The sequence below is a fragment of the Chrysoperla carnea genome, chromosome 2 (genome assembly GCF_905475395.1).
Source record: "Chrysoperla carnea chromosome 2, inChrCarn1.1, whole genome shotgun sequence".
Taxonomy (NCBI): domain Eukaryota; kingdom Metazoa; phylum Arthropoda; class Insecta; order Neuroptera; family Chrysopidae; genus Chrysoperla; species Chrysoperla carnea.
The window spans coordinates 21,191,386-21,263,474 of NC_058338.1; the positions used below are offsets into that span (position 1 = coordinate 21,191,386).

Below are 72,089 nucleotides of genomic sequence, written 5' to 3' on the forward strand. Positions count from 1 at the left end.
CCCAAAAAATACAAAAATTGGGTTTATATATCGATTGGATGCATAGTGTCTGAGAAAATCGCTCTTCGTGTCCAATTTTGGATCATATCTCAAAAGCCACGCATCCAATCATTAAATAAACCCGGTTTTTGAATTTTTTGGGTCAAAATTAGCTTATATAATAAATTTGATCGATATCGAAAGCAAAAAAAAATTTTTCGATTTTTTGAAATTTTCTTAAGGGTACCCCTTAGAAAAAATCGAAAAAAACGGGAAAAAGTTTTAGTTTCCGATTTCGATAAAACTCTGTATATAGGGTAATTTTTACCCAAAAAATACAAAAATTGGGTTTATATATCGATTGGATGCATAGTGTCTGAGAAAATCGCTCTTCGTGTCCAATTTTGGATTATATCTTAAAAACGACGTCATCTAGAAGAGTAATAACGAATTTTTGATTCAAAGCTTCAAGTTTCAATTGTTAAAAATTGCTGATCATCTGTTAAAATTTTCATTTGATGTCTTTAATTACTAAAACTCTTATGGAGTAGGTACCATCTTCGTAATTTAATATTTAACACTTCGGGGCAAACAAACTTTATCATCATGGTAATAAAAACAGACCTTAAAATAAATGATTATATTTTAAAATTGAATAACTACTTCATAGAAATATTCATTCTAGTAATTCCATATTAGCTAACACAATCAATCATACAGACATTCATATATTTAAAATACGCATTTATACAAATTGAAAGCATTAAGGCAAAGACATTATAATTTATAAGACGTTCATTAATCTAGTGAACAGATTTGTAGTGTGCGCAGTGTTTTTTTTTTTTGGATACACAAAAAAATATTCAAACGGTAAGAAATTTTTTTTACATTACTTACTTTTAAGGTAGTACTATCGGTAATAGACTTTGCATTCAGAATTTAACGAAACTTGGCATAGTTAAATATTTAGGGGCCTTCAGAGAACTATATATTTTTATATTTCTTATACTTTGAATATTTTTTTTGTTTAACATTTGTTTCCAAAATTTGTTAGATCATAGAAGAATTTCATGCCTTGACCGTCTGAGTTATTATGAAAAGTTCTTTTAATTATCTAATTATCGATAATTAAATCTTTATTTGCAGAATAAGACGTGGAGTTATACTCTGCAGCCACCTTGTTTAGAACTTTCTTTGAGAAAAAGAACTTAATAATTATTTTATTTTATTTTCCAGAACTATCAGAAAAATGATATCACGTTTAAAATTGCCAACAATAATTTTATTTACAATTATCAACACATCCGTAATAATTTTAGCAAACAATAGTACTGAAAGTTGTAAATTTGATCCATTTCGATATCACTGTCATAATATCAGCGAGACAGAATGGGTTGAATCAATCGAAAAAGCTGATACACGTTTTATAAAATGTACAAATTGTACATTAGAAACATTACCATTACAAAAATTACAATTAATTACACGACAAAAATTAAAAACATTAATGGTTGCAAATGTTACAAATGTATTAAAAATTGATGAAAACACATTCAAAGATTGTATGAATTTAGAAGATATCGCATTACATAATTTATCAATTGAAGAAATTAAACCCGAATATTTAGCACCATTAGAAGAGTTAGAAGATTTAGTATTTGTAAATGTGAATATTACAATACAAAATAATGATACATTTAAATTCTTAAAGGGTTTAGAAAAGCTACGAATTAGTGGTGCAAAATTGCAATCAATCGATTCAGAACCAATACAATATTTAACTAATTTAGAAATTTTCGATGTAAGTGATAATGATATTCAAACAATTGCACCAGATACATTTAAAAATAATTTAAAATTAAAACATATTAATTTTTATAAAAATTATTTATCAACTTTACCGTTAAATTTATTTGATAATTTAAAAAAATTAAAAATTATTAATTTATCCGATAATCCAATAATGAATTTTAATTTTGAACATATTTTAACAACAAATCGAAAATTAAAATATTTATTTGTTTACGATATACCATGTTCAACATTTGAACGATTGAAATTCGATGGACCTAAATGTAAAAGTACAATTAATAAAAACATTACAACAACCATAGCGGAATTAAATAAGCAAGATGAATACACATATGATACAGTATGGGGTCAAGAAATTAAATGCGACATTAATTGCGTAAGTTTAACGCAAATTGAAAATTGCGCTGAAGATGATTTATATAAAACTTTGTATTATAAAGAACTTGGTATTACAAATTAAAAGTATAAAATAAATTGTACTCCTATTATCTGCACCGAAATTTATTGCAAATAAATTGGATAATTATTTTAATATCATTACGTTCCAATTCTTTGTATTCTAGTCGTAGAACATGTGATTTTTATTTCTTGTTATGAAAATAATGAAATAGTGCTGCAATATTAAATTTGGTGATTGCTATTCTAAAAATTAAGACACGGGGTTAACTTTCTATTTTGAAAATCAATCGTCCTACAAAAAAAAAAAAATACCTGCATAAAACATTGTTTAAATACTTCAAGTGGCTATGCTATTCTATTTTTTGGCATGGTATTATGGTTTCGGTGCTGCGATCGAGAAGTTCAGTTTTCTGAAGGGTTCCATCCCAAATGAAGAAGATATATTTTTTATGGACTTGTAGTATTATTACTAGAAAAAGTGACTAATTTACTTGCATAAATTAAAATAAAGATCAATCAATAAAATACCCAATATTTTTGACGTATAAAAATTTTTTTATCAAGTAGTAGTGGGTGTTCGCTCATACCTTTAGTCCGTTCTTTCAATACCCTTAATTTATCCTTGAATCTCCTATACTAACTGCATCCCTCTTTCCTCTCTAAACTACAATGGATGCCTTTGAGATTTTTAGCTCCGAGTCCATAGTCTACATTATAGTAAGTATTATAATATATTAAAGTATAAATATAAATATATATTTGTTTCTTTATATTATTTTGTGTATCTTGCACTTTATAGCCCATGTTACTTCTTACACTAAGACGAATCCAATGACTTCTCATTTATCAAAATTTGTCCAGTTATTCCAGAGTTTACTTCTTATACATATGTAGAACAATTAAATTTTATCAAATTCTAACATATTGTAAAGAGTCTGCTATTGTGGGAAGTTTTAAAGGTCGTTTGTAGAAGAATACTTGCAAGTTTAACATCGAAGCCCCGACAAAAAAAAAGAAAAATACGTGATTTCCACGGAAAGGGCCTACATTTAAATGTAGGAATTGATGTAAATACAGTTTAATGCTGAAAGTTTCTATCAAATTTTAAATTTTTTGACAATATTGTAGATTGAGGCACGATTACGATATCCGTGGCGCCACGATTTCAAGGTGAAATTTGCCTATTTATAGCCTAATAAAGCGAAAATGAAGAGTAACAATTTGCGCTTGCTTTTCAAGCGATAGAAGACAATAGTACAACTTGAAATCTCATATGACGACCATTTTTGTAAATTTCTTTATCTCGAAAACCAAACCAAAACTCGAAAATTGATATTCTTCATTTTCCCTTTATTTGAGCATGTTTTACTCTATTATGTTGTCAAATCGTGGCCCCACTGATATCGTAATCGCCCCAAAAATCGATCCCAATGTATTTTATATCAGTTGACCCACCCCCCCGCCCATTCATAATACTTGAAATATGTGACTTTTTATTAAGAAAACAAATTTTTTTTTTAAATCGAAATCGTCCAGTGATGCAGTTGGGTAACTGCTAAGGACTATCAAACACTAAAATAATTTTTTAATTCAAACCAGTACTTCCTAAACTCTTTAGTTTTATAATATAAGTTAAGATTATTATGGTATTTTAATATAACATTATCAGAAAAATGTCTTACTAAGTAAAACTAATAACTATTAAAAGAAGGATCAATCATGTTATCGTAATTTGACATTTAAGACTTCCAGGCAAAAACATTTAGGCATTCACCATGGTAATAAAAATACAATTTGACCTTAAGATAAAAAGATGTTCATATAAAAAAAAATTGTTATTGTAAAATTGGAGAACTACTTTGTTGAATTTTTTTCCGTGACGTTTAGGAATAACAAAAAAAAAAACACTCAATTATAGAATTTAAGACAGGATATATTTAAAAAGTGACGCATTTATACAAATTAAATTCATTGAGTAAAATATTTTACAATTTGTAAGACGTTGTTTAATAATCGAGTAAAAAAATTGTGTTCTGTGTTGTGTTTTTCTCGTTAATTAATTTTTTGTAGAATATTCAAGATATTAGTTTAAAGGTAAGCATATATTTGTGCTTTTTGTCAAAAACCTTTTGTCAAAAACCTGCATATAGCTAAATTCAATTTTCAAATTTGTAATGGTGGCAAAAAAGTTCACTGGGAAAACCACCCTAAGAAAATAAACAAACAAATTTCAGAGTGGCTAAAATTAAAAAACTAAAAAAAAACAACATAAAATTGGCTTTAGGTCGATCTAAATAATAAATTTACCTAGACAACTTTCTTCTATATTTTGAAAAACACTTTATATACCATGTATATATGAAATATACATAGTATATTAAGTTTAGTCCCAAGTTTGTAACGCTTAAATATATTGATGCTACGAAAAAAAATTTGGTGTAGGTGTTCATAGAATCTTCTAATTATACCATTTCCGGTTGTCCGTCTTTCCGTTCGTCCAATTGTCAACTCGATAACTCAAAAACGAAAAATAATATCAAATTAAAAATTGAGGTCGATTTCGTAAATGGGCAACATAGGTCAAATGGGTTTTGGGTCCGTAGGACCCATTTTGTAAACCGTTAGAGATAGAACAAAAGCTTAAATGTAAGAAATGTCCCTTATAAAAAAATAAACAACTTTTGTTTGGAACATTTTTTCGTAAACATCACTGTTTACCGATGAGAGCGCAAATTAGGAATATCAGTTATGTATGTGTGACATGTATGTATGTGTAGTGTGACAGTGTAATCAACACAGTCTATACATGGTATTTTAACAATCAACTCAGTCAATTGTTTGTTTTCATTTATTAATTATTACTTTATTTTGTTTTCCAGGGCTACTAGAAAAATGATTTCCCGTTTAAAACTATCAAAAATAATTCTATTTACGATTATCAATACATCAATAATAATTTTAGCTAATGAGAGTAATGAAAATTGTAGCTTTGATTTGATTCCTCATCGTTATCACTGCCATAATATCAATGAAACAGAATGGATTGAAGCGATCGAAAATGCTGATGAACGTTTCATAAAATGTACAGATTGTACATTAGAAACATTACCACTACAAAAATTACAATTAAAAACACGACAAAAATTAAAAACATTAACGGTTAAAAATGTTACAAATGTATTAAAACTTGACGAAAACACATTTAAGGATTGTACGCAGTTAGAAGACATCGAATTACAAAATTTGTCAATTGAAGAAATTAAACCAGAATATTTAGCACCATTAGAAGATTTAGAAGATTTAATATTTATTAACGTAAACATTAAAATAAAAAATAATGATACATTTAAATTTTTAAAAAGTTTAGAAAAATTACAGATTAGTGGTGCAAAATTGCAATCAATCGATTCAGAACCAATACAATATTTAACTGATTTAGAAATTTTCGATGTAAGCGATAATGATATTGAAACAATTGCACCAGATACATTTAAAAATAATTTAAAATTAAAAGAGATTAACTTTTATAAAAATTATTTAACAATTTTACCTTTGAATTTGTTTGATAATTTAAAAAAATTAAAATTCATTAATTTATCTGATAATCCAATAATTAATTTTAATTTTGAACATATTTTAACAACAAATCGTAAACTAAAATATTTATTTGTTTACGACATCCCATGTCCGACATTTAAAGAATATGAGGGACCTAAATGTAAAAGTACAATTAATAAAAATATCACAACTACCATAGCGGAATTAAATAAACAAGATGAATTTATATATGATAGGGGGACGGCAAAAGGGGGTAGTGAAATTAAATGTGAAATTAATTGTGTACCTTTGAAAGATATCGAAGGTTGGTCTGATGATGATTTGTATAAAGTTTTGTATTTTAAAGAACTTGGTGTAACAAATAAAAGTCAAAAATAAATTTTGTTGCAATTTCTTACATGTAAATTGACAATCACTTTTGGAGAATGTTTTACAGGTCGAATTGGGCTTAACATATAAGAACTAATTAGATAATATATGTAATTTTTTCCATTTTCCTCTTTCAGAGAAAGAGAAACATCCAGTCGATAATCCCGTACGTTGGGTACCATAAGGATTGAATAAAATGAGTGGGATGTTTTTCTGTCTCGTTATGTTATCCAACAAGTTCAAAATAACAGATTTTATTAGCTACCTAAAAAATTTTAATCTAAATAGAAAATTGTAATGAAATATTATATTACGCTTTATACGCTCTTATAACACGTGAAAATAAAATATATTTGGCCATATTTATGAATTTTTCTAGCCTGATTTTTTCCTGTCCACGATGTCTTCCTTATTTCTTTCTCAAATTCCCTTCCCTTGGTCCCTTCTTCAATCAGATTGTCCCCTAAAGTGAGCTGTTAAAGTGACATGGTTAGCTGACTGCTTTCAAGTACAATGGGAGAGGGGGGGAGAAGGTAAGGTAGGTCCCATGTGGATTAGACTGGCGAACATTATACGATGGTACATTATGATCTTCAAGCACGTATCACATAGATATTAATAAAATATTAATGCAATTTTTATCGAGTATTTATTAATTAAATTCTCCAAAAAATACATAATGTGTTGGAATAATGGTGCATAGAGTAGAAACTTAAATAGATTAACATCGATTTATATAGATTAAAATTTCAATCAAAGGCACTAAACTCTCAAAATTAAATTATTCAGTTAATTTTAAGATTTTTTTAAATCAAATCCGTAAATAGCTGCTTTTACTAGAAATTTCCTTTAAATAACAAATTATTAATTAAAAATAATAAATAAATAAATAAATACACTTATCAACAATTATAATGTAATAGGTGATGGAAAGGCTATCAAGCAAGCATAAATCGTCTGTTAGTTTTTCAGTCATGTATCCCCCGAAAATATAGACGAATGCAATGTATAGAGGGTCAACGAAGAGGGGTTAGGTATTATGTATTTGTTTCCTTGACATATTTTATTCAAGTGAGGCTTACTAAGCAAATGAGATGAAATCGTATACAACTTAAAGCGAATTACTAGGAGAAAGACTGATTTTTCGACATCTTACGGCTTTTCACATCTGTACAATAACTTCTAATTGAGCAAGTTATAACAGCTACGTTAGTTGGGTTAATGTGAAGAATGTGTTTTGGGGGTGCTTCCTTTCCAGCATCTACTGAGATAGTGGGTTTCAAATTGATACCCTTTAAAATCATGTTTTTAAGAAGCAGTTTCGCCTGAAGACATTCAAAAGACAAAAATTTCGTTCCAATAAAAATATACCAGTAAGTAAAATAGAGGGAAAAATTTGACTTAAGTGATAGAGCTCTGCTGCTTAGGAGTTGTTTTTTTTTTATATAATATGACTATTGAACTATACAAAAATAATCTAAACTTTTAAAAAGATAATTAATTAAAAATTTTGTTTATGTATTTTTCTTTCTTCACCTGATATTTCATAACTAAAAAGTTCAAATTCAATTAATGTGAATATACAGTGTGTCACATTTAAGATGAAGACACCCTCGTATTTTTGTTTAGTTTAAGTTCATAAAATTGCAAAGAGATTCGATTGCTTTATGTTCCTGTAAAAACAATAATTTTCGATCTTTAACAATTTGTCTCAAAGAAAGCCAATATACACTTTTATTTTTGTCATAGCTTCGTGAATTGTTAGACTAGTGACGTCTACTCTATAGGTCATTCTGAAGATCTTTTAACCAACTATAAGACAGTGGCAGAATTTGACCAAATAGTATTTCACTTTTCTATCATTAAACGTTGAATGATAACCCGGCGCGGCGTTAAATAACCATATCTCGCACACCATTAATTTTACAGGAAAAAAATAACTTCAATTTCGTTATTTTATGTGGAGTGTAAAGTGATATACGCCTTTTTTATTATATATACGGTTTTTAAATTATTCGCGAAAAATAAACATTTAGAGCTTCGCTCAATTTCAACTTACCAATCAAGGAAAAGTATTTTCCGTAAAAAGTATCGTATCTTAAGAAATTATGATCCCAGGAAGTCCTATACAAATGAGTTTTAAGAGAATTTCTAAAAACTCGACATATTAATTCACAACCTTTCAAATACCTATACTCTAGGATAACACACGTAAAAAATCATGAACTCTAACTTACTGCCATGTGATAAAAGGGCTCCTAAAAGTCCGCACAAATTTTACATAATGCTAGCAGGCATATCCCTTCTTCCCTTCCCGATTAATATCAGTCAAACTATGTTACCCTTTTTCGGGCGTTTGGGAGGAGGAAGATGGAGAGAAATGTCTGCCACCAGTATGTAAATGGCAGAAATATTTCTCAATTTTTTCTAATTTTATTTCTCCCTTCATTTCTTTCTCGAAAATGGCCGCTCAACCATATATATGTCGTATGAAAAAAATGCTCCACATCGACTCAAGAGCTTAAAAGCTTGATGTGCTCTTGTTAATTTTAGACCTCATAATATTTAACTATTACAATTTTGTCAATAATTCATCTTGTTTAAAATCTCATTCTCGGTGTTACCAAAATTTAAATGGATTATCAATAATGTCATTGGTGATATCATACTTCACCCGTTTATTGAACTTTTGAAAATAATTTTGATAAATATTTCCTCACACAAAAGAATAAAAATTTTTTTTTTTTGTGTAATCGAGTCTGAAATATTTGTTTACATGATGATGTAATAAATATGTGAGATAGAAACAAGAATATATATAAATATGAACTTGAGTCATTTCAATTTATCATTTATATTTGTGATATTGTGCCATAAAAATCAATACCTTAACTTTGAGTGAATTTGATTTCTAATTGAAATTATTTGAAGGTAAGATTCGTTCTTTGTTTTATTTATTTTTTATTATTAAATATTTAGTAATGTACTAATTACATAAAAAATCTAACAATACTCCTAATATGAAAATCTTTCGCCCTATTAGCTCATTTGGTTAAGGCGTAACCAATTCCGTCCGCAGTATGCTTTGGTTGGCGGGTTCGATTCCCGCCGTCGCAACAAAATTAATTTAATTAATAGATGTGATGGGTTGGTGTAGTGCATGGTATATGCATGAAGGAGGTGCATTCAGCCTCTGAAATTGAGGAGCTGATAAATGAAATTATCAGCGGAAAGGTGGTAAAACTCATATGTGGTATCTCAATGGGCTCTATAGCCTATGTGTGTCTTTCGTGTGTTGATACGCAGAATTCGCGTCCCAGAAAGTCTTAAGTATTCTAATCATGCATATTACACGATTTCTGAATTCCAGAAAGTATAACTTTACCACCTATTCTATAACCATAAACAAAATATTGCCTGCTCATATTATACAATGATCGATATACCTTTAAAATTAAATTCGAACTGGCCCCCCTACCAAAATAATAACAATTTACACGATCAGGAAAGGCCATCTTAACTATATACTGAACGCCGGAGTGTGAAAATGGGCTTGCAAAATCAAAATTAAATATTACATTCCTTTTTTTTTGTTTAATACTTCCTCGAAAATAAATTTCGGTATATTTTCAAAAACATCAGATGTAGCAGGATATAGCGTAAAAGGCGTTTTGAGACGAGTAAAATGGCCCAACCCATGCCTAATCAAAAGCTTTAATTTATTAATATTTTTTTATTCTACAGATTGATCCTTACAATGATCAAACTACAGAAAACGTATCTCTACATAGCCGTTTTCACTGTAATCTTACAAATTGCTCAATCTGCAGAAGCAAAATGTAATTTAAGTGGCACAAAACTTTTATGCACCGACGTCAATAATGATGAATTAATTGAAAATATAAAGAAATATCAACCAACATACTTAGTATGCGACGAATGTACAATTTCCAAGCTGAATTTACAAAAATTGGATGTTGGAATCAGAAAGAAATTAGAAATAATTGAAATAATTGAATTGTTAAACATATTAGATTTCGATTTGGACACCTTTTCAGGCGTTGAAAATTTAAAATCTTTAAGATTTAAGAACGCAACATTACAGGCAATACCACCAGAATTATTTAAGCCTTTATCAAAATTGGATGAAGTTATCTTCTCCAATTGTGATGTACGTACAAGGGTTACACATTGCTTTCAACATACACCACAGTTGCGGAAATTTACATTAAAAAATGCATTAATTTATTCCATACAAGCTCAGTGGTTTGAAGATATTCCAAATCTTGTCGAACTAGATTTTAGTGGAAATCGTTTAAAAAATATTGACAAGGATTCGTTTAAAAAATTACTAAAATTAGAAAAAATTATTTTAAATAAAAATGACTTAAAAGTTTTACCAACTGAATTATTTGATAATCAATCGGAATTAAAATATCTTGATGTATCACATAATCCTATCAATCAAATCGATTTGAAACACATTATTGACACTAATAAGAAGTTGGATGTTTTGTTAATACACGATCTTCCATGTCAAACATTTGAATCAAAAGCGGAAGCATTGCAAAACGATTTACAGTTTGTAACTGAGTGTGCTCAAGAAGGTAAAGATGGCCCATATAAATATAAAACATCATGTGTTGATTTACGTTCATATGATAAACGTACACCTAATGAAAAATTAACCATTTTTCAAACAAGCGAGCATGTTTGTAGTGATGAAAACTTTAATGGATTACCTTGTGTATCGAACGACCGAGCTAAAGACCTTTTTAAACCACGTCCAAAAGAGACATAAGTGATATTTTTTTTTGTATTTTGTATTTGAAATAAAATTTTTTAGATAAATATGTTCAGTGTTTTTCTTTTAATATCCTGTACCAAATTGGGGGGCGGTTACGATATCCGTGGCGCCACGTTTTGACAACAGAATATGGTCAAACACACTTAAATAAAGCGAAAACCACAAATATCACGAATACCAATTTTCAAGTTTTGGCTTGGTTTTCGAGATGAAGAAATCTAAAAAGAGAAATTTTTGTCATTTAATTCGCCTTTTTTGTAATGTGATTCATCATCATTCAAGCTTGTTGTCTTGGAGACAAACAAATTTTACTTTACCAATGTACAAAGAGGCTATTAAATTGGTGGAAATTGGTAACAATTTTAATTTACCCTCTTGTATTAGACACAACGGAAACACTTTATTCCATATGGAAAAATTTCAAATTGATGTTCCAACAAACATCGAAAATATGAAAGTGTCTTTATCTTAGGTGCGGCATAATTAATCAAAAACCTCGGTGGCCCATCCTAAACATTTCAAAATTAATATATATGAGCATTAGAAAAACTTTTAACAAAAACTATCAAACCTTAATCTATTTGAAGAACCATAGTCGGACGACCTTAAGTAAATTGACTTACAGTATCTACATTATGATTTGAAATGCATTCATTCTATTAAAATGGTACCGAGTTTTATTAGCTTGATCATTACAAATTAATCGCCCTCATGACGTAAACATTAGTTTATGAATATGATCTTGAAACGTTTAGTTTATTAGTTTATTTTGATTTTGCAACAACGCTAGTCAATTTTGTGCAAACAGCTGAATTTTAAAGGTAAGAAACAATTTTAATTTTAATTTATCCCTTTTTATTAGACACAACGGAAACTCTACATTCTGTATGGAAAATTTATTTCATTCGATAGTTTCTAATAGATAAATAAGACAAATTTTTTTGATTGATTTTTCTCACAACTTCAAAATATTTTTTACTCAAAAAAATATTTTTTATTAGGATAGGTTAGGTTACATTGGCTGTCCATGAAGGACACACTTAGGCTATAGACATATGCCCGCTGATAATTTTCATTTTCCGCTGATAATTTCATTTATCAGCTCCTCAATTTCAGAGGCTTAATGCACCTCCTTCATACATATACCATACACTATACCAGCCAATCACAACTATTAATTAAATTAATTTTGTTGCGACGGCGGGAATCGAACCCGCTACCCTAAGCATACCGCGGACGGAATTGTTTTTTTTATTATAAAATATACAAAAGTTGAACTAACCTGCTGTTACGTGCATTGAGCCCTGAAAATTATATTCGGGCATATGATTATATACATATAAGTGACTCTATTTTAACTATTTTGTGCGTATTTCAAGGTAGATAGAAAACTCGAACTTAAAATAGTGCTGTGCAATTTTGAAAGATCCTACATAAACAAACATGTTATCTTTTTATAATGTTACTGAGGCTGTAGATTTATACAAAATGAAATAAAGTAATAAAATATTTTAAAGATGTTGACGTAATCAATAAATTTTTATAAATACTTGATTCATCTAAATATGTCAAATTGTAGTGTAATAGCATTCGGGCAATAAACTCGTGAACTCTTTACAGATTTAGTTGCTAACCGAAAATATTTTAAGGTAGAAAACAGTGTTCGTAATGTAAATTCATTTATTAAAAAAATATTAATTTTTGAATTTCATCTTTCCAACTTCTGGTATACTGCGTCCTGATTTGAGATCATCCAAAAATTTTATATTTGTTTTTCGTGATTGAATCGGAAAATTAATAAATTTTGCTGAAAATTAATAAATTCAAAAAATTTGTTGCTTAAGGTGTCCCAATACTAAAACGAAATAGTTGCCAAAAAACTCAAAAAAAATTTCTGATCTGATCTTTCGGTATCGAAATACCTTAAAGAGTTGAAATAAAACAATGATAACAAAAATTTAAAAATTTTTTCAGGTAACCAAATCCCATGAAATGTATTTATTACATTTATTACTAACAATATGTGCAATCATATTACAAGTGGCTCAAAGTGCAAATCCAAAATGTAATTTAGATGGTAAAAAACTTGTCTGCACCGATGTCAATAGTAATGAATTCATTCAAAATATCAAAAAATATCAACCAACAGACATTAAATGCGCCGAATGTACATTTTCCAAATTGAATTTACAACAGCTGGATATTGAAATTCGAAAAAAATTACAAAATATCGAAATAATCGAGTTGTTAGATGAACTTGATTTTGATGTGACTACATTTAAAGGTGTTGAAAATTTACAAACATTAACAATTGTGAACACATCTATAAAAACAATGGAGCAAAAATTGTTCAAACCTCTATCAAAATTGCAAGAAGTTCATTTCATACAATGCAATGCACGTAAAAGGGTTGATTTTGGTTTCAAATATACACCACAATTGCGAAAATTATCCATTACGCAAACATTTATTTATCATGTGCTTGATAAATGGTTTCATTATATTAAAAATTTACAGGAATTAGATTTTTCTGACAGTCGTATACAAACGATTGATAAAAAATCATTTAAAGCATTAACAAAGTTACAGAAAATTGTTTTGAGGAAGAATGATATTAAAGTGTTACCAACTGAATTATTTGATAATAATTTAGAATTAAAATATCTTGATGTATCACATAATCCTATCAATCAGATCAATATTAAACATCTCATTGAAACTAATAAGGAATTGGAAGAATTTTTAATGTATGATCTTCCGTGTCAAACATTTGAATCAAAAGCGGAATCATTACAATTCGTAACTGAATACGACCAAGAAGAAGACAATCCATTAAATCACAAACTATCATGTGTTAATTTACAAGCATACGATAAACGTGTACCTAATAAGAAAATAACAGTTTTTCGACAACACTTAATGGATGTTGTAAGCGATAATAATTTCAATGGTTTACCTTGTGTATCGGGCAGCAAATTTAAAAATATTTTTGAACAAATCCCAATATATTAATATTTTAAGGTCAGAATTTGTATTATTTCAAGTTTAACAGAAAAAGTTGTTTAGGAGTTCTATACATTAAATTATTTTTAATAAAGAATAATTGTTAGTGGTTACTGTTTCATTGTTAACACACCTGTGCTTACAAAAATTCACTTTTTAAAGGTAAGGTAATTGATAAACTAATTACTTAAATCTAGTTCTGGAAGTGCCTGAGTATAGAAAATACGAGGAACGATATCTATTGAAAGATTCGAATATTATTCTATAACAAGAAACTAGAGAAAGGCATTAGGTACAAACTATCGTACATTTTTTAGACTTCTTTGCTTCTAGTCAAAAATTTATATGAATTGTAGTTTTAATTTAGTAAAATAACACTGCGAAAGGTTGCTATTGAGATAGCTACGGTTTTTTCCGTATTCTCATAATAGTCGCATCAATGAATGTTTTTCCTCAGAAGTTCTCAATAGCAGCTTCGATTTTTATGATTTCTTTTTAAATGTTTCTATTTGTATATTTTTTTAAATCAGAAACCTTTCAATGAGGAAAAATAATCTGGAAGGGGAAAAAGCAATATCCCGATTTTTTTTTTTTTTTTTGTGCATTTGCAGTTGGATTTAATCTTGTGTAAAAAGATAAAAACACTCGAATAATATTTGATTATGCTGTGCGTAAACGCTATATTTGCCAAATTTGTCCAGGTAAGTAGATTTTTTAAATATTATGCAATTATTTATAATTTTAATGATATTTAATTTTTTTAAATGCATTCTTACTAAAAAAAAAGTGAAAATAAACAATTGACTGAGTTAAAAAAACACTGTTAGCTTTCGATGGTTTCTGTGTGGCCATAATTTCAGAAGATACAGATATTTATGGTATTTACAGATTAAAATGTCTGTTTTGATTTTGTAAGGAAAAAATCAAAAATCACCTTTTCTACCCTCAGTAAAAAGTGGTAGGGGATTATAATATAATTTTTTATCTAAAATGTGAATGGCTAGGTTTCAAATGAGCTGTGAAAATCTAGGTTTGATTGATCATTCTTCACAGAGGTGTATCCGTTCGATATTTCGGAAAAATTTGCAATATTGATTGTATATACACAATCTTATAAAATTATAAATATACGATTATATAAAAATAAAATGACAGTCTAATTATTTTAAAAGCATCAAATAGAAAAAACAGCAAAATAATTCGAAAAGGAATTTAAAAAATTTAAACCATTTGTTAAAAAATAAATTGAGAATTTATAAAATAATTACAACAATAACCAGAGAGTAACATACAAAAATATAACATTTTTTTTCGCAATGAATCCATCTACCTATCCACAGGAATCCAATGACAACAGCATTCTTGTTTTACTCTTTTTTGTTCACAGAAAATGATGATGATGACAATGACAAAACAGTTCCACATTTTGATTTCTGTTCAAGCATTATTATAAAGTGTTTAGTTTATTAATATGTTGTGTAAAATAAAAATTCGGCTCGTTTTTTATTCATAGACCCTTCTTCTATCGTCTATCAATCGCATAAGTGAGAATGATTGTATTATACTGAAAAAGTGAAAATTAAGAAGACTTTATTGCAATAAAAGAAGCAAAAGATATCCATTACTTTTTAGAGATTGATTCGTATACGTAATAATCTATATTTACTAAAATCGAAGGTTTCTATAAGTATTACACATACAATAAAAGGGAAACAAACTCCAAAGTGTGTAGAAAACTGTGGAATCAGTCTAACATGAATGTTAATGTTGTAATCGATTATAAAGTCCTTTTACTGTACTATATATTCATTTTTGAAACGATCCCACGCCTATTCCAACTTTGAAATTTTTCTCGTGACTGCGTGAACTGTATATAGATGGATTTTTTCTTTCTATTTTTATACCCTGTATATAATATGTTTGTCCGTCTGTTTCGCATCACGATAGGTTAGGTTAGGTTAGGTTAGGTTAGGTTAGGTTATATTGGCTGTCCACGAAGGATACACTTAGGGTATAGAGCCTATTGTGATACCCTACATGTGTTTTACCACCTTTCTGCTGATAATTTCATTTATCAGCTCCTCAATTTCAGAGGCTTCATGCATATTCCATGCACTACACCAGTTCATCACAGCTATTAACTAAATTAATATTGTTGTGAGGGTGGGAATCGAACCCGCTAAGCTTACCGCAGACGGAATTGGTTATGCTTTAACCAACTGAGCTAATAGGGCGACCAACGCTTTAACCAACATAGCATCACGATAACTCAGAAGTGAAAAGAAATATCAATCCGAAATTTTTATAGCGTACTTAGCACAAAAAAGGAGAGGTTAAGCTTGAGCTTTACCTCTAGCGACCTATGTCGCTAAATGAGAGACATAGTATCAAGAAATGTTTGAAATTGAAACTCACCTATTAAAAACTTACATGACTTAATAGCAAAGGATACTTGAGGTGATGCTAGAAGCTTAATACAGATGTCAATTGATTTATGACGCCCTCTACTATAATATAAAGTCCCTTAACCACATTGTGAGCGTAGTATGAGTTGAGTTTGAAGAAATAACGAGCAAAAAAAAGAATATTGTGTGATGGTATTTGTTTCAACGGTTATACTTTTGTCCAGTAAAACGTTCGGATAACTGCTAGGAATATTATATAACTCCACTTTATTTGGTTCCATTTGTAACCTATAAAATAATTGTTTCAAGCTAACCGACCACTGTAACAAACAACACAATAATGGTAGAATAATTCAGTAATAATAATAATAACAACAAAAGAAAATAACAAAGGAATGTTATATTGTTCGTGACATTATGTATATTGTTTTTTAACATTTCAAAGTCTCGTGAATAAGACCATTAAACATAACCAACCTATTTTACTGGCAACATTTAGCGGTTTTTTTTAAACAAAATTAAACTATTCTTCTACTTTATTTTTGTATCAATGGATACGATGAGATTTCGCTAAAAAATTTTCAAATACTTATCTATCATATTTATATACAGTGTGTCGCATTTAAGATGAAGACACCCCCATATTTTCGTTATTTATAGGAATAACAATTTGAAATTTTACGTAGTTATTTACTGTGATGGATCACATTTTTTAAGATACTTAACCGAAATTTAAACTTCAAACTCAACCTACAACAAATTGACAAATACGACTGATTCTTAATACTTTGCCTACCATCAGAAATGGTTAGAAATATCGAAGAAAACTATAAGAAGAATATTTTTTCATAACTATATACTGATTTTCAAGACAAATTTAGTATTTTTAATTTGTTCATTATTTTGGTCTTTACTTAAAATTATAAGTTTATTAAGCAAGTACAAGTTTTCAAATGAGTTTTTGAGGTTCCAAATTCGATGATTTCTCGCAGAGATACAGCTGTTTGAAATTTCGGTCAAACTTTGAGTAAAAATTTGGTTCCTTTATTTATTCATACACTGCGCCAAATTAATAGTTTTTTTTTTATATTTTTGTAACTTTTCCGGCTCAAAAGGTTGCCGACCTCTAGTCTACACGAATTTTTGATATTTTCCCTATAATTAAAAAACTGTACGCTACCTTTAGGCCTATATGAGACTGACCTTTTAGAGAAACTTTAAAAAGGCCTTTTAGATACAGTTTTTTTGTCTTGCTAAAGCAATGTTTCACATATCTCTAGACCCCTATGGATTTAAAAATAAAAATCGTCTTATAAAAGTGATGATAATAATGACGAACTAAACAACAATGTCTTACATTTCACACACTTAGATAATATACTGGGTGTCTCCATGAACCTGGTTCAATTCGAACAGTGAAATGGTAAAATAATTAGGTAATTTAAAACAATAATTCAAAAGAACAAACTCAACTCAAATATTTGAATTTCAATTAAAATATTTCCAAAAATTTGTCCCAAAAAATGATAGCTCTCAAAGTATCCTTTTCATCTCATCTGATGTCCTTGACTACCACTTTGATATTGATTTTAAAAGGAGTGTTATGAGTTTAAAGTGTTTATTTGTACATGTGTTTGTTTCTCAGTGGCATCGTAGCCCCTAAACTGTCTAACCGACTCGATTGAGAACATTTTATAGCAAAGTTTCTAAAGATTATTGGTTTACAAGGAATAAATGGCATTTGTCGGGGGGTTTTTTAAATTTTGTAAATTTTACTTGTTACACCACTCAAGCAGCGATACCACTGATCCACTTGGCAGGTTGAGTTCAGATTGTATTTTAAGCGCTTACTTTTGACCATTCTTAATGATCACGCGTGTTTAGTGCTTTTTTCCCAACCTTAAAGTGCCTAAGACGTCTGCTTTCATTTCAAAATTGATGGAGCAAATGGACGAATTGTGAAATAAAGTAAGTGACTAAATCGGCTTATTTTGGTGCTGAAACTGGCATGGTAGAGCAATATATAAATCTTTCAGATGCACCCTATCCAAACAAAAAATAATCGAAATTCTTATCTCTTAAAAAACTTATTAAAAAGTACATACACATAACAAAGATTCATTACCTTACATACATACAAGGAGGTACACGTAAGTACACAAAAGATATAAGCATACAAAAACCTTAAACCTTATATACAAACGGTATTCTTTTGTTTACTTTATTATTTACCTTTCTCCTTCAGGCAACTTGTCAAAAAATAAATAAAACATCCACAGAAAAAAAAGAACTAAAGCTACATACGTAGGTACAAAAAAAAAAATAACAAGTACATAAATCTCTTATCAGAATCAAAGTTATTCAAAATAAAAATCATGTATAATGCCTATTCCATATGTTTTATGGATTTAAATGAATCCATCTGACGCCGCGCTGTATGTAGAAGACCCTTAGGTACACAGAATTAGATAAAATAACAAACACAATTTTTTTTTTCAGTGCAATTCATTACTTCAATAATATTAATTAAAAATTGAAATTAACCCTTGACATAAATCAAGTCTGATCGATTCGTTAGTGGTATCGTAGCTTCTCTAAACGGTTGAGCTGACTTTTTTTGTTTGTTGGAATGGTAATTTGATCAAGAGTGTTCATAACTATGCTTCAAGAAAATCTACTCAGACGTTTAAAGATCATCACTTCTTTTCTACTTGTTTTGTGTAAAAATAACGTAGTTTAGAATAGTCGCGAGGAAATAACCTTTAAAACAAAAAATTAAAATCAATTTATCCATTTAGGAGCTACGATACCACAAATTCAAGTCTGATCGTTTTTGTATTTTGTATCATCGTAGCTACTAAACGAAAGAACGGATTTTGATTAATTTGTTTTTGTTTGAAGGAAATTTGATCGAGAGTATTCTTATCTATTTTTAGCTATGTGTCAAGCAAACCTGCTCAGCCGTTTGAAGATCATCGCCTCTTTTCAAGTTATTTCGAGTACGGAACCCTAAACTCGCACTTGAAACATAGATAAGAACTTGGTCGATTACTAACAGTTACATAAATATACAGATACTCAAAAATGATAAACTTATAATATCCTACTGTTTAGGCAGGTGCTAAAAAAATTGTCTGGAGTATAATTCTTTTATGTTACTTACACCCCAAAATTACTTTTCCACCTAGTCCTAGTCGCTATTTGTTAATAATTTGAGTACTCTCAAAACCTAATTACATTAGGCTATAGGTTTTGTACCAGGTACAAAAATAACACATCACTTAACGAAATTTCACACTTTACTGGTTGGTAATTTTCGTGAACTTTTTTATTTTGCCTTTTCCGGTTTGATAATTTCTAAATAAAAAGAGCTATTTCGTTAACTTGACATTTAGTAAGTCAGCTAGCTTAATTTTTTAAAACTACTTCACAGACCAAATAAAAATTTTTGAAATGATAATATGAACATAAAAAGGCCAAATTTTTCATATAGGAGTTTTCCATGTGGTTGAAAAATTCAACTTTAGATCAAAATAATATTTTTGCAGTTTCGAGTTTTTCCAATTTTACGATTTTGCAGGATTCAGTTTTGAAAACGCCTTCATGACTCGCCTTCTAATGCTTGGTTTATCCACATTACAAGTATGTAAATACATTGGATACTGCAGTGTATAAAAAGTAATCACGGAACCGAACGAATATAGAAAAATGGTTTATTAATTAACAGTTAAAAAAAGTACATGTTGTATGACTTTGTAGATAACAATAAACTTAAAAAATAAATACCATTCATGTAATTTTTTTTTATTTCGATACCTTTGTAAGAATAAATAACAAAAAGGAAAAAAAATAAAAATAATTAAGATAAAATTAAAACGAAATAAAGAATACAAACGAAAAATACAACAACGGCAACGCAGTTCTCATTTCCATTCGAGTATGGTTTTCTTTCTTTTTCTGTCGATATATTTGTTTGTTTATATTTTTATTGTTTTTTTGTTTATAGGAATTGAATTGCTTCTGTTGCCTGTGCTACTGAAAAAAATTACTTGTATACATTTACAACCATTAATTAAATCACAACTACATTAAATTCATAGACTGAAACTTCAGCGAACAGAATTTCTAAACTAGTCTTATGAGTATTATAATTTACTATTTTGTAGAAAAGTGGCGTTTCAACATTGGGCGAGTCCCTAAACGACTATTTCTATGCTTTTTATTACAAGACGCCATTAAAACTTAATTGTAATATTAATTTAAAAAAGACATACCTCTGATTTAGTAGTCAACCCAATATGTATGTACATTTCGTTGGATTTGATCAGGATATTTATTATGACATAAAATGAAAATTTCATTGTACTTACTTTAAATTATCTCTGCTTTCTTTAACTTCTGAAAACTTTCACTAGGTACTCTTTTTAAATTATAAAACATAAAATTATGATAAAAAGTACAAATTGACAATTATAAATATATTTTTGTATTATCTCAAAATTCATGACAACGTGAATCGATTGAAAAAGTTTCAGTTTCCTAGGTAACTTAGATGTCGGTTTTTGGTGTCCTTTTTTGGTGTCGTTTTTTTGGTTGCACTTTTTATTGTTTTTGAGTCCCAACCAGCAAACAAATTAAAACAATAATGTGCGATAAGGAACATAGTTCCAAAAAAAAAAAAATTCGCAAGCTCGCAAAAATTTGGCTAGGCTGAGAAAATGATATGGATGGTATAGTATTTTTTGGTTTTTTAATTCTCAATACATAATTCTGATTGATTTTCTTCATTAATTTTTTCCAAAATGATAAGGTTTGTATTCATGGTTTATATAAAATGTAAAAAAGAGAAGACGTAGGTAGTTATACTCACATATACGCTTTAAATACAAGTTTATGTAGGTATATAGAATCCAAGCAAGTCCAATTAAAATAGAGGAAGATAAACATATATAGATATTGAAGTAGTAGTTACAAATACAGTGAAACTGGGGGAAAAAAGCTAAAACATTTAAATTCAATTTAGTAACGGTATTTGTTATTCGATTATAAAAACATTATATTAAAAGCAGGGCAGCAGACGTTATACATACACCCATATACATACATACATACATACCTGCATACACTCTCTCGATGAATTTTGTCCTATAAGCATTGCTTACGGCATTTTATGCTTTTCATTCTGAAATTTATTTTGTTTCTCGGATCCTAAAGTGTCGATCTTACGAAGTAGTTTATCTTTCGCCTGACTTTTAATCGATATATCTGAACGGTTTTTTTGTCATTTTCTCGATTTTATCAAAAGGGTACGTACCACTTAAAAAAATTGCAAAAAATTTGAGAAATTCTCCAATTTTGATAAAACTCAGTATCAAAAGATAAGGTAATTTTGACCCAAAAATCGGGTGCATTTGACGACTGGTCGAATAGTTTTTGATATACGGGCTAAAATCGACCCAAATATTGCGATATCTCAGAAATTCTGCATCCAATCATTAAAATAACATGATTTTTACTCTTTTTGGATCAAAATTACCCCATACACCGAGTTTCATCAAATTCCGAAAGAAATTTTTTTTTTGCGATTTTCTCGATTTTATCAAAGGGGTACCCCTTAAAAAAATTGCAAAAAATCGAAAAGTTTTTTGTATCTCCAATTTCAATAAAACTCATTTTATAAGATAATTTTGACCCAAAAAGTACAAAAATCGGGTGCATTTGACGACTGGTCGAATAGTTTTTGAGATACGGACCAAAATCGACACAAATATTGCGATATCTCAGAAATTCTGCATCCAATCCAATTTTTTGCGTTAAAAAATTACCAAAAATCGAGAAATTTTTTTTGTTATTTTTTCATTATAATTCGTTTGTTTTAAACATGTCATCCACACTTTAAAGAACAGATACAAACAACTTCTTTAATTTTCGAGACATTTACTTCTAATTGAAAACATTTTTCAGTCCATATCCATACATTTCACACAGTACTCATGTTATAAATACAAATATTTTCCTATATAAAATATAAATAAAAAACAAGATAAAATAATATACAATATGATATGCTTGAGAAAGATATAAACAGTAAATGTTTTATTTTTTTTTTAATAACTAGTTTATAATGTGTAAAATTGTAATTGTTTAAAACAATTCATTCAATTATATTATATTTTTTTGAATAATTAACGTTAATTGTAATTGAAGTAATTTTAATAATACAAACAAGTATCCAGTGTTGATTAACATTGTTCAAGAATGTGCACTGAAATAAAAAAATTAAAATAATGACAACCTTATCCCGAAGTTGGCCGTTTAATATTGAATTAAAGTAAAAGTACCTTGAAACAATTTCCTAAACAGGGTTTATTTTAAGTTTTGAACATATTTGTGCGTGAAACAGAAAAATTTTCTGAAAAATAATAAATGATAAGAAGTGCTTAAAATAAACCCTGTTCAGCAGTTGGCAATTACATAAAAGAACATTCGTTATGCAGGAGCTGTGTAAGCTAAGCGAAGTTCCTCAGAGAATGAAAAAAATTACACATTTTTCTTAAAATGGAATATTACTTTTAAATTGTTCAAGAACTTTTACTTAAAAAATAAAGCGTTTAGAGAAAAAAACACAAGAGTACTTTTTTGCTTAAAATTGATCGAAAAATTTCAAATTTCCAACTTTGCGTATCGAACCACCCCTTGTTTATCGGTCGAAAATCTAACGTTTCTAATTAACGAACTTGACCATTCAAATTCCAAAACCCGTGATAGCAATTTTTATGCAAATTGGACTTTAATAGCGATCGCTAGAGAGTTTACAGACACATAAACGTATATACAACATATATCGATGAACATTTGAAGAAAGTTCTTCAAAAATACATTATCAGTACAAAAGCAATAGTTCCATTTCCTTCGACAATTCGTTAAAATTACCTCTTCGATAGTTTTTCTTCTATTCTAAACACAATATTGTACAAATCTTAAAACAAGGACCTTAATTTTTACCTTTTTATAACTTTCTTCACACAAAAAAATGTATTAGTCCAAAACTGTCCAGATTCTTTTTTTGCTATTTGCAAGTTTTTATTTGCCTTACTTAGACAACTTTAATTTATCGTTCAACAAGAATAGTAAGTAGTAAATTGTTTATATATGCCAACAGTTTTATGTTTCATTCGTCAAGTTGCTTTCTTTATTTTCTTTCTTTTTTATTTTCTTTCTCATTTATACAATCAATAAAACAAAGACATGATACATTCATTTAATTTCAAATCCTAAAGAATACAAAATAAAATTGAAACAATGTATAAGAATGAAAAACACACAAATGGTACACAGCTCATATAAGATTTAAATTATTGTTTAAAACAAGAACGTTTTTTTTATGCTGTCGGTGATTTTTAATACAATCAAATTTAAATTTTTTAAATATGTAAGACCTTTTTGGGTCAAAATTACCTTATATACTGAGTTTTATCGAAATTGGAGATAAAAAAGTTAATTTTGGAAATGTGGTTTTTTTCTATAAAAAAATTGAGAAAAACGCAAAAACAATTTTCTTTTGGTATTTAATAAAACTCGATACGGGGGGAGGGGGTAATTTTGACTCAAAAATTGTAAAAATCAGGTTAAATTAAGGATTGGATGCAGAGTTTCTAAGATATCGCAATATTTGGATTGATTTTAGTCCGTATCTCAAAAACTATTCGACCAGTCAACAAATACACCCGATTTTTGTACTTTTTGGGTCAAAATTATTATATTAACTGAGTTTTATCGAAACTGGAAGAAACAAAACTTTTTGTAATTTTGTTAATGGGTCCCTTCGAAAAAATCGAAAAATATTGTTTTGGAATTTATTGAAACTCGGTGGATGGGGTAATTTTGATCCAAAAAGTATAAATATTATGTTAATTTAATGATTGGACCTAACAGAAAGTTACAATGTCAGCGAATATCATGCTGGATATTTACGTGCTGACTTTTAATGAAGTGCCCTATGTAATACGGTAAAATTGAATGTAGCCCATCTCCTCTTGATAAGATCTTTTTATCTCTATATACAAGTTTTCTATATGAACAAAATAAAGTAATTACATCCTCCGTTATAGATATGTCATATTTATACTCGTTAAACGACATATTCTTTACTTTGTATATATTTAAATAATTTAATGTCTACTTGTCAAACAGTAAAAACATTATTAATGATATAATAAATTAACATCTGTTATTTCTATTTCTATTCACCTATTGATTTAGAAAATTTAATTTTTTAATAAAACAAGTTGATCCGGCGAACTTCGTAGGCTTACAAGATGGATCCCACGGACCCAAGATTCAAAACATTCAATTGACCAGTTTGACTGATTCAGTTTGATATCTCTTTTCGTTTTTAAGTTATCGTGATAACAGACGACAGATAGAGAGACAGCTGAACAACCGGAAATGAACTAATGAACACCTATAATAAAATTTTGGTCGTAGCATCAATATTTTTAAGCGTTACAAACTTGGGGCTAAACTTATACCTTGATATATATTACATATATACATGGTATAAAAATCAATGAAGATAAAACTATTAGTATACCATGTATATATGAAATATATCAAGGTATACTATGTTTAGTAGCAAGTTTGTAACGCTTAAAAATATTGATGCTACGTACAAAATTTTGCTATAGGTGTTTATAAAATCACTTCATTAGTCCATTTCCGATTGTCTGCCTGTCTGTCTGTCATCACGATAACTAAAAAACGAAAAGAGATATCCAGCTGAAATTATAGCGTGTTAAGGAAGTAAAAAGTAAGATCGAATTCGTAAATGAGCAACATAGGTCAATTGGGTCTTGGGTCCGTAAGACCCATTTTGTAAATCGTTAAAGATAGAACAAAATTTTGAATATAAAAAATGTGTTTTATTAAAAAATAAACAACTTTTGTTTGAAACATTTTTTCGTAAACATCACTGTTTACTCGTAAAGGCGCAAATTAGGTTAGGAACATATGGCATTAATACACGTATTATATTTGTGTATCAGAGGAGTGGATATCTTTCTTTACAGACATTTCAACAATTAACTCAGTCAATTGTTTGTTTTCACTAGTTTTTGTTAAGTGTTTGTAATGTTTATAGATTTTAAAAAACTTTTTAATGTTTTTTCTGTTATCGAAATGAACAATAATGGACAATCTTTTGACTAACTTTCAACTATATTGTTATATGTATCTGTTTACTGTACATATAATAAAATAAAATAGCTATAGATATATACATAATGTGAATAAACATTGTAAATATATGTAGGTTTGTACATACTGTACAAGAACATGTATGTAATATACATGCATAAATACGATAGACGAGGGATGTTTACTGATAAACCAATATTATTAACAAGGTAAAGCAAACATGAAAATATTGTGTAAAAATAAAATAATTTAAGGGTAATACACGAAGGAGGCTATCCTTCTGGAAATTGGCGATTTTCAGTGAATATGTTTTAACACTCTGCCATGAAATATCTAAACAGATATTATGATTACATATTCTTCAGGAATGAATATTTGGGTGTACATAAGGCGTTTGGTAGAGCCCATTTGCAACAAATTAACCAGATAACTATAGGTGTGGTGATAACGCGTTTCGTGGTCTGTTAGTCCTTTATGACGCCCTAGAGAAAAAACACACGGATTAATTTTTCTTACGCCAATCGATTTGTCCATTGAATACCTTTTCAACGATACCCCACTTAACTATGTTCGCCAACTTTCATTTTGTTCTTTTTCACAATATAGCGTTGGATTGCCGCCGTATATGTTTTCGACTACCATGCTTCCTTGAGAGTAATTCGCAAAATTAAGACAAATCGATTGACTTGATAATTATCAAAATCGGTCCATACGTTTGGTCTTTACTGCTTGACTGTGCCGGAAAGTGGCAAACATATACTCTGCGTCACAAAATGTACACTTGTTTGACCATTCTAAGTGATTTTACCATTCTTAGAATGGTAAAATTTTGTACCCGAGTATTTATGTTACAGACTATGTATCCTGAAAAAACATGTTACCATTCCTTTACGTCGTGCAATGGGGTAATAGAAACTGCCATAGATACCTAAAAAAATATATTTGCTTTAAGTAAGAATTTGATCTACGTTTAACCTTTGTTCGCGGATATTTGAAGTGAAGTCATATATCCAAAATTTAAACTTCGGAATAATGAAATTACATAATACCCTGACCAAAAGTAACACTCTGTATTCAGCCACATAATAATATCTACAAACAATATAAATATTTTTTAGTATAAACATTTTCTATGTGTTTGTATGGAATCGTAAAGTCACGACGGATACACGGATATAACCAGATAAATGATAAAATACACTTCATTGTCTTGTGCAAAAATATATACAAATTTTATTTTCAGAATTATTCATTTAATGTGAGATAAATATCAACTTATTATTCCTAGATTCTAGGAGGAAATAGCGTTGAAATAATTTTGGTAATAATTACTTTTAACAGAGGTAAGTAGCAATCCAGGAACAGTCAATGAATCTTTATAAACATTGTCCGACTACATCGTTTAAAGCTTACTTAAAGAAGTTAAAAACAAAACTTTGTTCGATCTTGATCTGGAAAAATTTATGTTAAAAATGTCAACGGGAATCGATAGAAAGATGAATTCTAAGCAAAAAAAAGTCATTCAAGCATATTTAAAAAAGTCAATACTTTCCAAGCTATTTCCGATTGAAATTCGGAGTATTTAACGTAAAATAACTGAAAATTTATCAGTTTTTTGAAGAAAGTATATGGTACACGTTTCAAAGTACTTTAAAGAACCATGAAAATGAAAAAAGTTTCAAGTCATTTGCACGAAAATTAACAGAGTTATAATGAAAACAAAGTTTCTCATACCGTACGTTATTTTTTTGTTTTATGCATCACAAAAACTAATGAATTCACCACGGGAACTTAAATTAATGCTTGCGACTTTCTAATTTGCTTTATTTAGGTATTAGCAGCATGCTCAGAAAGTTCTCGCAGTTACAAATATATTTATTTTTTGAAATTTTGCAATATTAATTCAAAATTTTTTTTTTTTAAATACAAAAAAAAGTCCTCTAGTAATATTTATAAAAGAGAAGTCTCGCATTCAATATTGAGGAATAATATTCAATACAATTTACTTGTCATCTCGATAATTATTCTAATAGACCATCACCCAAGTAGGAAATGCCAATGTAGAACTGTAAAAATTGATTATTTTTGAGGATATAAAAGGGAGAGTCTCTGCTCATTCGTTGACACTCTTAAAGGTCACTTCCTTAACTCCGAATTTCAGGTCAATTGAACAAAAGATAAGCACTGGAAATGCTTCAAAGTAGTGAGAAAAAAAATGTAGCAATTTGATTCAGTGCAAATGTCTTTTTTTTAAATATTAACATGAAAACTTAAAATAGATAACAAATCAAACATAATTATATAATAAATATTAGTTAACCTTCTGATGAATTTTAAGGTCGGTTAAGAAACCAGTTCCTTTGCAAAAAAATTTCAGTTTTAAGTACCTTTTTAACTGAGAAACTTTTGAACTCGGTTTATTATGCAGACAGGCAAAAAAAGTTTTATTCATTTTCTTTTTTGTATGACAATAAAAAACAATAATTTTCCATTTAAATTAATTTAATTATGTTCTATTATAACCATTTTATTATTATTGCTTTATGATTTTTGTCCTTAAGAAAAACTATGATAAATGAAATGTAAATTATTAGATGTCAGGGTCTTGCAATTTAATCTCTAATTACCTTTGTACATGAATAACTCCAAAGTTAAAAGATTAAAAGAAATTTTTCATTGATTTCAGTTAACAGTAAAGATATGTTCAAGTATTTGAGTAAGCATAATGAGTTTGACGTTCTAGTTTTAAAAATGTTTAAGTATATTTTTTTTTACATCGTCTTAGTAAATTTTCAATTTATAAAAACAGAAAATGTAGTGAACCAGAAAAATTTTAATATTAGTGAACATGAAAATTATTCCGACAATGGTAAGTAGATCTTTAAAGTAGAATTATTAGTGAGATTAGCAGAATTAAGTTAGATTACCGGAAAATATAACTTTGAAATAATTTTGGGTTCTTTATTTAATTTTGGTGATTTTGCCGTTTTTCTTCGGTTTATATATCTTAGAATTATTCAATATTTTTTGTAAACTTTTAAAGAATATTATTTCACAAAGAGATCATTTTTCACAAGATGGATATTGAAAGACTCTTTCGATATATATATATTGCATGTTTATCGCCTTTTCGCAAAATGAGGGGTAATTTAATACGCAATGTGTTCATAAAACACGCTCAGAAACTAACCTTTAAATCGGACTACCCTTCGAATTAGGAATACATGTCGCTAAATTGGCAGCAGATTTTCGCATACTCATAACATAATTTTAAGAAAATAGTTTTGAATAGTATTCAAAGGAGCTTAACTATTTACTTTTGTGTAAAGTACATTAAATAGTTCGATAGATTTACATGAAATATGACTTATCTATATCCATTTAAATAACATAGCCCAAGCATACCGCAAGCGAGAACCTAAATTTGGATAAATTTTAAATCAATTTTCTACATTTACAATCGATAGTAACATTATTATAACAGCAAACGTGATATTTATTTTTATTTTAAAATTATTTATATACAAATTTTTAATCGTTATTTAAAAGATGCCCTGACGTGTGTAATCCGTTATATTAAACATATGCAAATCCTTAACCCGTCAGCACTCGCGTGAACCGTTCGGTAATTTTCAGTTGCTTGATTAGACATTTGCTCTCGCGTTCTACATATGCGTCAAATATTTCTAGTGGTTATTGAATAATAACACTTGTGATATTTCTTTCACAAGTTTTTTTTCTTGAGTACGACTAGTATTAAAACTACGAAAGTACACGAACAAACCAGAAAATTACCGAAGTTAATAATTTTTGCTTGCACCTTTACTCTCGTGATGATAGAAATTGTCAGAATTTCTGAAGGACTTGTAATAAATAAAGTTTTAAAAACTGTAGACTCATTGAAAAAATCAAAAAATTCATAATTCGAAAATAGATAAAGTTTTATGAAGCAAAAGTTTCAACCACATATACTATTTTAAAAATAAAAGTTATTTATAATATAAATCTAGCATTTAAAAATGCTCATCACGCGAGTGTTGACAGGTTAACATTTGTATTATATAATACCTAATACACGAATATTACTTTGTGCATAAAACCATTGTAAAAGACAGTAAAATAGCAGTTTTAAATAGAAAATCTAATGATTTACAAAATATGTCATTTAATAATTTACCCATGTAAATCGTTGTATTATGATTCTTGTGAAGTATTTCCATTAGATCAATTATTTTTTGAAGGTTGCCATTGTATGCTTATAATTATCCATCAAAAAAACAACATTATGCAGTAACTGACGATTTTATAGAAGAATGATTTCTTATATTCGCATATTAAAATAAATTAGTTAAACACCATAAAATTTACACCAGTGCCGTTACGGACTAATCGAAAAGTTTGTGACAGTATGTTTATAATGTTAACACTTCATATTAATTTGTTCCAGAAAAACAAAGTGTTACTGAATATTTCAACAATTATTGGTTGAAACAATTACCAGCATTTGACCTAACTATATCTGATACGATTACACCAAAATGTCGTTTGCATAGCGAAGAATATCAACAAGAACTACAAAACTTAACATTGTGGGCACTTAAAAGTACGTATTTTTATAAATCTTTAATTTTCTAGAGTTTCTAGAGCCTAACTACTTTTTAAAGGTAGCTAAATATTTTCAACCTTCTATTTTACCTACTTCTGGAAACTAACTTACTGCATCGCTTTATTATTTATAAATGGGGTTCATATAATATTAATCATAGTAAACCATCATATTGAAGCTTCTCTACGGGCAACTGAAGATCTACGGGCAACTTTCTTTCTTTCAACGTTTATTCTTTTTCGAAAGTATAGCAGGAAGAAGATTCCTGTTGGGTAGGTATATTCAAGTTATTAGTTTATAATGCTTAATTTTATAACAGCCCCATCTGATAATATTAAGGAGATGAATGGGGTGGGGTCAAAGTTATTTGAACAAATTTCGCTCACCCCTTTCATCTACGTATTAACTTCCTAGTATAGGAAGTTATTGAGCGTCTGATTTTCGAAGTCGAAATTGTCAACATATTTTTACGTTTCATGGTCAGGCCAAGGCATTAACACAAATTATTATTAAATTATTACAAATCCTTTTAGCAACAAAGGATGAAGTATTATAAGGAAGTCTACCCAAATACAAAATTCAATTTTTTACAGTGTATGATGCGTCAGCCAAAATACCATTAGGTATATTAAGTGGAAATTTAAACCAATATGGTAATTTTGATGAATGTCTTAATACGCATTCTGACAATGGTGAAATTTCTGGACAATATTGTATGGCTGATATAGAAATTATGGAACCAAATTCAAAGTACTTACGTGAATTGCATAGTCTCATATATGCACATTTTCCCATGCGTAGTGGTATTAATGATGTAAGTTTATTTATCATTATTGTAGGCATTGCTAAAATTATAAAATAATTATTTATAAATAATAATAAATTAACTCAATTAAAAATGGGACAGTGGAGTTTGATTTCCTTCTTCGATTCATGATTGAAAGCTTTAAGTTTTAAACGAAGTTTAATCAAAATTGAAGTCAGAAAGCATGAAAATCCTATATGAGGACTTAATTTGTTGTTATGTTTATGTATTTTCAAGATTGTAGATTGAACTATTTCGCTTCGATGAAAAGCATTTACCTAGCCTTTGAATTTGAAATATGCTCTTTTATCGGTGGCAATTCGCATGGATAAAAAATATTAAGTAGTCCATTCAACACAAAAAATATATCATTAAAAGAAAATATTTTTACAGCCTGGGCATACTGCTCCACGTTGGTCTTCAATTTTTTGGGCAGTATGTGTACCGGCTTCTTGCTCACATGAAGATGTAGAAATTGGGATCAAAAATACACTAAAATCTTTTCAAGAAAAAAGTGGAATATCTTTAAAAATAAGAGTATTTAACGAATCATGCCAAACAGCGGAAAATGAAATTTCATGGGCAACGATTTTAATCGGGTAAGAAATTTGGAAACTTGATAAACTAATCTGACTAAATTTAAAATTTTAATTTTTTTAAAACTATTTTCAGTTTCCTTTTAACAATTTTTATTGGTTTTGTATTTATTATTACCTTAATCGATTATTTCTTACAATATCCACTGGATAATATTCACGGAATGCATGGAATATTGCTTGCATTCTCGTTACGTCGAACCTTGCGAAATGTATTTTCATTAGATCGACCGAAAGACGATATTGAATGTGTTCATGGTGTACGATTTTTCAATATGATTCTTATCTATCTTATTCATAAATCACTGGGTGTTTTATTTGCTGGATTCGTAAATAGAACAGATTTAACAGAGGTAATTTTCTCAAAATAATTTTAATTGAGTGTAATTCCCGGTGATTCCCGAATAATGGTTTTTATAATATTAATCAGTCACCGCTTTGCTTTTCAAGTTTCTCCAAACGTTGTGCCTGCTAAACGCACCTTTTATTGTCAGATGTGCACCTATAGGCTCAACAGTTTTTGCTTGCAGGAGTTTTATCCATAAAACTTATTTTTCTAGTTTCAAGTATTTGTCAGCTTAAATTTGTCACACTGTATCTATAGAATAGGTAAGTCATTTTATTATTTTCGTTTTTCCAGGCGATGTCAAGTAGTGTGTCGATTCCTGGTCGAGCTGTATATTTGCTCACTGACACATTTTTAATGCTTAGTGGAATGTTGTCTGCTTATTCATATTTTGGACGAAAAAATCGTGGAACACAAATACATTTAAAGGATGAATACATATCCCGATTGATTAGGTATAAAACTGATTTTTTCTTGATCTGATAATTAAAAAACAAATTTTTGTTTTTAGAATTATACCACCTATGATGGCTATGGTCTTATTTGTCGGATTTTTTCAACCCCATATAGGATCTGGGCCAAAATGGAAGTCAATTGTTACACATAGTGCAAAACTTTGCCAAAATTATTGGTGGCGTAATTTGTTATTTATTCAAAACTATTTTGGAGAAGAAGTAATGGTTAGCTTAGCTTTTAATATCATTCTTATAATCTTAGCTTTTGATTTCATTCTTATATTAGAGCTTTGGTAGTGTGGAATTTAATAACTAAAATTTCGTTCTAAAACTTGTTCTTGATTTTTAGTGTCTTCCTCATTCACATCATATTGGAAGTGAAATGCAACTATTTCTAGTATCTCCATTATTCTTTTGGACGTTATGGAAATGGAAGAAACTTGGAATTATGATGCTACTAGCGGCAGCTATATGGTCGACAGTTTTACGTTTTAATGTGATGTACTATAATGATTACTCAGTTAGTTTCCATTTTGGCGCAAGGTGAGTGTTATCCAAACATTTGAAATTTTTTTTACTAATTAATCATCTTCTTATGTCTTTTGTGAAAAATGTCTAAACGGTTTATGAGAAATTAACTGTCAAAGTCAGGTTTTCTTACCGAAAAAAGTACACATTTCTCACAGAGACATGTACAAAGGGCTGTTTTTATTAATCAATTTAGCGCAAAACCGTACAGAGAATCGACTTGAAAATTATACAGAACGCGTTTTTAATACTCATTAATTGACATATTTCAGTTTTTTGGTAACACTTTCTTTTTGGTATCGAAACGCCTTAAGTAAGGGTTATCAAAAATGACCTATGCCAAAGAAAATAATTTTAAAAAATGTTTCTTAAAAAACTTTACACATTTAAAACCAAATTATTCAAATAGTATTTCTCATGCGCCGAATGTCTACTCCTGGTTACAAACATTTGCTACATTTGCTACATACCTTCAATGTTTATCTTTTTAGCATTAAACAATTGTATGCAGGAATCAATAATATGTACATTATACCAACGCATCGTGCAACTAGTTACCTTATTGGTGCCTTATTAGGCTACTATTTACGTAATATCCCAAAAATGACCATAAAACCAGCAGTATTAAATACTGGTCAGACTGCGGCTATTATATTACTTTGTTTGTCAATGTATGAGCCAACATTAATGAGTCAAAAATCATATAAACATAATTCAATTGATGAAGCATGGTTTGCTGCTTTTGGATCAATCACATGGTGCTTATTCTGGGCATGGATTATTTTTAGTGATTATTCTGGTAATCGAAGTAAGTTAAACAATCTTTAACTGCTCCAAGTTAAAAGCCTTAATAAGCCGCCCTAGTGATATGCCGACGACATTTTAGTCTGATTTTTGTCTGCTTTTTGATTGTTTGGTAATATGTATATAGAAAAGTGGGTGAAGGCTTAATAAGTCAAAATCGAAATTGCATTTGCCTTTTATGGGAATATGTGTTATTCCCATGTCTTTTGTGTTAAAAAGAAAAGAGGCACCTTCTTGGGCGAGATCTAATCATTTCGGTCGTTGCGTACTTTGTACTGCAACTTTTGTTTTCCATTTTTTGTTTTTTTCAATCAATTAAGAGAAGTTTCAATCTAAGTGATTGAAAACATGTTTTTTTTGTCATTTAGATAAGCTGATGCGCAGTACAAAATACGCAACGACTGCTGACGAGACCCAACCCAGACAGGCGCCTTAAATTCAGCCACGGGCGCTTATAGCTCGGCACGAAGTTTTATGTCCTGATTGTATACTTTCTTGGTAGCACCCCTCCATCCTTTAAGAGCGCTGAAATAATCGAAGTTTATTTCAACTTTTCTATTTGTATTGTAGATATGTTTACAAAATTTTTGTCATGGCCTGGATTTTTAATAACAACACGAATATCTTATGCAGTTTATTTAACACAGCTTCCAATTATCTTGCAAAATGCAGCTTCAACTCGAGCTTCCGAGCATTTTCAATTCAGTACAGTAATGGTAAGTAAAGGAAAAATTGAAGTAACGTGATTGTCAGCATATAACATCATTGATAAACGCTTCTTAATAGTTCTTCACTATTAAGGAATTCTTAATAGTGAATGAATTTTTGAGGACAAAATAATCTTTCACGGACAAAATAATGCAGGTAAGCTGAACTCTGACGGCTATCTGCTTATTTTGTTTAATAACAAATACATAAGCCGCAAGTATTGCAAAATTTAGGATATCGACCAATATCGTTGTATTATTACGAGTGTCGTGTATAATGGTTTCTACATTTGCTATTCAAATTCAATTCATATGATTTTTTAGTTAAATAATCATACAAAACGGATAAACCTTTTCCTAGGCCGCGCAAATGAGTATTTTTAATAGAAAGGGATAATATTTGTCTAAGCATAATTTAAAAAAAAAATTATTATAGAAATGTGTATATCAATGGCATTATATACTGACGGACATAGAGACCAATTATTTATATATCGATTAATATAATCCTTTGTTTTCAGTATAATTTTCATGAATTTGGGTGTATCATTATTGCATCGCTAGTTTTAACATTGTTATTCGAAACTCCATTTGAAACAATAAAGAAAATATGTTTAAAAAGATATGAAAACAAACTTAATAATTAAGAAAGTTAATTATGAAAGTACTTATAAAAACACTTGATGATGCTCAAGACAATTTGGGAGAGAGACATCATCAGATTAATTGGTTATGAAAAATGGGTCACTTCAATTTGATACATCAATAGAATGTTCGGAACAAACACTATAAAAAAGTTGAAAATGTGATTTTAAGCTTATCTTTTTTAAAATGTGATATTTATAGAAAATAAAACTTCAATTTATCCTCTTAAATTTTTTTTTCGTTTTCAAAAAGACCTCAAATTTTGTAATTTAGAACTTTAAGCTAAATACTTTCGTAAATACTGAACTTGGAGAATTAACTGCAAGAAGTTCAATTTACAAATGTTTTTCTTTTTCTTTTTTACAACTTCTACACGCTTGCAAAATTAATGGTACCACTGCAAATAAAACTTCTCTATAATCTATATACAACACGTATCATCTTCGTTTTATGTGAAACGAATATACAGTATTTGGTTTTTTTATATGGCAGCGTCTTCGCGGTTAAACAGGACTCTTAAGTTTTTTCTTAGAACTACTTAAATATTTTTTGTAGCAGATTCTTGAAAAAAACTTTGAAAATTAGTTTTTCCTAGGTCTCAATAGCACAGGGTTAAAGTTTTGGGAAGAAGTTTTTTGTTTATCGATAAAATAAACTCCATAAATATTCTTTTTAGAAAGATGAAAATTTTGTTATTTATTACGTTCTTAAGTGACCAAAATCTCCTCTATGCGTTTGATATTGGTTGTGTCACTAACATTTGCTATACTTTCAATAATAATTGTTGGTATAATTTTATTCCCTACGATACCGAGTTCGACTGTATATTTCAAACTTACAGTTCAGTGCTTTATTTTTATTTGTTTAACATGCGTACATATTACGAACCTAAATCTTTTCAATACAAAATTTAAAAACTAAAAGTGTATTATTCGTATTCCATTAATCACGGACGGTGAATACATTTCAAACATTGAATAAGTTCATCAAACCATTAAAAATAAGAAATGATTGATTGTATAAAAAATCAATGCATTTATTCAATGACTGAGGTAATTTTTTTTAAACTTTTTAAATACTTATAAAGTAACATAGTACTAATATAGACTACTTAAAAATACTTATTCGCACCGTGTGTTAGTTTTATAGGAGGCGTTTCCATGGTAACGATACACTACTTTAATTATATAATCGTATGGATGCATATATAATTGTATGGATTGCATTTATGACTTACAGTGAAAATTTAATATTATTGTCTCACGAAAAATACTATTTGTGCAATTTGATTTCTAATATTCACAATTTTTATGCATTAATTAAGTTTAATTAATTAGTGTTTTTCAATAATTTTAATTTGACATTTTCTATAAGATTAACATGTAAAGAACTGCAAGCTAGTCACTTTTAGTATGTTAGTACTATGTATGTAGTCAAAACAGCCTCCTTCATCGCCAAAATTTTTCACTGGAAGCGCTGGCATCGATTTTATTGTCCCTACCATGACTACGCACACAACGAATAACGAAAACAAAAGTACTTAAAAAACTTATGAACGAAATCTTGACAAACTTGGTGCACATCTATGTTCTCGGAGCAATACCCTGCACATCTCATGATTTTCTAGACTTAAATATTCCATTTCGTATGGCTGGTAATATAACAGGTATATTAAATTATTGGGAATTATAAAGCATAAAAAACCATTTCACATGCATAAAAAGCATGAATGATTTTCTATTCTTTAATCGTTTTCCATTGATTGCGTGATTTTGATAATGTTTTTACATTTATTTATGGTAAGTAATAAAAATATGTATTCACCGTTCAATGGTATATTCTCTAATATCTGTTTTTTTTGTCGATATAGCAAAATCAAACCAGTGATTCTAATAATGTTTGTCTTATTTCTTGGGTTAAAATTAATTCATTTCCAATATTACATTATGTTAACTAAACATTTAATTCAATCAGTCACATTCGTTCATTGAATTTAAGCTGGACCTTAGGGACGTCAGATTAAGCCCCCCAGTAAAGTCAAACATAAATAACGACTCTACACAATGGGACATGGTTATATTGCTTGAATTGTTTTCGTAATTGAACAAGTTACGGCACAAATTTCTTTGAAATATCAACTCTTGTATAGGATTTTAGTCGACCTCAGAAACTGATCATCTAATTGGCCTTATTCTTTGTTTATATTTTTTGGTTCAAAAGTAATTTTAAAATCGAAACCAAAAAAATATTCTCAGTTTCTTAAGGGACACTCCTTTGAAACAATCGAGAAAATCATAAGACACAAAGTGGCGAAACACACTTTTGAGAATCACAGAACTGATTATAAAATCAAACATACATATATACGTACTAATACCCCATGGTACCATGATGTTGATCACCTTTTTTCATCAACGCCCGCCCCATAGCGTTGGTAGGTATAATAGGTATACACATAAAATCTAAAACCTACATCTACCTTCTACTATTATAGAATCTATAACAATGCAATACATACAATTTTTATTATCGGATTGAAATAAAAAGGGGAAATTTGATGTTTCAGTAAAAGTAATACCTGGTGGAATCAAAACCAATCAGTTAGAAATATGTAAGCAAAAAAAAAAAAAAAAATGTGTAATACAAAATAAAAACAATACCTTCAACGAACGACTGTATATTCCATTTAATAATATACAGGGTGGGCCATTTTAATCTATACACCTGAATATCTCGTTTTGTAGTTAACAAATCAAAAAATAACTTGAACAAAAATTGTAGAGTTTGATGGGTGACATCAGATTGGATCTAGTTCTTCGGGTTTCTTTAATGGCCAATTTAGATGCAAACGGTAAGTGAAACAATAACACTTTAAATTAAAAAGTTGATCCTCATAAAAAAAAAACTAAGAATTGCTTTCTGAGGAAATTCGTTTAGGATCTAAATTGCTTCTGATTATGTGCCAGGATAGATATGCCAAAATTCGACGGAAATTCGAACTAGATCAACTACTTAACAACATCGTAAAATACAATTGGGCATCTCAATACAAATTATGTTGAAGGATTGTGAATTGAGTGATATTTGGAATACCCAACAACAAAATGCTATGCCTCAGCTATTGGATGATTACAGCCAAACTTTGATACAACGAGATTTACACAAAATATATAATCTAAACAATTGCCCAAGAAACAAATAAATTTATTAAGGATCTAAATTAACAATTAAAGAAACCCAAAGAACTAGACCCAATCTGATGTTAGAATTTTGAATTTTGACTTAAGCTACTTTTTGATTGGTTGACTAAAAAACGAGATATTTAGGTGGATAGATTAAAATGACCCACCCTGTTTATAAAATATAGAAAAATAAAATAAGAGAACACTCCTTATTCGTTGCGTGCTGACTAGAGCCAACGCCAGAAGTAGCAAATATGCAAACTTATAAAATATTCACATTTACTCAAAATTTAGGCAATATTATTACAAAAATGAGTTTTGGATAGAAATGCATAATAAAGATTGTAAAAAATTTTCCAAGCCTTAATTACTAATTTATCAAAAAACATAAAAATATTGATTAAAATTTTTCCTATTTACTTCATGATTGATGTGAAGTTATTATTATTAACAAATATAAATATTTCTGCTGATTTGAAGTTATATTTCGGCGAGATGGCACGTATTTTGTTTCTGCACTAAGTGAGAGGTTAATGTCGTATAAGCAGTTTTGAATATTTATTGATTATTAGGTATGAATATTGTTCATGTTTTTCCTATTTATTTTACAATCATCTTATAGGTGTACTACACCTTGCTGAATAATAAAATGATATTATGTAACAATTTAAGGCCTAACAATACCAGTTCAATATATTGCTTTCCAAAAATGTATTGCTGGAATGCTCAATTAACACTGTTTTCGCGATTGGCGATTATTGTTAATTGGTGTTAAATGGAAACTATTGGGTCTTTAGCGACGAGTTTTTAGTATCATATTGTAGCAAATTTAGTCTACTTTTAAATCATAGTGAAAAGGTACTTCAAAAACTCCCGTTTGGTGTTATAACCGCCAAAATCAGAAAAAAGCCGAAATTTTCACGCGTTTTTTCGATTGTTGACAAAGACCGGATTTGACGTTAGCACTGAAGGCTTTATCTCGGAAAGTATTGAGTCAACAAAGTCCATTATCGTCTCATATTGAAGCAAGTTTAATCTACTTTAAAAATGTGCTGAAAAGGAATTATCAAAAAACTAGTATAACCTTTGGTACTGTTATAACCTTTAGGGTTATAATCGCCAAATTTTCACGAATTTTTCGTTTTTTAACCTAGTTAACCCATTATGTTAACATCATAAACAAGTCTGCAAAAAATCGGAACTACCGGATATGATGCAGACTACCCAGTACTTTCAAACGACAAGGTTACTGTATTATCCGAGAAATTTTCCTCTTAACGATAAGATAATTCCAAATAAATGCTTTCGCAAACATATGCTTAAATTTTCCATATTGTTAGACCAAGATGTTCGACCTTATCGATCTGTTTTTGCTATTTTGGCTAATAAAATTTACTTACATAACAGTTTGTGAATTAAATACATTTTATACGTTTATTACAAAACAAATTATTATTATCAACCTTCGGTTTTTTTTTTTTTTTTTTTTTTTTTTACTCAACATTATTCCACCCACGTTGAAATGTGGTGGGTGATGTGTAATGCACTAACATTTGGGTATATGGTATAAACGATTATTATTATAAAAACATTTCAAGCGTTTATTTTTTGAATGAATCGCTCGTTCATACATTAAGAATCAGTTCGTTAAACACAAAATTATCTACAATTCGGTTCTATTCTATCAGTATATTTATTTTTTTTATCAATATCCTATATCTTTTTAAATGTGTGTATGTGTATTTGCTTACATTTTATCTATACATGTAATACTGTATGTGGGACGTGGAAGATAATATATTTAGGGACAATATTAAAATATCAAGTTACCGCATTCAAAGTTGGTAATCAATTTAAATAATGAACGAAGAATGAAATGTTGATATTTTGTTAAAAAATATATCAATTAATTATTCCATTACCAAAATTTTTTTGCGTTTTTCTCGATTTTGTACCCCTTAAAAAAATTGCAAGAAATCCAAAAATTTTTGTTATCTCCAATTTTGATAAAACTCAGTATATAAGGTAATTTTGACCCAAAAAGTACAAAAATCGTTTGCATTTGACGACTGGTCGAATAGTTTTTGAGATACGGACTAAAATCGACCCAAATATTGTGATATCTCACGAATTCTGCATCCAATCATTAAAATAACCTGATTTTTACTCTTTTTGGATCAAAATTACTTCATACACCGAGTTTCATCAAATTCCGAAACAAATTTTTTTTTGTGATTTTTTCGATTTTATCAAAGGGGTACCCCTTTAAAAAATTGCAAAAATACGAGAAATTTTTTGTATTTCCAATTTCGATAAAACTCAGTATATAAGGTAATTTTGACCCAAAAAGTACAAAAATCGGGTGCATTTGACGACTGGTCGAATAGTTTTTGAGATACGGACTAAAATCGACCCAATTATTGCGATATCTCAGAAACTCTGCATCAATCATTAAATTAACCTGATTTTTATACATTGTAACTTATTATAGGTGAAATAATTTTTAAAATCGGTTGATTAAAAAATTTTCATACAAACTATCATCCCTTTTCCACCACCAAAATTACTGAGTATCATACAAACTTTCGTCTCTAAATTTGATCCTCTTAAAGAATGAATTTTTATGAAGAAAGTAAATTAAACTTTTTCGTTCCCAATTTCTAGATCAAATATTTAGAATGTTGTGCATATTTGACCTTATAAGTGTAAACAAAACTTTTTCGTTACAATTTAAAAAAAAATATATATAGTTCTGAATCGGATTATTAATATAAGAATAAAATTATAAAAATCATTTCAAAACAATATGGATGCCGTTGTACTTCATTCACGAAAAAAAAATGTATTAAATATAAAATTTACAGTCTTCATTTTTATATAATCCGATAAAATTTCTTATATTTACTCTTCAATTACTTTTCAATATTATTTTTATGTAACAGATGTCGAGTAGATATATATGTACAGAGTGTAAAAGAATTTTCGATACTTGGTTATTTTTAATTTCAAATATTATATCTTTTTATCGTTAATTTCTTACGACATGCGTAGGTAGTACTAAAAGTAGTTTTTCACGAAAAATCCCAAAAAGATCTTAGGATCCTACCATCTTTTTTAGTTAGCATTGTTGCTTTAAAAAGTATAGCTTTGCCAAGAAAACAAGATATACATGGACATGCATATTTTGCCCAGAATTTCATTTATATTAATTTCTTTGCTTTAATTACCCTAGGTAGCATACTTATTCCTAATTACATTCAGGACCATAATACGATAACGCCAACAAATACAAAAGTGGAAAAATATTGAATACTTTTGGTTATATTTTTAGTGTATTGGCATTAATTTTTCCACTAAGTAAATATTACCTTCATCGCAGAACATTTCAAAATGCACTAACAGATCATAAACTTTTAAAAAAAATCTGTCTTGATTGCCTGTAAGCAACTTCAAAAATAATACTTTAAAAAAAAATAGAAAACTTTTAATGAAAAGATAGAACCAACATTAAGAACCATTAAGAGAAAAGCTAAAAAGACAGAAAATTTGCATACAAATTCTGAAATTCTAGGTAAAATATTTTTAAAAAAAAGCACATTTGAGCATTGTGGCTTTTTAGACAATTTTCGATAGTTTAATGTTCAGAAAATTCAAATGATAGTCAGTTTTACCAACCTTTATTTAATTTTATATTAGTAACGTGAATGAACGGTCAAAACTCACAGTAAAAGAAGTACTTGTTCCAAGAAAATACGTATGTGATTCGTGTACTAAGTGTAAGAACATCAGCCGCCAAAAATTTTTTATTGTGAAATAATAGTACTTAATCTAGAATATAGTCAAATATACTGCAGCTTATAATTCTAGCCTTCCTTCTTTTCTTATTTCTTAGAAAATAGGGTTCTTTTTCCATATCTGTCGATAAGACAACCATTGACAATATAATTTTCAAGCTCTTCGAAAGCTCTCGTTTCAGTCATTTTCCCTATTCACCACTTGTTATTAGTATAAAAAAATTGCTTACTTGATGAAGTTAAGAAATTTCTTCCTTTTTTGAACTCAGTTAAAAAGAAAATGTAGTGAAAAATCTATATGGGTAATCAAATCAAATCAATTTGAAAAGAAAAACTGTAATAAAATTTTGTATATAAAACGAGAATAGAAGACGAACACATATACTTAAATATATTTTCTTTCACCGTCTACACATACCCGACTATATAGAAATATAGAATTTATTTGGAATAAAGTTTCTTTCAATTTTAATTGAATTCAATGTATCGGAAGTTAAATATAAAAAAAATAAAAAATTGTAAAGAAATTTGAAACGATGAAATAGAGACTTTTGATAATTATTTATATTCAAAAAGAGTATTTTCTATGGCTGTGCTTTCGTGTATATGTGAAATGAAACTGACACTGTACAACTTCTTTCAATATTATTTTCTTTTCATTAAAAATATTTTTTAACATTTTATTTTTCACTCCCATAGTCTTTTAGAGTGTAAACATCACATCTAAATTTTTAACGATTATAAGGTGATAAACCTAATAAAAACTGTACTTAGATCGAAGTTTTCAATTAATGGGATATTGTCTAAAAAAGTGGATTTCCAAGAAAATTAAAAAAAGTTTATGCTATATTAATTTGTTCAAAACGGTTTATTCAATAAATTTTAAAAATACGAACAAGCTTAAAGCTAGGAGTACCTATGTACAGTGTTTAAAAATAATGCAATATAACTCATAAATAAAAAAGTAAAGAAACAAGCAATGCAAAATTAAGTGTGATCGATTCGTTAGTGACAGACATCGTGGCTTCTAGGCGGATGAACCGATTTTGATAATTTTGTATTTATAAGGCAAATTGATCAAATGAGTGTTCTTAGCTATGTTTCAAGGAACTCTGCTTAGCCGTTTGAAGATCTCACCTTAATTCTAGTACTTATCGGGTACGGAGCCCTAAATTAGCTCATAAAACATAGCTAAATTCAATCTCGAAATCATCTTACAGACACACAGATACACATACATACAGATGCACAGATACACAGGCGCCGTTTGAAGATCTCACCTCTCCTTCTTCTTTCTAGAAGCTATCGGGTACGGAGCCCTAAATTAGCTCATGAAACATAGCTAAATTCACTCTCGAAACTATCAGACAGACACACAGATACACAAGTACACAGATGCACAGATACACAGGCAAGTTAAACTTAATATACCTCTTTGTTGCTCGGAAGTTAAAAATAAGTCTCCACCTGGGAGGCCAGAGCAATTTTGTATTTGGATAATTATTATTCTATATTTGGATAACTGAAGTCGTTTGATATACTTTCCATAATCAACCCCTTTTATTAATTAAAAGAAAAAACGTAAAAAAGAAAATGCAATCAACATGAAAGAAAAGAAAAAGAAAAATCAATGAGACGAAAAACGTTTTGAAGTTTTTGCTAGCTAAGAAATGTTTTATTTCAATCAATAGTAAGTATTATCTATATTTTGTAGTAACCCATAGTATGCATTACAGGATATTTTAGCGTCTGTTATTATTATTCTAGGTTATCGAACTGAATATTGAAATTATTTAATTTTAATTAAATTTTATATTTTATAGTCGCCTGAATTCTGAACGTTATGCGAAGAGTGAATTGAGTTTGAAGTCCCTGATTTCTGACTTCCTTCTAAATTAATTATGTAATCAAAATTTCTTGCGAGCATAGATATCATGACAAACGCGGAATTAACTTGGCTATATAAGCTAAGAAACTATAAAGAAATAAAGTATATAAAAGCTCACAACGTCTCGGGAAAGATGATTTTAAGACGACTGAAATTATGTAAGCTCGAAATACATCTGTTCTCTGCAAGTGGCTGCATTAACTACGTTAACATTACAGCAGCAATATTGAGCCAATATTGTAAATATTAATTTTGTCATCTATGTGTAATAATATTATCATTTCAATTTAATATACATTCTATGCAATTTCAAATAAAACTAACATATTCAAAGTTCTATTAAAATTTATGTAATATATTTTATAGTATTTTTCTTGTAAAATGAACAACCGAACCAATACCTATAAATGATTTAATAATTGTAATTCGGCTGCTTCCAGATGGGATTTCTATTTGTAAGCAGGCGTAGGAGTAGTGAAAATCTCCTCTTAAAACGTTAACTTATTTGGAGGAGACCTAAACAATTTCTGCATATTGTGGAGAAACGGCAGAGTCATATTAATTAAGGTGCGAAATGTATTGGTATAAATCAATACTCTAACTATAGTCGTCTCTATTCGTCAAATGATGGATCTTCGATGAAATCATAATTAAATTATTTGTTTATATATCGACAACCTTATATTTTATGGTATTGTTATAAACTACAAGATTTTCTTAATAATTTAGATAGTTTTTATCACACTCTCTAGATTTTTTGATATAGAAATATCCAATTGAAAAGAATAACCTATATGTTTTATCCCTTTTTCAGCCAATTTTGAACGATAAGATAATAATAAAAGGCTCGATAGCCAAGGAATTTTTTTGTGATTTTTAGAAACTTGGTTAATCAAAAAATGTATTTAAAAAGTTTTATTGAAATCCTTTGTTGTTCAATGCTTGCATATCTCCTTAAGGCTTTCGTTTTTGATCGTGCAACCCTATATGATAGTTCATCTAACTTAAAATATTTATAAGGTGTGCACTTCAGATACTTACTTCGGTCATACGAAGTTTTAATGTATTCATATTATATTAAAAGTACCACTATTTCTTTTAACTACAGGTATGTATAAAAGGTATTATATGGTGTAAATGTTCCATAAAGTATCTATAAACTACAAACATTGATACTACCTATCTACTAATACTGGAGAAGTTCGTCTAGGTCGGTCATAGATTTTTCTTTGGTGTATTTCTTTCCTTAATGAAGGGCAATTGTTGTTAACTGGATGGTTAATTAAACTTGACATATGGCTAAGAGAAAATCAACTATTTCGAGAAAAAATTAGGTTAAAAAATATATGCAAGAGTTATGCGAGACTAAGCATGATCTTGGTCTTGGTTCATAAGAGAAATCTTGGCTTGGATCTTGGTTTTACAAGTTTGCGAGACCACAACCAAGACTGGAAAGTCAATATTGATTTTTCACATCATTAACTTTCATAAAAATAAAAGCCAAAGGTAGTTTTGTAATTGTGAAAATTTCCAGTTTATTAGTAATAACCCATTCTACGCAGCGCTTTTCGCAGTCTCTTCAGCAAACCTTGATGTTATTATGTAACGATTGGTGCAAATCCTATACGTCTCAAGTAACTTTCGTTCACGAGAATTCCGTATACACAGTTATCAATATAAAAAAGTTGTTAACGAATTGTCCTGATCATGAAACCTGAAGATATGCTGAAAGTTTGTATTTGGATCGATTACAAGAACTTCGCTATAGTGAGAAATTAACAATATCTAGTGGATTTGACTAGACAGTAGACTTACCTTGACGACTTTTCTTTAGATGTATTACAAGGCTATAATATTATTACATTTTAAATAAGACTGATATGTTTTAGAAACAAAGTTACAGTACGTAGATAGTACCTATATAGGTAGACGTAGACAGACGATGAATATGTAGCTCTACAAAACCGTATACCTATCTACGTCTACAATACTAGTTTAGAATACTTTATACGAATGATGGCGTAAATACCTGTACAGATAAACTTTACATAACATTTGTACATAGAGTTTGCTTAGAATGTTTGTAACTTTGAAAATAAAATAAAAATAAATTCCGAAAAAAAAATATTACACCTAATTTTATTCGATAAATCAAATCTCGTAACGAGATATAAAATCCGGGTTATCGAATTTTCTTACTTATTGAGTATATTTTTACTATTTGGCCAATCCATTCAATGCGTAAAACTTACGATGGTATGCAGAGTTTTTTTGTTGATATTCGTTTTTTCGTATCTTTAGCTACGATTCATCTTAAAATGAAAATGGCGGAATTTTCAATTTAATCAAAGAGTATGTTTATTGTAAAAAAATTTCGCTTTTGGCAAACATTAAAATACAAGGCGTGAAGCGACGAATTCCCAAAACATAATATGGATCATCTCATTTAATGTCACCAATAAATTTAATTTTAGAAAAAAAGTGAAGAAACGTGTCCACACCAGAGTATCCAACATTTTGGCAGTGGGTTGTATAATATTTTTCTGATCAAATTATCTTAAAAACACATATTCCAATTAATCTACGGAGACACAATGTTAAATTTGACAAAAGTGCTATCACAGAACAAAAAAGTTGTTGGAAAAAAAGAAGCCAAGAAACATAAGGTTTTTTATTTACGGCTAATCAATGGCTAAGTTAATTGAAAAAATTCGCAAAAGTAAAAAAAAAGGATTTCTTGCAATTAAAAAAAAAGTTGACATCCAATAAACAAAAAATTAAATAAGAAGTTCTAGATCTCAAAAAAAACCTATCGATTGACGTCTGGTAAGTCCGATTTGGATGCATAGGTGCCAAGAAAACTTAAAAAAATGAGCGACAATAGTCAATTTATCATTTGCTTGTCACTTTTTTTATGAGTAATAGATTCACAAATCTTCAAGAATCAAATCTGGAGTCAAATGCGGTCAGAAAGGCTAGGGGATACAGAATTTTTATGATACATCAGTTTGAACCTTTTTTTAATAGAATAATAAAGTTTAACTAGAAAATTGTTCATTTTTTTATATTTTGAAAATGATGGTGTATTTTTTTTTTTGTGAAATGAGAACTAAACTCAAAAAGAAACTCTACATATTGAACCCATTTTAAATGCTCGTGTCCTTGGGTATAATTATGAAGCCAAGTAACATAAAGTTTACACATTTCATATATTATTATAACCCATTCCACCCTTCACTATAAATCCCTGACTCGAACATAAACTTGGTAACCATTTTGTATATATGTATTCACATTTCGATAATTCTCTTCAATGTTTACTTGAATATAGAATAATTTTATTCAAACGAATATTCGAAAACACGGATATAATTTAGTAAAACATTTACTATATATACTAAAAGTACCCCTTCATTGGTGGTTGTAAATAGGGGAAAGTTTAGGAATTTCTTTAACTTAATGATGATAGTAAATTTTATGTATGTGTGTAGTATTTAATGCATGTACACTTTATTGCATAACATACAGGAATTTTTCAAGTGAAATGGGTAATTTGAACATAAAATTTCAACTTTATTTAAAATTCTATTGTCGTTTATTTAAATTGTGTCGTAATTTTAAATATTGTTAGTTTTCTTGCAACATTTTCAAACTTTTTTTTTTTGTTAAGTTTAAACTTTTATGGTTGTTGAATATTTTATTATGTCACTCATCATTTACGAAAAGGATAAAAAATCTAATAATTTAATGAACTTATATCGTAAAACTAGACAGAAACAAGTGAAAACAAAGAGTTGACTGAGTTAATTGTTGAAATACCATGTATAGACAATGTTGATTACGCAATCGTTTGTTTTGTTGCGTCATGTAAGTAAAGAAAGATAATCACTCTTAGAAAGCCATATATACATACATGTCACACACGCAGCTGATATTCCCATATAATACATACTATATAATTTCCGCAATCACGGGTAAACAGTAATGTTTATGAAAACATGTTTCAAACAGAAGTTGCTAATTTTTTTATAAGGAACCTTTTTTGCATTTAACTGCTCATTTTGCTCATTTACGAACTCAACCTCAATTTTTATGCCCTGAAAATGCTAAAACAATTGAGCTTGATATCTCTTGTTTTTAGTTATCGTGTCGACAGACAGACAGACGGACGAACGGGCAGACATTCAAATGGGCAACCCAAAATGAATTTTATAAACACCTATACCAAAATTTTGAGAATCCAGATTATAAAAAAAAGGAAAATTTTCTTAAGAAAATAAAATTTCTTGCGACAAATAAATTTGTTCTCGCTACAAAATTTTTTTTCCTGTACAGGAAGTACGTACTTTCTGACCGCATTTAGATCGAGATTGTACTCAAAAGATCACATTAATTTCAAAATTTTAATACTGTAATTTCAAATAGTACATTCCATTAATTACCATTTCATTTACCCATTAAAATTTAATGATTGTATTCAATTTCATAACCCATTTTACCCATATAAAATATATGTATATGGTAAGTGGTAATCTAGATGGTTGGAAAATCAAGACATAACTGCACTTATAATATTTATTAATCCAAACGTACCAAAGTTACCTACACATAATATTTATGTTTTATAGTGTACGTTTCACGTTGATAAACTTAATATTAACTATATTTTACATACCCTAAATAAAATATGTGTAATTCGTGTACTAAATGCTTCATGTAGGCTAATACTTTTTCGCTGAAATAATAAATCACGCTCTTAAAAGTATGAAAACAAGAAAATATTTTCATATAAAATTGTTATGATAAGTAAAATCGTCATTATAGTCAGTAAAAGAGGTAAAATAAAAGAATTAAACTATTTTGGGGCAATAATTTTGTGCTAAGTATAAAAACATTGTATATATTTGAAAAGTGCTCATTATACTCTTTCATTTGATACCGACCACAGTATTATTTGTTTAGTTCATGACTCTAGGTCCTCTAGAGACTCACATATTCAAAATAAATGAGATGTCATATACCCTATAGTCAAAGCGTATATTCAACGATACTAAGTTTGTCAAATTTTGAGAAATAGTTCAGAAGCTATGAGAGAATATGCGAAAAAACATAAATTTTAAAGTATTTAGGGGCTATATTTTCGTCATAAAGTATAACAATAAATATATTTTTGAAGAGTGTTTATTACGCTTTTTTATTTGATACATAACACTATATCATTAAATTAAAATTTGTTTTCAGTTCATGACTTTATGTCCTCTAGAGAACATCAAATTTATTCTAATGTGACGTCACATGGCCTATAAGCAGCGGACGATCAAGACGCTTTTAGAACCTCCACAGAATTTTTTGTGAACTCTTACTACTAGTTTCCTTTGCACTATAGCCTGATAGATGAGACCCTCAAACAATCGGATACACTATCACTGCCTAAAGTGATAGTGTAAGTTTCAAGCCGTGGCCTACCATTTCCAATCAAGTGCAATAATAAAGAAGTCTGACTATTTTGTATGAGAGGGACTTTCAATCTGTAATCATGTTTTGGAAAAAGCAGCCCCTCAAAGAATTGTTATTGGCACGTTCTTGCGGCCACCAGCCATGTAGAGAATTAAAAGGATGGTTTTCTCCTTGTAATGTGCTTGATATTTTTGGTAAAGCTCCATATGCCCTTGAACATTCAGTAGAGTTATTTAGTACGCTTAAATGATATATTCATCTATGTTATATCTGAGTGTATGCCTGTATAATGTATGTTTAAAAACTTTGTTTCCTTTGATTTACACTAGAAGCTACTCGAACATTTTAGAATTTAGAAATTATATAATCTTCCTAAACATACCAAATTTCCAGCTGCGAGCGAAAATCGGACGCATTACAGTAATTTCTTATAGTGGTAAGTTCATAAATAAGTTAATGTTGACATACAAAAAAGTAAAAATTCGATGAATTGGAAAAAAAAATTATATTTAGTGCCCAGAGCTCAAATAGTTGAATTATCTTAGGCGCTTGGCTTGAGTCTAAGAGGTCCGGGTTCGACTCCTGGTGCGAATCTAAATTCTTTCAATTCTCTTCATTAAAAGATTACAGAATACCGAAAGATTTTTTTTTTAAATTGAGCTGTAACATTATACAATTGTTTTGTTCACTAAAAACATTTACAAACATACACGTAGACAATATTTCTGTAAAGTTATACTTATTAGAAAATTACATCTAGAACGCGCTACAAGAGTTCTCATACATTGTGTATAGTTGAGTTCTGTTTGTTCTATATTGTTGTATTTTCATTTGTTTGTACGATATTCGTGTGTTTGTCAACAACATATGAACATATGTTACAAACATATTAATAATATTGTACGCCTGCCTCGACGTCTCTTTGTGAGTGCTGTTTACTACACACAATACCGTCAATAATAATACTCTTAAAGACTTACTGTACAGTATGGTTCGTACAATATTTTACAGTTTCTAGAAAATAGATTGCGACTTACTATACAATTTAATCTCCACATACAAAATTCACATTCCCCTTTTAAATTTTTGACGGGGAAATTTTTTAAAAGTTTTGTCCATACGCACTGACATTGTAACTTTCTATAGGTTCAATCATTAAAATAACCTGATTTTTACTCTTTTTGGATCACAATTACCCCATACACCGAGTTTCATCAAATTTCGAAACAAAATTTTTTTTTGCGATTTTCTCAATTTTATCAAAGGGGTATCCCTTAAAAAAATTGCAAAAAATCGAGAAATTTTTTGTCTCTCCAATTTCGATAAAACTCAGTATATAAGGTAATTTTGACCCAAAAATTACAAAAATCGGGTGCATTTGACGACTGGTCGAATAGTTTTTGAGATACGGACTGAAACCGACCCAAATATTGCGATATCTCAGAAATTCTGCATCCAATCTTTAAAATAACCTGATTTTTACTCTTTTTGGGTCAAAATTACCCCATACACCGAGTTTCAACAAATTCCGAAACAAATTCTTTTTTTACGATTTTCTCGATTTTATCAAAGGGGTACCCCTTAAAAAAATTGCAAAAAATCGAGAAATTTTTTGTCTCTCCAATTTCGATAAAACTCAGTATATAAGGTAATTTTGACCCAAAAAGTACGAAAATCGGGAGCATTTGACGACTGGTCGAATAGTTTTTGAGATACGGACTAAAATCGACCCAAATATTGCGATATCTCAAAAACTCTGCATCCAATCATTAAATTAACCTGATTTTTATACATTGTAACCTTATTATAGGTGAAATAATTTTTAAAATCGATTAATTCAAAAATGACGAATTTTCATACAAACTATCATCCCTTTTCCACCACCAAAATTACTGAGTATCATAGAAACTTTCGTCTCCAATTTGATCCTCTTAAAGAATGAATTTTTATGAATAAAGTAAAATAAACTTTTGTCTCAAACCATGAGCTCATATATCAAGTTTTTTATTTCTAACTTCAAAAATGACATAATTTCATATAAACTTTCTATCCCCTTGAAGAATGAGATTTCATCAACATTTGAATATTATCAGAGCTACGCAAATCTTCAAAAAATGCTTACCCAACAGACGATCAAACTATTAAAAATTTACTGAAAATTGTAGTGTTGGAATGGACCACTTCTGAATGAAATATTATTCCATTCTTAATCGAAGGTTCACTCTTGAACATAAATAATTTGTCCTTGGAAAATATTTCTTGCATTTGTATTTAATACACATTTTCAAAAAGGGTTTAAAAGATGCCTCACACTAACAGAATGGAAGGTCGGAAATGTACACAAATGTAAGAACATCTCAACATACTTACTACAAGGCCATCGTTAAAATGAACCATTATGTAATATGATTATCGTTTAAAATAATATAAAATGATATTAAACATATAACGTTATATAATATAAGATTAATATAATTATTGTTTTCTTACATCGTTCTTCAACGTTCTATATTATCGTTTTAATTACTATTTTATATCAACTTACGTAGGTTGGTACTATAAACTAGTAATATTAATATTTTAGAGTTGCCGTCAGTTGTCCTAGCTACTAAAGCTATATTATCGTCCTTTATATTAATAGTAATAATCATTACTATTATTATTTTCATATCATAACTTTAATATCATTACGAAGGCTATTAAAACTTTTAAGGCTATGTGTGTATAGTTGTTATAGTCAGAAACAATTTATATAATGTATAAATGACTGAAAATTATTGATAAGTGCCTTTTAATGATATGATACAGGGTAGAAAATAAAGTCTGGAAGAAATACAGTATGCCCCAAGAATCTTTCGCCTTTCTTTAATCATTCGTTTTAGGTAAGTCAAATAAAGAAAATTGTTTTAAGCAAAATAGATTGAAGGTTAATTGATTTTCCTTAAAATTCCTTTAAATAATTGTTCCTTTAAAAAACGTTTTTGTTTTAAAATATTTTTTCTAGTTAATGATATTAGAGGTATATTATTAGATTTATATACCTACGATCAATATAGAACTTCGTAGTAGGTAAAGTAGTTTTAATAGATGTATTTTTTAATCAAATTTCCCCCCAAAATATAGACTTATGCACAGTATATTGAAAGTCTTTGGAGAGAAAAGGGAGTGTGATATAAATCCATTTCATGATCATAGTATATTGGTGGTTATATCAAATCGGTGGCTCATTTTAGAAATTGGCGGAAAGCTAGGGAAAAACTGTTCGTATAGCCTTAAACTAAAGTACAACCTCCACAAATTGAGCTACAGTAGACAAGGTTGATGCCAAGAGTGTACCTTTTGTGAGTATTAACTTCCTATTCGCCATTCCCCCTTTTCTATGTCGAAATACTAATTATTTTTCGTGGTTAGCCTCTCCAAATTGAGGTGGAAGATTGAAAATCGGTATATAAGTTGGTTTTGATAAGAGTTATGTTTCAAAAGGTATTCTTCTAGACCTCATTACTGCTCTTCTAGCTTTCCAAACAGCTCTTTTATGTACAAGATGCATTGCATTTTTTCAAAACTTTAAAAATCATTAATCCCAATTCAATAAGAAACATTTGTTATAAGATATATAAAGAGAGGGAGAAATACAACTTAAATCATAGATCACTGCGGCTCACCAGTTTTTTTAACATAAAATAACACTGTCATCGGTCGAATCACATGTAAATACATATATGTAATAAATACTTTATTAACATGTGATATTTTAACTCGAAAATCCTTTACCTACGTACTTAAAATATACATTGCTGCAATGCATAAAATAATATGTATTCATGTACAATGTTCGTTCGTACATACATGCATATTTATTCGGGGAGGTCTATTATATCACATAGAATACTTTATTATTTCTGTTTCACTCATTTTAAATTCAATATTATATCTATATATACATATCTTACAATAAAATATAATCATGCCTTCTATTTTACTGTGAAGTTACAGAACAATAGAACTAATATTACACCAGCGTACCTACTTATCTTGGAAAAACAACCTTAATCAAATTAAATTTTCAAGCAAACTGATCAATAAACCATAAATGGAGTCGGACTTCATTTTCGGTTCTGACACCAACCGTAGATCATTTTTTTGATGTATTACGAACAAGAATAAAACGGAAATCGGGACCACCCGTAGGCGTAAACTGTTATAATCCCTCAAAAAAATTACAAAATCATGCGCCATTTGTCAACTGTTCGCAGTTTTGTACTGATATAAATGACGATAAACTTGACGAAAAAAATTTTATCGTTGTATGTCAAAGTGATCAAGCATTAAAATTAACGGAGTGGGATAGAAATATTTCTTGTAGGGATTCTAATAAGTGATTAAGTGGCGCCAGGATCAAAGCTGAACGTATTTTCAAATCTGGGGACCAGTCTGATTAGCGGCGTTGCATCTTTGTATTAGAGTTTCCTAAGACTTTATTCCAAGCGAAAGTAGTTACGTGTCAATTTCATGTTCACATTGATTATTTCTTAAATCATTTCTACTTTATCATTTCCGCGAATTTATGTTTTTTAGTGCCTTTAAACCTTCATTCTCGCTTGGTAAATTGGTCTTGGAATTGTGTGATAAAGCAATGAAATCTTTATTTATCGCGTGTATGATCGAAGTTTTTATAATCTAAGTAATTTTTAGTTCTATGATTTCACATAGGTACTTAAAGTATACAGCTCTCTAAAAAGAACATTCTAAAACATTGAACAGCTGTCTTCTTTACGTTTCACATAAATGCATTTGAACGTAATTCACTTCAATTTCAAATCCAAACAACGTAAAAACTAGATACATAGTACAAAGTTACACGGAGAAAACTTCATGATTGTAATTTACATTATCTATTTTTTTACAGATAGATAATGTACTCCGCCTTTTTAACAGCCAACGCCAGAACAAAGCAAACTTATAGACGATACTTGAAAAAATAAATGTGCAGTTGCAATTTTGAATTCAAAGTCAAAGTATTTTCTGCGACAAGGTCTCGAGAAGTGTTAAAAAGTGACTCCTTTCAAGAGAGGTTGTGGATGCCAGAGGGAAGTGCTATAAGTCAAGTGCTATCAGTTTGACCACATTTTTAACAGACTAAAAGTTTCTATCGTATGACTACATTTCATTATTTTATATTATTGCATCCACAAGGGCGCAAATTAGGTGCAAATTTTATAATACCTACATATTCTATAGGAATATCAGTTATGAATGTCTGGCTATCTAAGATTGGATATATTTCTTTACTTAAGTGACGTCAAAAAACAAACAATTGCGTCGTTAACACTGTCTAAACATCATATTTCAACAATTAACTCAGTCAGTTTTTTGTTTTTACTTGTTTTTTATTAGCCTTCTGGTTACGGGAAATTGTACCGTGAGATATTTAATCATAACCATAAAGTTTAGATCCGTGTACACTCTCTTGGATTTAAAATATACATGAATGATCATCATCTTGTTCTGCATACGATAAATATCTGGAATAGTAAAGAAAAAAAAATTCAAACAAAAGAAACGAACGATTGAGCATTGTTGTTGTTATTGTTTGTATAATAAAATAAAGTCTATTCTAAATATAAGGCTAATGTGTAGTACCCCGGATACTCCCTACAGATATTGAATGAAAAGCTCAATGAAAAGCTTATAGGTCGATCTTCACCCATCTGATAACCAGATGGGACATATTTTTTATGAAATTTTGTTGACTTTTAAACAAGCCTACCATAGTTTTTCTATCGAAAAGTGTTTAAGTTTTCTTTAAAAAAGTTTAAGTTCCATGAACGGTTTTTTTCAGGTAAGCCTATACCATTAATTTCGTAATTAAATTATCTTTCTGCTGATACTAATTTCGATTAGCTAACAGATTGGTGAAGTTACCTTATCAAGTATGAACAGATAAGTCTATATAAGTAACTATACCAATCTACCAATCGAAAATGGTATCCGAAGAAAAATAATTTTATAACGAAAATAGTGGTATACGCTTGCCTAAAAAAAAACCGTTCATGGAAAAATAAACGATATTAAAAATAGCCATGAACACACTTCGATAGAAAAAATATGATAGGCCTGTTTTAAAATCAATAAAATTTCATAAAAAACTTGTCTCAACTGATCAAATGGGTGAAGATCGACCTTATACCGTCTCTTGTACTACATATAAATATTAATTTTAATATCAATCCCTGGTAACAGCAATATTAATCCGGGGTATTGTACTTTCCCCCTTGTAAGAAGTAGGTGGCAGAGCATGCAGCAGTCTAGATTATAAAAAATTTACGTTATTTTTATCAAATATGCGTCACTTTTTATATTCTTTTTATCTACCTTACTTTTATAATTCTTATTGTTTTGCATGTGATATAGAAGAAATTCATGATTTTATTATGTTTCTCTTATGTAATATGAGAGGGAGTGTTGTGAGTCATTAAAGCATGAAAGTTCCATCTAATTGTGGATAAGATTACTATTTATGTTTTGCTTTGATGATAATGAAATGAAATTGTGTTGGGTAAATACTACAAAGACGTAAATATATTTGATATGAGAATAAGAGATATTTATATGGTTTTAATTACAGCAAAAATAAAATACTACCAAAATTATTATTTTGGTCATATTTGTATTTTTGGTGGATTAAAAAAGAATTCCAAAAAGATCGGATCTAAAAGTTTTGAACTTAATGACGTCATCAGAATCCAAAAAATTTAATTTTGCTCTATCACGTCCAGATTTTATCCAACTTTGATGAACCAAGTATGTAATTCTACTAAATTTGGATCATTCTTTTCAAATTTGTGATCAAAATTAACCTAACTCTAACTGTTTTCAAGAATGTGGAGTCCAAGTCCCGGAATTAAGCAGATAAGTGATAGCTAGCGGAAAATTGACATCACAGCTGAAAAGAATGACCCAAAAGTAGTGGGTTTCAAAAAAAATTCCATTAAGATAGAATCAAATTTGACTGTGTTATCAAAAAATCAAATTTTTTAACTTTATGACGTCATCAGAATCCAAAAAATTTAATTTTGCTCTACCACATCCAAATTTTATCCAATTTTGTTCAACCAAGTATGTAATCCTACTAAATTTGGGTCATACATTTCAAATTTGTGATCAAAAGTAACCTAGCTCTAATTGGTTTCAAGAATGTGGAGTCCTGGTCCCTGAATTAAGCAGATAAGTGATTACTAACAAAACTTTCTCCTTTGCCACGCTCTATTTGCCGACCTGGTTTTAAGGACTTTAGAATTGTATAACTACAATTATTCCAACCAAAATCTCTACGAATCATTCAGAAACCAGAATTATGGAAGTAAATTAAACTAAAATGAATTTGTTGTTTTTTAAGGACTTTTTAATTGTAATCAGAATTCTTACAAACTAATCCCTTCATAATACTTAAATAATATAACTAAACAAGTGTACCTACCCGGCAATTAAAATACACTCAACATACAAAGGATCATTATTTTTATTAATTTAAGAAATTTTGTTCTTAACCATCAAATAATCATTTGTGTAATTTTGTTAAGAGGACTACCACTTATTATTATTTAAGTGATGTGTTCAGTTTTTTTGTTAACATGTTAAAGTATGGTACATTGTAATTTGGTAAAAAAAAAAAAAACATAATACCAAACTCAGCAGGAGATAAAATTTTATTTTAGTTTGTTATAAGTATGTTTTTAAAGTCATTATTACTTACTTCGTTGCCTGCGTGTCTGATTTCAAAAATATAAATTACAAACAAAATATTATCTTATGTGCATCATGCAATTTTCTTCAATGCATTTTGTCAGTTTTTTTGAAATGTATGAAACATTAAACAAAAGTTAAAGTTCTTCTTATATGGTAACCACACAACCTGTGTATTCAAGATATTTATTATAATTTAGGAAATATCGTTTTAATTAAAGAAATTGACTGTACTCTAGTTTTAATAGTATCTCAAAATGGATATTCTTATTCTGATATACAGAAAGCTTTAAAAAATTTTATTACGCCTTCTTGTATAGTAAGGGTATAGAAAACTTTACTGTTAATAAAAAATTTATTTTAGAGTTAGTCTTTCACGAATTGAAATTCCTTGATTAATTACTACTTTTCCTCTTACATAATCGATGGAATCATTTTCAAATTAGTCAATGAAAATTCATATACAATACTTTCTTTATTATTTTACACAAAAACAAATTCTGGACCCGTGTAAAATAAAAAATTAAGAAACAATGCAAAGAAAACGCAATATTTGGATCGATTTTAGTCCGTATCTCAAAAACTATTCGGTCAGTCATCAAATGCACCCGATTTTTGTACTTTTTGGGTCAAAATTTCCTTATATACTGGGTTTCAAAATTAGAGATACAAAAAATTTCTCGATTTTTTGTAATTTAAATTTATTTTTTAATTTATGTTTTGGAAATTTATGAAACTCAGTGGATAAGGTAATTTTGATCCAATAAGTATAAAGAGCAGGTTAATTTAATGATTGGACCTATAGCTATAGAAAGTTACAATGTCAACAAGTATCATGGGCACGTCATTTTCAAAAAAGATAGAGTTCCCCACCAAAAAATTAAAATCCATAAAATTGTGAACAAAAGGGTGGATAAGTGAGGGCTATAACGTGATAGTCTAAAGGAAAAATTTCCCAGGAAAGCGGGTGGGTATCTGTTAGTTAAATATATATTTTGAATCTGGAAAACTTATATTTCTTACATGCTATATAGTCTCCAAGTCTGTATATGGAGGAAAATATAAGTATGTACTTTGTTAGTTTTTTGTTTAAATAGTGGAACAAAATGTACTTAAAATTATAAATTTCCTTTATTATGTTGACAATAGACAAGAAAAACGAATTCATGATTTTAAGGTCAGTTGTAAGACAACCTTCCATTCTTTCTTTCCTATATGTGTAAATAGTTGAAATTTAAATAATTATTTCAAATGAATGTGTACTTACTTCAAATCGCTCGAAAATTTTTGTGACAGCATTTAAAAAAGTTTCTTATTATCAATATCGAACACAGTAACATTGCCAATTTGTAACATAAATCAATTGTCGGTTTGCTTTAAGTGAAGAAAAAGAAGTACTTACAACTGTTTCACTCAATGAAATGACTTTGAAGCTATATTAAAAAATTTCTGTTAAACAGTGTTTCTAAATTTTGCTCAAAAAATAAGATTAGTAGAAATTCAATATAAAATTTAAAAAAAAATTAAAATCTGATAATAAAATCTATCAATATTAGAAATCCCGTATCAATTTAAATTTTAATATTTTATACGAATTTTTGTATAAGCCTCAAATATGTTATGTATTGTTGATTTTGAAATATGAAACCTTTGTAGGTGCGGGTTGTATAGAGTCATTCATATTTTTATTGCTTACGTAATGATGAACTCGACTTTATTCCGCGTCACAGAAAATAATGATGAATTGTTTGCGAAATTGCCAGCGAAAAGTTTCTTTCCCAGAAATTTGTTTTGGAATTTGATGAAACTCGGTGGATGGGGTAATTTTGATCCAAAAAATATAAAAATCAGGTTAACTTAATGACTGGACCTACAGAAAGCTACAATGTCAGCGAGTATCATGGGCAAAACTTCATTTTCAAAAAAAGGTTCCCCACCAAAAAATTAAAATTGTGAATAAAAGGTTGGCTAAGTGAGGGCCATAACGTGATAGTGTGTATCACGCGGGCGGATATCTGCTAGTATTATCATAGTATTATGGCCGGACACGCAAATGATGTGTATCCTATAAAAATAAGTTTTAACGAATTAGAAGTATTCATATGAATTCAATACGAAATACATCAAGAAATAAGTTAGATTTGTTACCACTATCTCACATCAAACGCTTATAAGCACATCGGGAAGGAATTAATAGGCATATTTCAACATGTGATCCTTTAAGTATCAATAAATCAGCTTGCTCCGCCCAGTTACGGTACGGTTACAATGGATATAAAATTGGTTTCGGTAAAAAACAGCCATTTATATAAATCGTATCAAGTTCGAAACTCTTTGTACAAAAACATAAAATGATATGTTTGTTTTCAGAGGTTTTATAATGTATTGACCTGAGTTTGACTTTAAAATAATGTTTTTCTATTGGATAAAATATTATATTTATGCGATATTCGTTATAAATAATTATTATATTGTTTAAAAAAATACACATACACAAATAATGGTACCCGTATTTACAGCTAATCTATGTTGGATACAATCACATTTTCCGTAAATCAATTAATGATATCTGCCTATATTATTTAAATAGATAAATATTTCGAATACTGGTTTAAAAAAACACACCTACTCAATTGTTAAGTTTGGTTCTGCAAAAAGTATAATCAAGCTATATTGTTTAATTGCTCCCTATAAATAAATGTTTATCTCCATTACTAGGTAACAGTATTTATTTATTTTTAATAATCTTTGTCAGTTATTTATGAGGACAAAAACGCACGCGAAGCCGCGGTTAAAAGTTAGTATCATAATAATTTTCGATTGTTATATTGCCTCTTTGTTAAGTTACAAATTTAAATTAACTAGTTATGACAGTTACAGAACATACTTTAAAATAGTTTATTATGATTATTTTTTATAATTTCATATTTTTTAGGGTTACCATCATATTCCTTTCTTTACAGATTAATACGTCATACACAATCACTTTAAAAATAAAATTTGATGTACCTAGTTCTGTAATTCTGACAATGACAGTATATCATATTGCCATTATAAAAATATATTAACTCAGCGTCATTGTGACGACCAAATAGAACAGTTTTTTTTTTCACTGAATCCATGTGATGTCTATATTAGTTTTCTATATTATGGAATTAGGTAGTTATTATACATTTATGAAAATACATACCTGGTTTATCAAAATTGGATCAACATTTGGATGTCATAGAGCAAAATTAAATTTTTTGGATTCTGATGACGTCATTAAGTTAAAAATTTCGTTTTTTTTTGGTAACGTAAACAAATTTGATCCGATGTAAATGGAATTTTTTTTGAAACCCACTAATTTTAGGTCATTCTTCTCAGCTGTGATGTCAATTTTTCGCTAGCTTCACTTATGTACTTAATTCCACGAACAGGACTCCACCTTCTTGAAACCTATTAGAGCTAGAATAATTTTGATCGCAAATTTGAAAAGTATGACCCAAATTTAGTAGGACTATATACTTGGTTTTTCAAAATTGGTAAAAATTTGGATAAGATGGAGCAAAATTAAATTTTTTGGATTCTGGTGACGTCATTAAGTTTAAAAATTAGATTTTTTTGATAACACAGGCAAACTTGATCCTATTTGTTTGGAATTTTTTTTAAAACCCACTAATTTTGGGCCATTCCTTTCAGCTGTGATGTAAATTTCTGACTAGCTTTCACTAATGTGCTTAATTCCGGAACCAGGACTCCACATTCTTGAAATCTATTAGAGCTAGGTTCATTTTTATTTCAAAAGTTTGACCTAAATTTAGTAGGAATACATACTTGGTTGATCAAAATTGGATAAAATTTGGATGTGATAGAGCTAAATTTAATTTTTTGGATTCTGATGAAATTCGATTTTTTTTTAGCTACTTTTTGTGAGAATCAAGAAACTGAAATTATTTTTTAGTTCTTTAAAATAAATTTTAGTACAATAAAAAAAATAAAAACACAAAATTAATATTAAAAATAAAATGTCAAACAGATATATAGAGTTGTGAGTAGAGAACATAAAATAATATTATCTACACAAATTATCCAACATCAAAATCATTATTATTATTATGAATATTAAAATAAATAGAATAAAAAAAATAAATGGCATTTTAAATCTTTCAATTCGTTTCATTCAGAATGTAACAAACGAGTGAACATACAAAACCAGAACCAGAACAGTTGGAATATATTTGTTTATTTACTTTAGAGAATAAATAAGAAAAACAGCTGACTGATATTAAATATGACATTTCTGTGTGTTCAGTTTATTAAAAGATTATTATTATTATTATTATTATTAGTATTTTATATTTTAAATCTTACAGGATGTACTAAAATTATGAAATTGGACACGTTTTATTTAAATAATAGGATCAAACTATGGTTATTCTTTAGGAAACTTTCTAGGGGAGAGGCGATCATGCAATAGGAAATTTCATTGGTTCAAATATTTTTTTCTGTAACCTTATTGGCTGGACTATTATTTCAGTAATTAATATCTTAAAATTAATTAATAAACTTAAAATTAATTAATAAAAGCACAAAATAAGGATGTATGAGCATGGTAGTGGGGGCACAAATTTAAAAATAGATATTTTCGATTTTGATGATAAATTTATATTATTACTTGACGATATAAGACGAAAAGTAAGAATAAAATTTTTCGATATCTGGCTTAATTTTCAAAATATCGAAAATTGAAAATTTTGTTTAATTATTAAGCTTTCGATATTTCGAAAACCAAGACACATATCGAAAAATTTTATTTTTATTTTTCGTCTACATTCATGAAGTTATAACAAAATTCATCATCATAGTTGAAAATAAGATAAAAATAATTTCAACCCTTAATCTACCCTGCTCTTACATCCCTTATATGGACGGTGACACTTAGTTTTTTTCTTTTCTAATTCATTGCTAATATGTTTAGTTTCTATTAAAAAGTTTTTTTTAAATTTGTTTTCATTCATTCCAAATGAAAATTATCAAAAACTTCCAAAATATGTCGTTTTTTGAGATTCCTCCATAAGAGCCAATGTATTTTATATCGATTTTTAATTACTTTTTTCTTAAAAATTTGCACGGTTACCTAAACTGAAATTTTAACCACATATTCTTTGAGTAAAAGACTACATACAAACAAATTTTGAGCCTTTAAACCAAACATTGTTGTCATGCTCATACATCCTTAAGTGGGTGAAATTCAAATTTCTAAAACGGACTTGTCTAAAACAGATGTCATATCATTTGGCTTGTCAGATTTGTTGACATACTTATATTTTGTATGGTATTACCATGAATATATATTATAATTACTATACATCCGTGGGTATTACACCTGTAGTAAACAATACATTAAACTGTCAAAAACTGACAGATCACATATTAATACGCTGACATGTCATCAAGGTGACATGCTATAAGTTTAATGTGTGCATTTGTGTGTCTGTGAGTAGCATCGAAGCTCCTAAACGGGTGAACCAACTCTAAAACACGCAACGTTGTTCTCTGAGTTTAATTATCACACAAAATATCAAGTTGAATACGTTTAAATATCAGGTTTGTTGTTTCTTAATAGAAAATTCCTGTACTTTTTTTTAATATTCGTTGATAATATTTTCTGTCACACGCTATATCTTAAGCATACATTAGATTTGAATAAATCCAAAGAATTTGGGGGTACACTTGAAAAAATATTATTTATGAAAAAGTATAGAGAATCATTAATTTAAATTTAAGTTGACTGAAATATTGTAAGGTTTATATATGTGTATATTCCTGTCTGTCTGTCCGTTTTCAAAACTGTGTGTAAATATTTGTGAATAGATTATAATTATAACTTCTTAGTTAATGAAGTTATTGTATGAATTCTTTTCAACCTGTTCAACAATCCCACATGCATAGCACAGCCAAGTCTGGAAATATATAAAAATATGTATTTGAAAAAAATATAATGCTTTTAAAAAAATATGTTGTTTATGAAAAGTAATCTTCTTTTTCTTCAAATAATAATTAATAATATTGTTGTCAGATTTTTTTTGTCAATGTGTTTAAGCCCACCTACAAACAAGTAAATAACTATTTTTAATCTATGAAAATATATTACTTTTTTAAAATAGATATTGAGATTAGAATATCTAGTTTCAACTTCGATTATTTGCATCTAAGATTGCTAATTTTGAAGTAGCATTTCCTCCGAATGTATTCGGAGATCCCGAAGAACAAGGTCAAATTTAAGGTAAGTATCCTTTTTCAAACTTAACTTAATAAGGAATATTCATGAAATTTAAATTTGGTTCAAAACTTTATTGGCTGAACATTTGAACTAAACCATTTTTAGTAATTAATATCTTATTAATTACTTAAAATTTATTAACAAAAGCACAAATTCAGTGAGAGAAATGGAAATTTCTAAAACGGAAATTCCAATAATAAAACGGACGTGACGTCATAGTATGTGGCTTGTCCAAAGAGGTTCTATATAATGTTATTACTTCTATGAGCTTGTCAGGCTTGTTGACATACTGTATGATATTAATTACTTACATTATGTATGATATTACTATAATTACTACATCCGTGTATATTAAATTTCTAGCTGCGGAGACTGGCTAATATGTATAATTTTTTACACATTAGTAAGACGTCCAGGCTTGACTAAACCATTTGGCGAGCGAGCGTTTTAAATGACTGAATATTTTCAAAATTTAATGAATAAATAAATGGTAAAAATTGTACTAAGACAAAAGTATTTTTACCAAGAAAGCTATCATAAATAAAGTTATGCAGAATAATAATATAGTCATTATTAGCATATTACAATAATTACTGAACAACAAACTGTATATTCAAATGTAGTTTCATCGTTTAAATACACTTCTTGAAAGTTTTTTGGTTTTGTTAAATGATCCTAAAGAAAATATAATATATATTTATTCCATGTTTAAGGCTTGCAATACTTGTGCCGTGTTCTCAGTACTTATCTTTAAAAATATCCTAAATAGTACAGTAAAAGATGTTACAAAAATGGGCAAATAAATGAAAATGAAAGAAATCAACTCATGTAATGTGTTTCTCAGGTGTCAAATATATTTAGTAACGGATGAATTAGTTTCTATTTCTAATTAATACATAAGTTTCTATTTCTAATAAATAATAAATTTTTAATTCAATGAAATGATCAATGTTAAAGTTCACTTAAAAAAGTAGTAATTAGGCAACTTATATGAAGTAAATGTTAAGTGTTTGTCAAATAATCGAAAACTATTTACATGTATAACGTATAGGTAATTCAAGTTGCCTATTTATTAATTTTGTTAGTCAACTTTAACATTAACCGTTCCAATTAACGTCACTAACTCATGCGTCATTTGCGTCACTAACTCATGCGTTACTAATGATATTTGACACCTAAGAAACACATTTCATGAGGTTTAAGGAAAATGCGAGCGGTTTCTTTCATTTTCCTCTATTTGTAAAAAATTTAACTGTAATAAAATTATACTTTTACTTTGAAACATGAAAGTTTATGCGATGTGTCCAATGGTTAGATATTTTTTCTTTTTTTTAAGACATTTTTCGTCTTCTTCCTCACTAGAACGATGAAATTTCTAAGATAATACTTTAAATATTCCCATACAACTTCCAAAAGAGATACACAACCAAAAAATCATGAATCCTATCAGTAATTATTTATTGTGTGTGCCAAATTCTGCATGTGTATCGTCGATTTAAAAACATTACCGTACAGTGTTTGAAATATACAAGGAATAACAATAATTATTCATTTTCAGTTGGGAAACGTCAAGGAACTTACATCGCCCGTTTGCTTATATTTTACTTTATTCTATACTCTGGTTGGTTTATTGCTATAGTTGTATATGTGCTTTTAAAAATTGTTATTTCTGTTATAAATAATGACTAGGACAAAACATGAACAGGTCATTTAAGTGTGCTGCAAAAGCATTTGTTAGAATTTTTTATGCCCAAGAAACTTTTGTAACAATCGATGATAGCTCATATAGCATATAGGAACAGCTTTAAATCTTATTTCAAATAAAGACGACAGTAAAACCAAAAAAAAAGTGGCAAAAAAAAAACAACTATTTGCATCTAGGTTACCTAGAAAACAAAAACTTTTTCAATAGATTTGCCATTAATTTTGAGAAAATGAAAAAATATTGTTATAATAATTGTCAAATTGAGCTGTGGAAGTTATCAGAAGTAAAAGATAACAGAGATAATTAAAATTAAGTACAAGGAAATTTTTGTCAATGTCAATAAGTATCCTGATCAAACCGTTATGGATATATTTGTTTGTTTATTTATAAATTCACGGAGGAAGTGAGAAGAAAGATACTCTTATTACTTTGATAGCAAGGCTGGCTATCTTTATTTACTTATGTGACGTAAAAAACAAACGATTGCGTCTTAAACACTGTCTATACATGGTATTTCACAAATTTAATTTATATTCTCAAACAGCCGTTTCTTCTAAAACAGCAATATGATATGACCAGACCATTCAAAGAGTTGGCTTCTTTATTAGACAGGTCATTCGTTGATTTGAACAACATTTACGTAAATTACTATGGTTTCTTAATATCCATTTATTTATTCAATGAAACCCAGTGTATGCATGTTATCGTGGCATGTTATCGTAGTTTTCTTAGACATCATCACTTATCCTATAGCTTCCTATAGCTGTGCGTTCTTTTTAACGAACCATTTTTGATCAAATGGAATGAACAAACAACTGGTTCATTTTCTCCTTTATGTTAGAAACGAAAATGTTTCATATGAACGCTTTTACAAACAAATACTACATAGTCATATCTACACATTACACATCTAGACATAAAACGTATAACATATACGTTGTATGTTGTATCTTTAACTACATAATAACACATTCTACACAAATGCCAACCAAGCCTGGCTGCCCTGCCTGGCTGGCTGGCTGGCTAAATTATATAAGCTACTAGAACTAACTCTTTTAACCCATTATGCATTCGTTCATTTTTCATATTTATCCATCTAAGACCTTGTGTTCGTTTGTATAATCATTTATAAACCTTACTACATAATGTACATTTCATTTCAAGTAAAATTACATGAATTTTGAACAACAGTTTCCTTTTATTGACGCCAATTTAATATCTACTATGCTTTTTATACCATGTATATATGAAATATATCAAGGTATATTGTCGTTAGCCCCAAGTTTGTAGCGTTCAAAAATATTCATGTTACGAACATAATTTTGGTATAGGTGTTCATAAAATTACCTAAAGAGTCCATTTCCGGTTGTCCTCCCGTCTGTTTTTTTTTGGAAAAAATTTTTATTGGCACTTTTTGTTTTTTTATCCTTCAACTAGCAAACAAATCAAAACGTCCGATAAGCAACATAGTTCCAATAATACAATTCACCTCAGATGCAAACACGCCCCTGATTTCAAAGAATTAAACGTATTATTTTGATTCGAAGTAATAAAACTAGATGGCAATAACGATTTGGATTTTCGATTTTATGTAAGACTACCAAATACTCGCTCGTTTTTCTCTTTTTGATTATCTCGTTCTAGCCCTCACTTATCCACTCTTTTGTTTACAATTCTATGGATTTTAATTTTTTGGTGGGGAACTCTTAACTTTTTTGAAAAATGATACTGCTGACATTGTAACTTTCTATAGGTCCAATCATTAAATTAAAATGATTTTTATACTTTTTGGATCAAAATTATCTAAATCCACTGAGTTTCATCAAATTCCAAAACAAAAATTTTTGTTGCGTTTTTCTCGATTTTATCAAAGTGGTACTTCTTCGGGTGCATTTGATGACTGGTCGAATAATTTTTGAGATACGGACTAATTCGAACCGAACATTGCGATATCTCAGAAACTCTGTATAGGTGAAATAATTTTTAAAGTCGGTTAAGTAACTAATTTAAAAATGACGAATTTTCATACAAAATATCATCGCCTTTTCACCACCAAAATTACAGAGTTTCATATAGAGTTTCACTTGCTCACTTACGTCATTCAACAAGGAACGCGTGTACAAAATTTGAGGCTTCAAGATGCTAGGTTTCAGCTGTGCGTTGATCGATCAGTCAACTTAAATTCTTTTATGTATAGCTGTTGGGGGGGGGGGGGTCATAGTATTATTAATTATTTTTAAAATAATTTCAAAACTCGAAGGTCGTTAATAAAATTTATAAAAGTCATATACCTCTATCTATGCATATGTACACAATAACCATAGATCATTTACATCGCCAAAATTTTTAGATAAAACATAGATAATTAGATAAATTTTGCAACATAAACTAAATACATTTGTTATATACTACATACACCATATACAAGATAAATCATTTTAAATTTGGCTCATTTATTTTTCTGCCAATTAGTTAGTTAGGAAATAATATATGTATATGCTCGATGTTATATACTCAGAAAAGTAATATAAATATTCCCTTATGCCTATATGTATTTTACTTGCTGGAGGTCAAAATATCGTACTCTGAAATCTTATGAAAAATGATTAGAAACAAAAGGCTTTAGTGACAAAAACTACAGTGTGTTCCAAAATGCAAATACAAATAATTAGAATAACGTAGATTTATTCAAATAACTAGAATAACGTAGATTACTCACAGGCTGGAAAATAGCATATTACATATCTAACTTATAATAAAAATCGCCTCAAAGCTGGAACTGTTAAACGAACTACACAAACATGTTGAGAACTATTGATTTGCTCCCGTATCAACAAGTTTTTTGCCGTTTTCGTCAACAAAATGACAAAAAAAACACCGAAATTTGTATAAGTTTTATGCATCTTAATTTTACATTTTGAAAAAGACATGGTGGATTTTGAGCAGGATTGTCCCATTTTTGATACTGTGCTCTGGTATTTCGGAGAAAAGCTTCAGGATGCGGAACTGTTCCATTTGATTTGAAAGTACTTGTTGATAAAGTGTCGTTTTTACAGAAGTTATTAGAAACATAGATAAGTGGATGGAAATTATTATTTTGTTTTAATTAACATAATACTACTTCGCTCCTAAAATCCGCCATTTCGTATTGTTTTTTTTTCAAAAACCTTACAAAAATCTTAGAACATTTGGGTTTTTAAGACAAATATAAATACCTTAAATGTTGAAATCCATTGAGCTGTTTGGAAGATACGAGGTAATAAAAAATTGACAAAAAAATATACATACAAGATAGGAGCGAAAAACATAACCAATCCTTGAAAGTCGGGTAAAACTAGGAGGCCTATAAAAAATTTGGATACAGATTAAAGAAAAAATTCAACAGTCCTTGGACTTTTATCTATGTTACATCTTGTACTTAAGATATACATCAGATATGAGAAATGTGAAATCTAACATCTAATGTAATGTAACTAAAGTGTTTTTTGTGTTATTATGTTGGACACCTGCCAGGATTTTATTGTGTATAGAAGAGCCACATAATTTTGTGTTTTTTGTTTTTCATGTATTTCTATATATTATAAATGCGAAAGTAAGCATGTTTGTTTGTTTGTTTGTTACGCTTTCACGCTTAAACTAGCGAATGGTTTTTAATGAAACTGTACAGCAATATAGCTGATATATCAGAATAACACATGAACTATAACTTATAAAAATATATTTAAAAAAAAATAAAAATAAAAAAATTTAATTTAATTTGACATTTGACATTAACATAAATTACAGATTTCTGTAGAAATAGTCAATATAAAATATTTCACAGCCTTCTTCTCTGATATACTCAATGAATAATTACTATTATAGATTTGAAAAAATAGAAAAGCAAACATATATTTTACCTGTGTAAAACAATCCTTACCATTATTTCGAGTGTTATAGAAAGGGGATAAACCCAGCGAAGCGGATGGGTATCACTCTACTATAACCATATATATGAATGCATATAAGTGAGTAAGTATGTGTGTTGTTTCTGTATTTTGTATGTGAGTTCTTGTTCATCATAAATCATTATTGTAATCTATTTTATTTGTATACTTTTTAATAATAATATAGTTTTTTTCTTCTTTAAGATAGATTATACAAATAGTCATGAGGGTGGGAGTAAATTAAGACAGCTGTTTAGATTCTGCACTTACTCTTAATACAGTTTGAATCTATGAAATTTGTAGGCCAAAAATTTTTCTGAAGTGAAAACTTAAAACTTTTAGTATAAAAATTTGAAATTTTATAATATTTGAATTAAAATTATAAACATCAATCTGGTTTTCCCATCTATTGACACTCCTAGCAACAATTATATGCATGTTTATATGGTTTTTTATTATTTAAATATATTACGGGCTGTACAAGATTAGGACAAAATATAAATACAATTCAAATGAAATAACAATTAATATACAATCAATCATATGATTTGTGGATAGTATTTGTATTTACATAAATTTCAATGTACTTGTTATATACACAGCACTAATGTTACACAATACGTCAGCAGTATAGCTACAAATATACTGCTATAAACAGGTCGACGTGCGCACAGTATGTCGGTAACGCGAACCCATAACATTTTCCCTTACACATCACATGCTTAATCCGGCCCTGTTGACGGGAAAACTTATATTTTAGCGTAGTTTTATTCTCACCGGAAGCTTCTGAGAATTCTGTTAAAATATCTTTATCTAATAATGCGATTACAACAAATTTTTAATAATATCAATCTATTATTTTAAAAATCAATATCAATGCGAACAAAAAGCAGAAAGTGAAGTACGAACAAAGAACTATTCTACTTAATTAATATATGTATGTTAATTATCTTGTTTTTTTATAAACTGTATTTACATTTTGTACAAAAACAGTAAATATATATTTTATTTCTTAATCTCATGTAGAAGATTCAAATACACAAATAAACAAAAACAAAAATCACTCTTCCAAATATAATTGGCGATAAAAAAAAAGAAGTATATAAAGAAATTTAAATATTTTAATTGCTTAAAGAAAGCAAATACGGAATGTTACTGAAAATATTATCGCGTTTAATTGGCTCCACATATGGATAGATGATGAATCTTTCCTCCGAAGTCTAAAAATTTCATAAAACTTGATTTGGTATGTTCTAAAGAGCGGCCTTCATGGTCTATACCATCAAGTTACCCGAATAAAGATAACATTTACATTAATACCTTATACTCAAATATTAATAAGTTTATTTTAGAGAAAATGATTAGCTTAGAAGCTACACACACGGATTTTCTATGCAAAATTTTTCTACTTATTATATAAATTTATAAAATTCAATTATCATAAATATTTTTAATCTTAACAAAAAAAATTCAAGTTTTATTTTCCTCACCCCCTCAACGATTTAACCTCTATTTGCCAATATTACCAATCTTTATTACCCACAAAGTTTGGCGTAAATTTGAGATCCATATCACCTTTCATTTACGAGAAATTGTGAAAGAATAATTTCTACGAAAACCATGCATAAAATTTTCGAATTCATCGCAATTTCTTCCCTACACAAGTTAATTAGCTACTGAAGCGGTAATTTTGCACTCTGTTCATAATTAAATGGTTACTGTGTTTTGCTATTGCACAACAGTTACTGTCCAATTAATATTTCTAGTTGAATTATTTTAAGAGAGCCTTTATAGTACAGCGGCCAACGGTGGTTTTCTTCACTTTTGTACCTTTTTCGGTCCAAGCGTTTCCTTTATATTTTGAATCGCTGATTTCACATTTGGAATGCTACTCTTGCAAAAGTCACAATATTCATAGTTTATAATAATTTGTTATGAACAAGTGGGATTTTTTCGTATTTCCGGTTCTGTTAGCGATTATTAAATATCGCTTGTTTATGAAAAATTGTTATAAATAATTAGCGATACGATTTATGAAAGTGTTATATTCCAAATTCAGAATCAGTAGGACAAAATATTAAGAAAACGCTTTGGGCGACAAGGGTATAACGAATACGGAAGTAAACGCTCCTGGCTGCTGTACTATTATGTGTGTTTTTGTCAATTTACGTTTCAAATTATTGTTATTATAATTGACATGAACGTCTGGTTGATGAGCAACCTTTTTTTGCCAATTCATATTAAAATTGATGACTAGAAATTCTACAAGTAGACATTTATATGTGTCGGATTAAACAAATACAGCTCTAAGAACCTATATTGAGGAGATAAATTGTTCTATCGATTCAAAATTGTTTTCAAACACAAATAAGTTTCATGGTAGTAAATAGTTATTTAATAAGAAAACTATTATAAATAAATAATAGTTTAAAAAACTAAAAAAATAAGGAAGTAATTACATTCTAATATATCGTTTGTGCGAAGGGTTTTGAATGTGGCACATCTAAGCCGAAAAAGTACGGAAGTAGGTACAGAATTATGTCAGCTACAAATTCTTTAGAAAACTTGATTTATTTAAAGCATCGTTTTTATATTAATTTGAAAAAAATTATTTCTCTAAAATTTCATCTTCTTCACCCAATTTTTGAGCTCAAAATCTTTTATACCTGTGCTATTTTGCATTAAAATGAATCAAATAAGAACTGTAAAGAACAAGATTTCAAAATAATAATATAAATTGACCATTGAATTAAATAAAATATTTTTATGGGCATAAACCTACAATTTACAACTCTTTAAATGAAATCTGTTTATATACCTACGGTTCGATTTACTTCTTTCATGTGTATATCATCTTATTCTTTACAAAGTGTAATAAATTAAAAGTGTTACGTAATATATTTAAAAAAAATTTAAATGAATTTTTCATTAAGTCTATTAAATCTATATAAATAAGAATGAAATATTTGTAGCAATGGTTTTGAAGCTATATGAAGCAGGGTTTCTGAGATATCGCAATGTTTGATTCGATTTTAGTCCGTATCTCAAAAACTATTCGACCAGTCATCGATATTTGTACTTTTTGGGTCAAAATTACCTTGTATACT

At 28.8% G+C, this 72,089-nt stretch overlaps 3 protein-coding genes across 4 annotated transcripts; all 3 read left to right on the top strand.

Moving 5' to 3' along the window:
- The first annotated feature begins 8,941 nt into the window (after positions 1–8,941).
- Positions 8,942–10,968, top strand: LOC123293295 (leucine-rich repeat-containing protein 4C-like). The gene is made up of 2 exons (XM_044874068.1): positions 8,942–9,048; positions 9,862–10,968. The coding sequence occupies exon 2, from the start codon at positions 9,875–9,877 to the stop codon at positions 10,916–10,918; it is 1,044 nt and encodes a 347-aa protein (XP_044730003.1). The 5' UTR covers positions 8,942–9,048; positions 9,862–9,874; the 3' UTR covers positions 10,919–10,968.
- A 671-nt stretch (positions 10,969–11,639) lies between these two features.
- Positions 11,640–14,036, top strand: LOC123293163 (leucine-rich repeat neuronal protein 1-like). 2 transcript variants are annotated; one of them, XM_044873888.1, is made up of 2 exons: positions 11,640–11,745; positions 12,899–14,036. In XM_044873888.1, the coding sequence occupies exon 2, from the start codon at positions 12,917–12,919 to the stop codon at positions 13,934–13,936; it is 1,020 nt and encodes a 339-aa protein (XP_044729823.1). In that variant the 5' UTR covers positions 11,640–11,745; positions 12,899–12,916; the 3' UTR covers positions 13,937–14,036. The 2 variants fall into 2 exon arrangements, with proteins under 2 accessions (XP_044729823.1, XP_044729824.1); XM_044873889.1 differs by lacking the exon at positions 11,640–11,745 and adding an exon at positions 12,496–12,573.
- A 14,208-nt stretch (positions 14,037–28,244) lies between these two features.
- On the top strand, positions 28,245–35,143 carry LOC123293231 (nose resistant to fluoxetine protein 6-like). The gene is made up of 11 exons (XM_044873980.1): positions 28,245–28,396; positions 29,975–30,130; positions 30,727–30,947; positions 31,332–31,537; positions 31,611–31,887; positions 32,175–32,335; positions 32,392–32,560; positions 32,685–32,878; positions 33,355–33,671; positions 34,238–34,383; positions 34,896–35,143. Exons 1-11 carry the CDS (start codon positions 28,279–28,281, stop codon positions 35,019–35,021), a joined length of 2,091 nt encoding a protein of 696 aa, XP_044729915.1. The 5' UTR covers positions 28,245–28,278; the 3' UTR covers positions 35,022–35,143.
- Positions 35,144–72,089: the final 36,946 nt, after the last annotated feature.

What these genes read in the sequence shown, in the direction of transcription:
- LOC123293295 (XM_044874068.1), top strand. Translation starts at nt 9,875, where the DNA reads ATGATCAAACTACAGAAAACGTATCTCTACATAGCCGTTTTCACTGTA.
- LOC123293163 (XM_044873888.1), top strand. Translation starts at nt 12,917, where the DNA reads ATGTATTTATTACATTTATTACTAACAATATGTGCAATCATATTACAA.
- LOC123293231 (XM_044873980.1), top strand. Translation starts at nt 28,279, where the DNA reads ATGTTTAAGTATATTTTTTTTTACATCGTCTTAGTAAATTTTCAATTT. An exon ending in ATAGAACAGATTTAACAGAG is followed by an intron (nt 31,888 to 32,174) that starts GTAATTTTCTCA and finishes TCGTTTTTCCAG; the next exon opens with GCGATGTCAAGTAGTGTGTC. An exon ending in TTCAATTCAGTACAGTAATG is followed by an intron (nt 34,384 to 34,895) that starts GTAAGTAAAGGA and finishes CTTTGTTTTCAG; the next exon opens with TATAATTTTCATGAATTTGG.